Below are 72,089 nucleotides of genomic sequence, written 5' to 3'. Positions count from 1 at the left end.
ACATGAGAGGATGTTGTGTGGATGTCTAGACAGGTCTTCAACGTGTTGCCGGGGGCAAAGTCTTCCTAACACCGCAGCTTCACTGACCATGTGTGTGCTGGACAGACAGGAGGGTGTTTGTTGGACGTTTCTTTAATCTACAAAGAACATATTACAGAAAACACCATGTAGAGGCATACAGTAAGCTATGATCCTGGGTTTGAAGTTTGCCCTTCATCACGAGAGAGAGAGAGAGGGGTGGGGTGGGGTGTGCGTTAGATTCCGTTTTCAGCACGAGTTACATTTTGAAATACACGAATTGTGATCAAAACTGCATCTAACGCGGACAAGTGTAGTAATTAACTTATTACTTACTTAAACCTCACTCATTTTCGAAATTCAGAGCTGAAGATAGAGGTTGGTGGTGTAAAGTTGGCGTAACAATCGAAGCTGATGATTCAACCATGGACTGTTCTCTCAATAGAGTGGCCACCTTTCTCCGAGATAGGTGAAGGTGAGGTGAAATGTGGTTTAACGTCGCGTCTAAGATAATTGCACTTGTACGTGTGTGTATGTGTGTGGCTGCTTGTACTAGTCCGGACTGATGCCGATTTATAGTGCTAGCTGACTGAGATACCATGCCGCAGTTTAACATGAATACCCCACTCAGACACAGTATACTGACTCCGAGCCGAACAGTCCTTGTTTTAGCCCCTTAATGCCAGACAGGGTAACAAAAAGTACCATCTTTTAACGTCTTTTGGTATGACGCGGTCGGGGATCGAACCCGGGACCTGCCGCTCTACGGGCGGACGAACTACCATTAGACCACGGAGGCGCTTTCTCCGAGATAAATTATAAGAAAGGATAAAAATACGATTCTTAAATCATGTTCACAATAACATTTAAACACAGAAGCATCAGCAGGTCAGAAACATCCGCATACAACCGTAAACAAGCTTCAACCTCGGTTTGATCCATATAGGTAAGGATATCCAGAGAGGCGTTCTGAGGAGTCATATGTTATATCAGTTTTGTAATTTCATAAGAGTCAGCAGATGGCTTATCTCTTATGGAATTGGTTGTAATTACCTTTAGGCTTCACTCTCAGTTTGCATCGGTTGACACTGGAACAACATTTCTGACAACTGTCAACTTGGTCCAAGGGGCGTTCCTCTCTTTCACAACATAAAGTTCAAGGTCATAAGGTGACGCGGCGATGACATTCGTCACCACTTGCCCCTTTCCGTAACCTGCAAGAAGAGTCGTCCCTATCGATGAATAGTTTGTGAGAAAATACGACAAACGAATCCGAAGTACTTCGGTCAAAGAATCTCTCTGGAATAATTATTGATTTTACATATGTCTTACATCTAAAATTATTATCAAGATGCAGTTAAATATTTCAATCGTACTGTATAATACCGTAAGTCCCGATGTGTTTTTTAAATAGCATCTGACACACTCCGGCGCAGCGGTGACTCAGCATAACAGCACTGCCACTGGCTAATTTGCATTCACGTAACCGGACTTTTTTCTTGTTTGTAAACAAACGCACTTTTTCAGAAATCTGTATAGAACGGACTGATGCAAGTAGTTGGGGGCGCTCTACATATTGTTTTGCATAATTATATAGATATGCTACTACAACTGCGACAGTTAGTGGCATGACAATGTATATTTATACATCAAAGTGACCGTATCGCAAGCTCTCCGTTGGGCTTCGATGACAGCACGTGGAGCCGTACAACCAATGTAAACAAAGGATAACTACGCAAAAACAAGTATATGTTCACGTATTAGGATACTTTCTTAATGAACCGTAACCATTCTTTGACATTTGATTATGAAAATGTGTAGACTTGATACACATAAAACGGATGAAATGCATATGCATTATCTTGAATGGACTGTGAAAGATGTGACGAATCGTCACATGGCGCTGGCCTGTGGCAGAGGTACTATGCTGGCTGGCTGCCGGCCGCATGGAACTCTGGGTAGGAGAGTAAGCATCTGGAATACACATGACATATTGAGAAAATATACGTGAATCATTACGCATCAAGTTGACAATTCTTTTAACTATGCCCGTTTGCGCTCAGACGGAACCCAGTCGCAAAAAAGGCCACGAAAGGGGCGCGAATCGCTATTCGGCCTGTCCCGGAATAACAGGAGTTGGTCACGAATTGCGGCGATGACTGCTGTTCCTTCGTCCGCACGTGATGTTTTAAACACTTTAACAACGTATATTGTTATTTGAAGGATTATCTCTTCACGGATGAGTAGTATACTTTAATATCATACTCTCATCTCTATCGAGTAGAACATGATCTGAAGTCTTATACTCTGTTCAGTTAACATTTGATTTGCCTTTGCGTGTGTTTGTCACGGGTGCCATCGGTGTTTGCTCGTGGCACTAAATTTGGTCGATTTTAGGGATGCACAATATCGCGAAGTTCATTGTGTGGGCGACCCACGAAGATCCGGGTTAGAATAGGTCTTCAGTAACCCATGCTTGCCGTAAAAGGCGTCTGTGCTTGTCGTAAGAGGCGACTAACGCGATCAAGTTGTCAGGCTCGCTGATTTGCTTGATGTATATGTCATCGTATCCCAATTGCGTGGATCAATGCTCATAATGTCAATCACAGGATTGTCTGGTCTAGACTCGTTTATGTACAGACCGACGCGTTATAGCAGAAATAATGCTGAGTGCGGCGTTAAACAACAAACAAACAAAAACAAAACAAAACATAGTGTGGGCGATAATATATTGCGAGCACAATATTTTTTACATTTATTTTTACTTGTAATAATGCCCTTCTCCATTTCACCATTATTGTTTTTTTTTTGTTTTTTTTTATATTCGTAGGGGTGTAAGACGTCTACGTATCATTTTGTTTGAAGAACGATTGCAAACTGATCCACTATGTAAATGTCAAGAAATACTACATTGCATCCATATGTGATTAACCTTATTTGTATTTATAATATCTTAAAGACACAAACGTACCATTTAATCATGTGCAACAAGTGCCTTGTACCGTTAGTAATATATTGTTTTGTTAACTGAATGAATCGTTTCTGTTAGAGTGAGTGAGTTGGGTTTAACGCCGCTTTTAACAGTATTTCAGTTATATCACGGCGTGTCAGCTTAATGTGGGAGGAAAACCCGAAGTGATGCATGTCTCAGACCTTGAAAGCCAGAAGCACAGGTATGGTGCTGACAAACCTAGAAACATAACCAGGGCGAACCGAGATTCGAACCCACAATCAAATGTTTCTGGCTTGCCCAAGGGACGCAACTCTTCACAGCGAATCGCAACGCCTTAGACGACTGAGCCACCCGTGCCCCGCAGAGGCATGTAGATACCTACTAGTCTTCTGCCTATACTGTGGTGCAATTCGCTGTGTTGAGCGATCCTATATCGGTATCTTGACCTGTTGACCGTGAGTTCGAGTTGGTCACATAGCACAATAACTGTCCTCGTGAATTTCACGAACGTGGTGAATATCCCCCACATGAAGCGTATTTATTAAAGTGATGCATGGTGTAATTAAAATACACAACTTTTACTGTTAAAAACTATATTAGCATTTAAGTTCGATACTCTACACTACAATATCTTTATCAGAATATGAGACTGGAGAATGGAAACAAATCTCACACTACGTGAGTGAGTGAATTTAACTCTGCTATGAACAGTAGTTCAGTTGTATCAGGGCGCGTCAGCTTAATGTGTGTGTGTGTGGGGGGGGGGGGGGGGGGGTGTTTGGTGTGTGTGAGGGTGGGGGGTGCTTGGTTGTGTGAGTGAGAGGGGGGGGGGGGGGGGGGGGGGCTCGCGTGTGGTGATACAGGTCTATACCACTTTGGTGAAACCCACTAAGAAAGCTATGGAGCTGACAAACCTAGAATCGTCATCGCTGCGCTCCTAATAGACGGAATCCTGCACAAGTCGCTCCGTCCAGGTACTCTCCTCCAGAAGGGGTCGTTAAGATTATTACCCCAGTGAACTTTTCTATATTATCGTTATCGTCAAACGTATACAGGGTACCATTATCATCCAGGTATCTTTACACGATTGACCTATTTATTCAAGACAAGGACACTATCATTTTTAGTAATTGAATATCCAAACCACTGAAATAACCATCAAGAGTTGTGTGTTCGAATGCTATCATGTGCTGACAATATATCATTTCCCCATTACTTTGCCTGCATATTCCTACTGGGCCCACTTGCACAAAGCGATCTTAGCGCTAAGATGGTCGTAACTCCCAAACTTTAACATAGGCTTATGATAGTCTTACCACTAAGATCACTTTGTGCAAGTGGGCCCTGGACGGAGTGGAACTTATCATAATGCGAGCGCCCTACCGATCTAGTATTCCTAGAAATGAAACTAAAACACAAACACCTATCCACTATTTTAATGGAAGCATGCATGACGACAGTAGCCATCAGGATGAGGATACCACATTCACCTAGGGAAAATCAGTCCTTGCAGCCACTCAGATGTTGACTCACACGACGTCAATAATGAAATAACGGAGTCTTCATGGCAGTTAGCCTTAATATGAATTGGCATGTTTGAAGTTCTTAGGTGGGAAGCTGACGTTAATCTTTGAGATGAGATGAGATCTTCAGATGTTTCCGTTGTAACATTCTAAATAACTGTCTACAAGGCCCAATTAATCATCGGCTTTTTCCGTAACTGGTTCAAACAGGTGGGTAACATCACCTATGAATGCCTCATATATTTGCCCTACATCAACTGGTATGCATGCGGACAGTCATCTATCATCTGGTCTTTGTTGACGTGAGGTCGACTATGAGTTGATTTACTGAAGTCCAGTAATATGTTTTTCTATACAGATAAACGATGTGATGTTGATTTACAAGAAAACCAATTATAAGTTAAAGAAGAACCAGATTCCACTGGGCGTAAAAGGCAAAATAGTGGTATATTCATTGATCACTAAAAAACAGCGATGACACAGGGGCCTGAAGTTGGCAGCGGGTTCGTTATTCGTTATTCGTTTTTCGAATAACGAAAAACAAGCCAGCACCGGGTTCGTTATTCAAAAGCAGTATAATCAACAACTGCAGTAATGTGGTCAAATACACTGAAACTCATTTAATATATGACAGCAGGTTCGTCTTACATCATCATCCAAAAGCTGTTTAGTTATTCAGTACTTTTGAATAACGAAAAAACAAACCTGCTACACCATGGAGATTTTACATATTGTTATCTCTATGATCACCACTTTTTGAAACAAAAGCCCCATGGATCAAGAAACGATTCTGAACACATCAAATCAGTATGTTTGTTTATGTTTTTTGTATATCAAAAAGAAAGCGAAAAAGTATCACAAAGGTTTTACTGTTATTGCTGGGAGAGTGAGAATGGTGAGTGGGACATATTAGTATTTAAACACGGTTTTGCAAACCGTCCTCTTGAAACTCAAGATTTATACAATAATCTCACACATGTTTTCCTGTGCATCATTTGTCATTACATTTCGTTATTTCAAGTCTGTGCCCTTCTTTTCGTGACGTTTATCTATGATGAGCGAACGCTGTACCAGACAAAGCACATTTTGAACAAGTTCATTGGTAATGGTATTGTGATGCTTCGTGCATTAAACAAACCAAAGAGAAAAAAACCATTTTACTCTGATGAAGATAACCGTTGACAATCACGCCACTGTGGCAGTCGGGCATGATGCCTTAGGACTGTCTAGACAAGCATCGTGAATAGTTTCTTACAGGCATGTTTTCCCATAGGACTCGAGCTGGTCTGATATCACCTCTTCTACATTTCAGAAAGAGATCTAGAGATACACGTATGATAATGATATAACTTCTGCGGAAAGATTGTCTATTAGGATTCTTGCGATAAGTTATAATGAGGAATGGTATCGCGAAGTAATAGAATGGTATCGCGAAGTAATAGAATGGTAATGAAAAATAGAATTAATACAGTAACAATTGGGTGTGTGTGGGGGTATTTTGAAGCAATACAAGGGTAATGAGGAATTGCTTTACCTGGTACATGTATACAGTGATAATGAGGAATGGTACAATTAAGTACTTCAAGTCTAATGAGGAATGGTATTGCATTTGTGTCTGATATAATGAGGAATGGTATTGCATTTGTGTCTGATATGAGGAATGGTATTGCACTTGTGTCTGATATAATGAGGAATGGTATTGCATTTGTGTATGATATAATGAGGAATGGTATTGGATTTGTGTATGATATAATGAGGAATGGTGTAAGTAATACAGGTAATTCAACAAATACTTTACATTAGTTTCTTCCTATTTCAAAATACGTCAACCTGAAAGATAAATAATGTTTTGATAATACCAAGTTATAACTGTATGAATCATGTCACAATTGCTGTAGAGAATGAATAATACAAAATAATAAAACATAATCATATTTGTAACAATTTATCATGCTCCTCAATCATACTGTCTAACTTAAAACTCCAATTTACGGTTGGAGGACATGAAATCGATATGAAATATTCAAACGGGCGAATAACAAGGAGAAAAGATTGCGTTTGGATTTTAATCGTTTCTAAAACTGCACATTATTTGTTGAAATACAATTCATGTGTTTTTATTAAAATGGACAGAAGACGCACAACATGTTGCAACATTCCAAGGATACAGGTGGAGACATTGATTTCTTTATGTTAGAGTGCTTGTGCGTGTAACTTCCGTGGGCGTATGACGACATTAATAGCGCCAAAAATAAAGAAGTATAACCTACCGGACCATGTGTCGTAATTAATATAAGGTAGCTGTAAAATAGTGAGTGTGTGAGTTAAGATTTATAGTCAAATGGGCATTATTTCATCCATATCGAGCTGTAAATGGATACTGATCTTAACCACGTTAAGCCTTCTTCTAGGAGTTTATTTCCTCATAAAACGTTTAATGTGATCATTTGATTTCTGCCTCAAATGTGTAGAATTACGGAAATATAGACAGACTGGACCTTTCATTCCACTGCATATGTTTTTTTGATAGTTCGCGCCTAAAAGTCGGCTGACCAAATAATGAAAAGCAACGAGCTTGGTATAAAGTAGACACCGTGTGCGTGTTTTAACGTCAAAAACCATGTTGTACGGTGTACTGACGTCAAAGTTGGTCTTGGCGGCGTCAGCTGACAAATAATGATTGGCGGATCTGACGTGTTGACGTGAATACCTAATGTTAATCTGTAAATATAGATTTTCCTAACAATGGTCAGGGAGATTCCTAGCCCTGTAAATAATTCGTAAAGGAAATCATGTACGTACGGATGCATATGACAGGACGAATACTCGCCAGAACGGCGACATATTATCCCCCAAACTTCTTGACAAACACCGGCAACACGTCATTGAAAAAACAACAATAAATATAAACGTCTACACAAGATAAAGAAACAGTTTTCCCGTCGTTCATAGATTATTTTATGAAGATAAGCTCGCGAGTCTATATTATTATGTCTTTGCAAGAACGTTATTGACATATGTACACTAGATCATGTGCTATAAGTTTTGACTTCATTCCATCTAACGTGATTTAACATATTCTTTCATATTCCTTTTAATTTTTATGATTATGAACCAGATCATGTACACTACGTATATATACACAACCTTGAAAAGTGTTATTTGTTTGCTTGTTGTTTAATCTCGCACTCATAAATATTCCAACTATATTCGGCGGTCTGTAAATAATCGAGACCATACAATCCAGTGATTAAGCCTCCATCTGCGCGATTGGGATACTATGACATGCAAAACCTATTCAAACCCGGATTTTCACGGGTCTCACAAGAAAGTGAGCGAGTGAGTTGGGTTTAACGCCGCTTTTAACAGTATTCCAGTTATATCACGGCGTGTCAGCTTGATGTGGGAGGAAAGCCCGAAGTGATGCAGGTCTCAGACGTTTACCACTTCGGTGAAAGCCAGGAGCACGGGTATGGTGCTGACAAAACTAGAAACATAATCGGGGCGAACCGGGATTCGAACCCACAATCATGGGTTTCTGGCGTGGCCTAGGGACGCAACTCTGCACAGCGAATCGCGGCGCCTTAGACGACTGGGCCACCCGTGCCCCCTCATTACAAGAAAGACAGCTGGAGCATCTTATTCGCCTTAAATTGCAAGTGGCTTAGATATAATCCCTGAGCATTCCGGTTTAGAATAGGCACCCAGAAACCCATGATTGTCGTAAGAGGCAATATAATGGATCGGGTTGTCAGACACGGTGACTTGGTAGATTGGATGTCATCGTACATGTACGCCGGCGTCAGAATATCAATCACTGGTTTGTTTTCTCGAGACTCGATTCTTTACATAACTGTTTCATGGCGAGAATATTGCTGACGGTGGTGTTGAACAAAAAAACAATCATGACCATTCGAATAATATTCTCACTTGGAAAGTTTAGAAAGTGCCAATATACCAGACTTTCATGTCCTTTGATCAGAATCCAATGTACTGTGTAGCGTAAGAAGGTGCACTGAGTATCTAGCTCAACAAAATTAGCTTGTGTTGACTTCATTAACCCAGATATTAAACTTTAATCAATGCAATCCACATGCACGATGAATCTGCTGGATTATTACTGTCAATCCTAACATGTATGGTTATCGCTTACATGTGCAACTCCATGGAGTAATATTAATAATGAACATAAGTGTTGTTCCTCCAATATCTACCATGTCTACATCATTGCATCCATAATTGTACTTGAAAGAATGTAAGTATCGCTCAGTGTCAGGTTATTGTTGGGCGAACACCTACAGTCAGACATGTAGTGGATGTATGACCTAACATATTCAAAGCGCCTTATGAAGAAACATATTATTTTGGACAGAAATATGTTTTGGCCATCCCAGTTCGATATGAACTATTTTCGGAGTAAGTATTCAAAAACAAGAAGAACCTCATGCTACTAAAGCATCTTTGTTCCGGGGCATTACCCGGAGTGGCGGGTGCTGCCCGTAGAGCAGGACATGCTCACCCGTTACACGAACACCTGTTTTATCACTGATTGTCAGTGATCCATTCATATAAGTGTAAACCCTATTTTGCCTTATACGCCCAAAGGAATCTGTTTCTTGGGATAATCGAGACTGGTCATTCTCCATCCTCATTCTCCGGGGCGAGCATTTCGAGAAACCTACACAAACCCCTTGACCAATCACCGTGGTTCTCGCAATCTTCAATTACCTGCCCTTGATTTTCATTAACATTTTACGAACCAATCAAACGTCGAGATAAGGAAACAGATATGGAAAGGAAGGTAACTCGTATTGCCTAGAAACCAAAGCCACCGCCAGTTTTGATGGATACGATGACATCCTTTCCATCAATAGATTTTGAGGCCTTTCTTATTTTACCTGTCAGTCAGTTTTTCCAAGTTGAATTTCTCGCAAACACTGTCGTAATCAGTGGGACTGGCCGCTGTGTTGTTGATATCGTCAACCCACTAACATTGAGGCTGGTTAGTAGTAACACGCAATCTGATTGGTACTGATTGGAAAATCAAGGGCGGGTAATCTGAGATTATGAGAACCAGGGGGATTGGTCCAGGAGTTAGTGTAGGTTTACCGTAATGCTAGCCCTGGAGATATAAAGCATGGTTAATCTCTGACGTTGACGTTCTATATTTAATTATATCAATTTACTAATCGAATAATTACACCTGAACAGCCATTTTCGATTACAATTATTATTATATGTTCGGCTTTTACGCACTGCCCCGTTTAAGGTTATTTCCCTCATGTACCGACGTGCATGCACGTGTGTGTCTGTGTTTGTTTGTTTGTTTGTTTGTTTGTGACAGCGTGTACAGTCCAGACTTCTGCCGGCAGGGCAATTAAAGTCTACACAACAACTTTGCAGATTTTAATACTTTAGGGCATACTTAATCACAATATTAAATTTAAAATAGCGTAAATCAGACGATAAAACCGACAGGCGAAACCCGCCACTGAAAGGATTGCCCTTACTTGTGTTAAAACGGGTTCCCGGTATGGGACGCGCTGCGCAATTTTAACAATCTTGCTGATCGGGCGGACGCCCAGTTTGCCTGCTTGCGCCTTTGATATTTTCATAGATTACGTCTTTTTTATGTCTGCTCGTCCACTTGATTACTGTGTCCTCAACTTATGTCACCTTATGCCTTATTAGTAATAACACTGAAGATGCCTTCAGTTGTTGACTCAGGATTAATCCCTGACAGGCATTCATTGTTTGGAATAGGGGTGAGGGCAGATGCGGGTTTATTACCCAAACAGGATGTTAGTAATAAAACGCTAGTTATTACCAATAATTGTTATCTCACAGTTTATGTCGTTTCCCATGTATGCAATGTTGTTATTGTGGTAGGACTTACAGAAATGGTGGAATTAGTACATGTATAACGGCTAAGAATCACCATTTTCCCGCGGCAAGGGAGTTAACTGACTGTTAAAGTCCAGTTTTATACCCTTGCATAACTAGGCTGGAATTTCTGGGCTCGATCGTAGCGCCACCAGTGGCGATTACGAGTTATGTCCCTCCTATGTCCCTTACAATCAGATTCCTGAGTTTTTGAACCGGATGTCGATTTCGTTATGCGAATTTTATTTGACTATGCTAGACTCGTAAGTCCAGGCAAAACATAACTCCATAATTCCAGTCGGTTAACTCCTTTGTCTCGGGAAGTTGAAGAATCACAAGATAGTTTACAGTGGCAAACAGTATCAGCCAATGAAAACAATTGTCAACGCTGCGCCTGTAGCTTTAGGCCACGCCCCCAAGGCCCCCTAATAGGTTTGTTTTGGAAGCCGATTACGAAGCGTGTGATTTCACTTTCACTTTGACATTTTGATATTTTATACGAATATCATAATTTTTCTCTCTCGGAAAATGACAAAAAATGCATCTGGGAAAGGTTTTAAAACTAAATCGTAAACATTGTTTTAGCTACCTTGCCCCTTTACATGGATACTCCCTTTACATTAAACTGTGTCCGAGCCGAGCGTCAGGCAGGGTAACAATAAGTACACTCTTTAACGTCTGTTGGTAAGACACGACCAGGGATCCAACCATCCACAGTCCGCTCTCCTGGCACACGCTCTATCCACCAGACCAAGGGGGCGGTTATTATTTAAGAAGGTTGACTTGATATTGCAAAATAGCGATAAGGACAACACGACATAGACTTTACGTCGTAACCATGATGCCACCAATCTCTGGAGATAATCGTCACGGAATAAATGGAAACCACTAAAAGATATTTGGTAAAAAAGAACCCTGAATTTGTAATCCGTGTTCTTACCGATGCAGGAAAATAGTTAATTTGAAGGATATAATTGCAATTATGTTAACAGGGCTTTTATTTGAATACAGCTATTGGTTTAAACCTCTGGTTGGTGCCTTATAGCTGCCATCTGTATTTGTCGTGCTTCCCACAGACGCCAACAAGTGTGGCTATTCTTTGAACGTCATTATTCTATAGGACTTGAGAAGACCAAAGGGCATCATGACTTGTGAAAGTTGGGGACATCATAACACACTTTGACTTGATAAAGCATTTAAAACTCTATCTGCAAGTGACATGAAAGAAAATTTCCTGACATTAAATCATGAAACATGAGTTTACATTCCAGGATGTCAAAGAGTTCTCAGTTCCTGAATGAGTTTTACGACAATTTTCAAGCAATATCTCTGCAGATGACACCATAAATAGGCTTCACATAGGCTAACGCTTCAACCACTATGTTGCTCAGAAGATGATCTCTTACTCTGACAGTGCCTGTCTTACCATCGCAATAAAGGAAACATAATTGTTTGACGCCACACTCAGCAATATTCCAGCAAGGTGAAAATGTCGACTGCCTGTAATTAATTGAACATGACAAACGTGGAATATACATTTCACTGAACTGGACTTTATTACATTATTATGTCCAATCAGGTATTGATTATGCAAAATGTATGTATATGTAAACAGTATTACAATGTTATAAATATCATCTCCGATCAGTCGGATCAGGTACAGAACACAGCTAAAGTTGTGTACAAACATTTATGAAACTGTTTTCCAGGTTTCACCTTGATCATGATTATTGTACATAACTTAAATAGTTTTCTAAGTGTTCACAATCTTCGGCTATTTAAGAGTAAATTGATTTTACAAATGTTGGGTATCATATAACACGATTTATGAATGAGTTGTTTCTTCTCTTCTTCAAATGATGGACGCATACACAAATAGAGAAATTCATCACCTGTGTCATACAATTGGTAGAGTGGGCATTTTCTTCCAGATAATGGTATTTTCCTCCATCTTCCGGGTTCAACAGGTAAATTGTGATACGCGATGTTCCATGTCGTTGGAGTATGATGACACTCAATCAAGCAATCACCGAACCGACCCAGCTGAATTAGTCGCCTCTTAGTTGCTGGGGATCTATAACAACAAGCAATACCCAAGGGTCATTTGTTCAAGAAACAAATATTTAAACGGAAGGCAAAGATTTTATTTCTTCATACTGGTTCACACTTGGGCGAAGGGTTTTAAAAAATGCGTCCTTATCCTGAAAACAACTGTATGCAAATATATACTGAACTTCCTGGTAATACATTGAGCCGACAATAAAAACGAAAGAAATATATAGGTAGCTCTTATTAAAAACTGATGTTTGTCTTCACACAGCGACAGACTATATACCAACAACTTATGTAAAAGTGTGGTAAGGGAGTATTAATGCTGAATATTGTGTTTGCTGAAAATGTGGCTGTATAAAATGAATCTTGTGGATGGAAACGGATTAATAAAACTCACGAGAGGGCCTTGGTTGGTTCATCTATGTCCAGCTTCGATTTAATTGCTTCTTTTTTCTGGCAAATGTCTGGAGACTGACAACCACATCCTCCTCGCGATAACATATGATGAATAGTCCGGGGAGAAAAAAATCAGGAAATATTAATCAAACTACGATATGACACGTCCGTCCGTAGTGTACACATGATAGTTGTCTATTTAAATCATATGTGTGACAGAGAGGTGAGGTGAGGTGAAATGGGGTTTAACGTCGCGTCCAAGATTATTGCACTTATATAGCGACGTGCATTCACGTGTATGTGTGTGTGGCTGCTTGTACTAGTCCGGACTGATGCCGATTTATAGTGCTAGCTCACTGAGATACCATGCCGCAGTTTAACATGAATACCCCACTCAGACACAGTATACTGACTCCGAGCCGACCAGTCCTTGCTTTAGCCCCTTAATGCCGAGCGCCAGACAGGGTAACAACAAGTACAATCTTTTAACGTCTTTTTGTATGACGCGGCCCGGGATCGAACCCTGGACCTTCCGCTCTCCGGGCGGACGCTCTACCACTAGACCACTGAGGCGGTCTGTGACAGAGAGAAAGTCATGTCAGAGATCAATCAGAAATAGTCCAGCTATTATAGTAACCATACACAGCCAAAGCCGGACCAGACAAATCATTAGGGTAGTCTTCTCTTACGGCACGAACGGGATACAAGGGACATTAATAAACTATCACATAAGTGCAGCAACAACCGGTTTGTTTCTTTAAAGTTAGACACACGGCAATGCATTTTCTATAGTCAGGTACGTTGGCAACCCTTTTGAGCTTCATTCGACAAGATCTAACCTGATTATCTATTTCTGCGACCCCCATGGGGAAATTAAGCGATCAAAAATATAATAACCTGTCACAGAATAAACCTCATAACCAGTAACAGCTAATATGGAAAATTGAGGGAAGAATGCAATTTGTCAAATATGAGTTCCGTAACGTGAACCTAAGGTCAGTCGATGGCATGGAGCTGCTGGAGTTGAAATGTGTACCAGATTACCTAATGTCAGTGTGAATGCAGGCAGAGTTAGTGCTTTGTTTTGTACAGCTGAACACATTCAATGATTTTACCCGAACCATCAGCTTCATAACTGCGTGGACATACTGACACGGAGCTGACAGGGTTTTATCGCAATACCAATACGATATTTAACACCAGGAGGGTAGATGAACAAAAGTAATTAGAAAACAACCTTCAGCAAGAACTATGTTCACTGTAATACTATGTAAGCCGGTTATCCTGAATAGTAATCCCCTTTGGCCCAGGTCTAAAACACCAAAGGCATTACTGTACATAGTAATCAAAAAAGGCCAATAGAAGATTAACATGTTAAATGTCTTTCGGGGTGGCTTAGGTGAGTGCGCGATGTCGTCATTCGTAGATAGCACACACTGATAACGGAAACAGTTGGTATAAACCCATTCCTGTCAAAGCAAGCTGTTATACAGAGGATTGCTGCCTTACATAAAGACTTCGTAGTTGTTCCCACTGAATAGATTTCAAATAAACGTTATGTGTAAGCATGACGACTTTATTTTGTTTTTATCTAAGAACGTAAGTGACCTATCAAATAATGCCACGTGTTTACTGAGAAAGCCACGCATGAGTACTATCATCAACTTTTGGCCTGTCTCCAAAATCTGCAGACTTGTCCATTATCCTTTTGTGCTTGATAGCAAAGATCCATAAAAATCACTGAAAAGAGAAATTTATTGCTGTGTCCATCAAATGCACCAAGAAATCCCAGTCTGAAAGATTAACCATAATCCTACACGAAATCAATGAAAGACCTATCTTGTATTCACAGAAAGTATCATAGACAAGAGGAATTAATACTTTTCAAAACCTCAAAGGATTTTTACATTGTTTTGTATCCTCAGAAAGTATTAAGTTTAATTCTATCAACACAATTCATGTCTTGATCCATGGAATATTTTTCACTCTAAACGTGGTGACCATAGATATGATTAAATCTGTATCGTTAACAATATGTGAACTTTGTCATTGCTATCATCGATGTGAATAAAGATGTTATATTTAAGCAAGAAGTAACATTAATATATCCCCACGGAATTACTGAATTGTTTCTTTACGCACATGAATCGGAATTGGCAAGATCAAAACACGGAAATTTGGCCAAGAAGTTTAGCTCAATCTATTTTTAGTCATATCGTTGATCTGATACCGTTCAACATTAGACAACTATCAATTTCCCTACTATTGCTTTACCTGTATGAACCAGAAATGTAAGAAAGCGCCATATCTCTGAATCATATGTATTCTGAGTTAATGTACTTCCAGTTTTCTTTTCTGTGTCTCAAATGTTGTCATTGTGAACACATTTTCACTACTTGCATGGGTAGGATGGTTGGTTTGTGTTTTAACGCCGCACTCAGCAATATTCCATCTATTTGGCGGCGGTCTGTAAATAATGGAGTCTGGACCAGACAATCCAGTGATTGATATCATGAGCATCCATCCACGCCATTGGGATCGATGACATGCGTCAACCAAGTCAGCTATCCTGACCATCCGATCCCGTTAGTCTTTTACGACAAGCATAGTCACCTTTTACGGCAAGAATGGGTTGCTGAGGACCCATTCTAACCCCGATCTTCACGGGTCTACTTGCATGGGGCTGCGGTGGAGTAGCTATAGCTTCGAGGAGAATGCGTTAGTTTATCAGACTGAGGACAAGCCCATTTCATTTTGTAGCACCAAACAATATTCCCTTACGCTCGGATATATTAATCCCCCGTCACCCTTAATGTACTAATCATTGATGACCGATGCGTATATATAATAATGTGGCCCATTGCATCGTAAGAGGTGATTACTTGCGAACGACCAGATTTTGTCACACTGTAATTACAAACGGCTCTATTGCGGTCAATAAACTTTACAATAACTGAATGAATAATTGGTATGCGGGGGAAGGACAACCTTTCACGCCCACAATATAATGTGAGATACCAAACAGCTTCAATCTGTTTCCTTGCGGCAGACTTGGGGAACACTTAGCTTGGGAGATGATGGTTGTCCTCTATTTTCATTTCATGTATATATGCTTTTCTGACAAATAGTGTTGACCCAATTGTTGCGTACATCTTTCACACAACACGAACCAAGGTTCTACATATCATAGAACCAAGGTTCATACATTCAATATAATGAATAACTATTGGGTGCTGTGATCTTAGAAATACTGAGGACTGGCTGGTGAAAGTGAATAGGGATGTTGGTTTGTTGGAGAATGTTTTAAAAAGAGAGATGTTCAAAAATCTAACAATCCGATCATGCTTAAAGGGGTGTAAACGGTTTGAATATATGTGCAATGACAGATAAGTAAGAAATCTTAATGCGAAATGGATGTGGATGTTATTCTAATACAAAACGTCAAAGCCAAGGTAAAACAGTCAGTCTCCAATATCAGCCGAAACAGATTCAGATAGACAGACAATTTATTCAGTGACAGGCCTTCCGCCTATAATGCATTAATATAGCATGATAGATCACCCATGCTGGAGTCAAGTATATAAGTATATATATATTCACGAGTTTCTAAATTCGCTGGCTTTATCTTGAAATTTCAACTGCTCTTGGTAAATGGTAAACATGCTCTTCCGGAAACTACGGAAGCCTTTTAAGGCCGTTTTTTTTCTTGAAAAGTCAAGACACTATGTTGAAATTATAAGAAAGTAAGTTGAAATGTTTAGATACTAACTTGAAACTTCATTGGTATCTTGACATATCAAGAAAAAACAAATGGCCCTAAAAGGCTTCAGTAGTTTCCGAAAGAGCATGTTTACCATTTACCAAGAGCAGCTGAAATTTCAAGATTATATGTTGGAATTCAAGATACTAAGTTGAAAGTTCAATATACATACTAAATTGAATTTCAAGATAATGATCTTGAAATTTCAAGATAATAATTTAAAATTTCGGCTTAGTAACTTGAAATATCAACTTATTACCTTGATATTTAAAGATCATTATCTTGAAATATCAACTTACCATGTATCTTGTAATTTCAAGACAAAACTACAAAAACAAATGGCCCTAAAAGAAAGTAAGTGCAAGTGCGTAATGTGGTGTGAAATCGTTAAAATGTACAGTCACATAAATACACACTCATCTAACCCAGCCCCGAAACACCAGATTGGCGATCCCAAGTCTTGAGGATAAATTTCCTTTCCTGTCGTGAATTCAACCACATTCGACAAATAAACTTTTAACTGGTAAAGTGAAACTTAATGGAAAACCCGAAAACTTGGGACACATTGGGTTAGCTTCCTGCTTTTGATTCTCTCTTCAGAATTGTCACGGCGACCATGAAACTAAAACGCCCTCGCACTTAGGGAGAAGCTCTGACCATTGCATAGATGACAGAAATCCGTGTCAGTCCGTTTTTCGAGTAACACGGTTGACATGTGTTCTGCGTAACACCACAACGCACGTAAGTATTAACTTTGGAACAATCAAAAACTCAACATAACATTAATTATGTTAATATAATTGAATGATGGCTCTCCAAATTTCGTCAGTCCAAATAACAAACGAAGCAATCGGACAAAACACCCATGCAGAAATTAATGTCAACGCCACCAGCCAGCTGTCAGTTGCTTTCCCTGTCTACAGGAACAACACTCGCGTGAACGTCCTCGTCATTATATTCTTGTCATGTGGACTTTATGGAAATGGCCAGCAATGTCGGTCTCCTTTATGAAATTGTTTGCCAGCTGATCCATGGAATTGACATTATCTGGATTGACTGACCGCAATTGATAGCCTTCTCGCAACAGCTTTACTGACAGTGATAGAATGCAGCTCTGGATATCCGAATGGTTACCCAGGAACTCCAGCCTGACAGTCATCAACATTCTCCTTAAGCAGTCAATTGTGTAGGCGGACATTTGGTCATTTTTGCTTTGAGTAGTAACTTGACCTTTACTAAAATTACAGGTGACAGATATACCATTACATAGCTGGAAATCACACGTTTAACCGTCTGTCGAGGGAATGGTAGTTACATAAGGGATCTCCTCTACAAACACGTTTGACGTTTTGAATAATTTTTTTTGTCGCTTTAGAGTAAAAAAGAATTGGAAAAACAAATTCAATAAACTTTTGACACTAACCGAGGTTAAACTGTTATTTCAGATATGAGAAGGTAGTCGTCAAAAACAATAAAAAAACACATTAATTAAATGAATCCGGCAAAGCGTGGTAAAATCAGTAAAATCAGTGAGTGAGGCGACTAACGGGATCGGGTGGTCAGGCTCGCTGACTTGGTTGATGCCTGTCATCGATCCCAGTTGTGTGGATCGATGCTCATGATGTCAATCACTGGATTGTCTTGTCCAGACTCGATTATTTACAGACCGCCGTCATATAGCTGGAATATTGCTGAGTGCGGCGTTAAACAACAAACAAAACAAACCGAACTATTTGTGAATGGGTGAATAATTTTAAAGCCATTTTTCGATATTCCACCAACACCACGACGGCGGTAACCCAAAATGTTTGTTTTGTTGTTTGTTTGTTGTTGCCACACTAAGCAATATTCCAACTATATGAATATTGTCCTATTCACTATTTAAAAGTTCTTTCTTTGTTGACTCTTACATTAAGTGTCTTACAGTTAATACGTGTTGCCAAGTTTCGGTGTGGTTCCCATCAATAAAACACAGAAAGAAACCAAAGAGATGGGCATCTTTTTTTACAGAAATATAAAATACTAATGCCTGTTAATAGCAATGAAACACTTGGCAATGTTTGTATTTCATGCAATGTGGGGCGGTCGGTAGCCTTGTGGTTAAAGCATTCGCTCGTCACGCCGACCCGGGTTCGATTCCCGACATGGGTACAATGTGTGAAGCCCATTTCCGGTGTCCCCCGCCGTGATATTGCTGGAATATTGCTAAAAGCGGCGTAAAACCATACTCACTCACTCACTCATGCAATGCAATTAAGAAACAATAGTGTTGATGTGTAACAAAGACTTTAAGTTGGCTTCTACTAAAGCTGTATGGGCCGATGGCCTACATCCATGCTGAATGAAGATGAGTAAGTGAGTTGGGTTTAACGTCGCTTTTAACAGTATTCCAGTTATAACACGGTGTGACAGCTTAACGTGGGAGGAAAGCCCCAAGTGATCAAGGTCTCAGACGTTTTCCACTTCGGTGAAACCCAGTAGCACGGGTATGGTGCTGACAAACCTAGAAACATAAACGGGGCGAACCGGGATTCGAACCCACAATCATAGGTATCTGGCATGCAACTCTGCACAGGGAATTGTGGCGCCTTAGACGACTGGGCCACCCGTGCCTCGAATAAAGATGATGATGATGATGATGATGATGATGATGAAGTAGTTTTTTTCACCAAATGCCATTGATTCAATCGTGTTCGTACGTACAGGTAATCACGTTCTAAGTAAACGCTTCATACACTGCTGGGCCAAAGAAACCATACGCTTGATAGTTGGATTTTTCTAAAGAATTACAAATGTAAATTTTAAAACGTTACCAGGCAGAAAATAATTGCAGAAACACTGCAAACTAAAAGTCCAAATCACAACAATGATACCCGTATCAAATACATAACATCAAATAACTATCTTAGCTCTTTTCAGCCACCATGAAACATGGGTTTAATTTTATGTTGCCACTTCTATTTCATTTCTTCAGCCCTGTTGCGTCATTTCTTTACATCGGAGGTTCCTGCTATTCCTATACTGACACAATGAAGTTCACGTCGCCTCTGATGTTGTTTCTCAAACTTCAAAACCTGTAACATCCCTGAGGAAGGATGTTACAAACGCTAATAAAACCTGACCTCGATGAAATATATCTTAAAATCTGTTACAAAAACCTGATTCTTGTCTTGCTTGAAATCTTTTCAAGATGCCAATAGAGTAAACTGCTTAAACGTCTCTTAAAACATTTTCTGATCCCTGATTTAGACGTCTTCGCATTTCACGATTGATTTCAACCACCTACTGGTTCTGCAACCGAGTCCTTCTGTATTAGAGAAAAGATTTCCTTCATAATATGTGTTATTGATGTTTCCTAAACATCTAAATTCCATAAATGCAACCTTGACATCTTCCTCATTGATTTTACATCCCAACTTTTTCATTCACAGCATGTTCTAAAAAAGCCGTCTTACTCGAATCTTTTGTAGTGTTGAGTGCACATTGTTTCGGAATCAATCCTCTAAAGATGTATTAATCTTGACCTGGGACGAGTGTAAATAGACTCATACTGTGAACGCAGACAAAGAGGTCTTGGAGTCACATTTCGCTCTATCACTGTCAGAATTGGGCATCGTATTGACCACTAAGGGCAGCCAGTGAATGCCCACGGCCGCATCCTTCATGGACAGCATCTTAACCTGATGTACCTCAGGAAGTCCCGCAAAGCTGGTGTAATGGTTTGAGGCAAACGGTGGAGCCTCCCAAATCCCTGCGATGATTCTTTTTAGCTTCCTGAATTACTTGCTGGTTCTCCGGGTAATCTCGTTATTTAGTCTTCCTCGGCATTAATGATTAAACTACTTTACTACATGTCCTTGGCATTCAGATGGTTTTAGGAAATGAAGTTCTGACTGAGTCCGTTACCTTTGTCAGTGTAGAGCGCGTGCAGTGGGGTGCAGCATGCATAATTCAGTGAGATTGGGAGGAGGAATCATGGATAGTTTAGTGGCACATACCAAGTTTAGAAGACTACACTCTACTCGCATCCAAATTTACGGTAGCAGGGTTACCTCTTACAGAGACCGCCTCCGTGGTCTAGTGGTAGAGCGTCCGCCCGGAGAGCGGAAGGTCCGGGGTTCGATCCCCGGCCGAGTCATACCAAAAGACGTTAAAAGATGGTACTTGTTGTTACCTTGTCTGGCGCTCGCCATTAAGGACTGGTCGGCTCGGAGTCAGTATACTGTGTCTGAGTGGGATATTCATGTTAAACTGCAGCATGGTATCTCAGTGAGCTAGCACTATAAATCGGCAGTCCGGACTAGTACACGCAGCCACACAAACACATACACGTACATGCACGTCGCTATTAAAGTGCAATAATCTTGGACGCGATGTTAAACCCAATTTCACCTCACCTCACCTCTTACAGAAAAATATCGACAGTGTACATAAACGGATGCTGACTTTCATTAAAAAAGTACGATAGTTTTCATTGTATCACTTGTTTCTAGAACTTGTATCAACAGTCTTGCACTTGCCACACCACAGACTATGGTATCAATAAATACACAAACTCATCCGACGGCTGCATCCTGCATGGGAAACATCTTCGTAACTTTTTAGCCTGGTAGCCGTAAACACATGTCTTGCTTTGGATATATTTCTTTTAAGCTGATAAGGTTTTTGTTGGCAGTACTTGTAAGTTATCCGATTAAGGGAACTGGCTGTTTTGGAGGTATCTTGGACTTATCTTGGCAAGATTTAACCACTCACACAGCAGTAGGTGGGCGTAAGACCTCATGTTTGAAGTTTTCCATATGTCACTTACTTAACAATCAGAGACACGGCGAACAGTGATGAACTCCTTAAAAACACGATTCAGCCTTGGAAGTTTATCAACAAATCGGGATTTGTCCTCAGACGACAGAAATCCCATCGTAGATAACGGGACTCGTAACTATGATGGTACGTCAGGGCCAAACATAATCTGACCCGTGAAGATTCCGGGGTAGAATAGGTCTTCAGCAACCCATGATTGCCGTAAAAGGTGTCGTAAAAGGCGACAAACGGGATCGGGTGGTCAGGCTCGCTGACTTGGTTGATGCATGTCATCGATCCCAATTGCATGGATCGATGCTCATGATATTAATCACTGGATTGTCTTGTCCAGACTCGATTATTTACAGACCGCCCTCATATAGCTTGAATATTGCTGAGTGCGGCGTTAAACAACAAACCAACCAACCAACCACTTTGGCGAAACCCACGGGATTGTCATAATCAGGACGATTATTAGATTCGAAACCGGGGAAGGGATGGAGGTAGGACTGACGCTCTGCCTCCTCTCGACTGTTGTATGAGTACCGTTATCTATATCTCACAGAAGCAGAAACCTGTACGGGACTGCTGATTACGCTGGCAAGAAAATTCAGCTTCTGAATCCTTGTTCTCAGTATGATGGATCTGCCGTAGGCTGCAGTTTCTTGGAAGTCAAATACCTGTTCCCGAGGGATGTCTTAGATAACACGTTCTTTTTAGATTCATTCCAATGGACTAATTTTCTTCGACCTTTGACAGGAAGGTAGTTTGTTATTCGGATGACATACCAGACAGTTGCATATTTAAAAACGCTAGACAACACGTTTGAAGGCAAGATATAATCAAAACACGAAAGCCAAATCCGACATCCTGCAAACAAATGCAAAAGAATTAATATATTAATATACGAGGGCTGCTCAAAAAGTTCTGAGCTTAACAAAAAAAAAAACAATTGTGAAAGTGTTTTTAATTTTATTTTTCATCAAAATCTCCCTGCTTTTCAATACACTTCTCATATCGATAGTGAATCTCCAGTCACGAAGACGTTTTCTAAAGCCACCCTGATAAACCCATTCACGGCAGCTTTGAAGTCATTTTTGTCGTCATAGCGTTTTCCACGAAGGTGTTCATTCAGTGTAGGAAACAGGGGGAAATCCTTTGGTGCCAGGTCTGGCGAGTATAGAAGTTGAGGAATCTCTTTGAACCCACATTGTCGCACAGCAGCCTTTGCAAGTCGAGAGATGTGAGAAGAGGCATTGTCATGATGTAGTAGAACTCCAGCAGTCAGCATTCCTCACCGCCTTTCTTTGATAGAATCTCTCAGGCGATGAAGCATATCAGCACAGTAGGCACAGATAATAGTTTTTTTGACTTTCTAAGTGATCACCAAAGATCACACCCGTTACATCCCAGAATACAGTGAGTGCGCCTTCAAGGCATCGTAGTGAAGTTGAATAAATCGATGTACGTGGTGTCAATCACTGGTTTGTCTGGGCCCGTCATCAAATCATTAGAGAACAATTACCTACATGTACGTCGTGTTCTTTATATAACCAGTATCAGCGTGTTCTTGTCATTGAGCAATATAATAGCAATAGGACCGTGGCTCGCAAATAGTCAATATTTTTTATAGAGAACAGAACCAACGAACCAGATCACACACACTGTATTGTGTTCTGGAAAGCTGAAGGTTTCAATTTCTCTAAGCCCGGAATCCCCAAGTGGGGCTTGTTGATGTTTGTTTGTTTGTTTGTTGTTTAACACCTCCGTGGACATGCATCAACCCGATACCGTTAGTCGCCTCTTACAACAAGCATAGTCCCCGGATCATCACGGGTCGCTTGTTGATGTTATTTTGTATTGCATAATTATATAATAGTATACGGATTTTCGTGATTAAAAATACAGTTGCTCGTTATCATCTAAATGCAAATACTTTTTTAATGTCAACTAGATAATTGCGTGAATCTACTTGCCGCAACAGAAGCTTTTTTGGTTTTAGGAAACACATGTCCAGTGTAGTCCAACTTAGAAATGCCCGTAGCTAAGATGCGAGACACATGCGGGACCGTTTAGACTGGTGTAGAGCACACTGGAACTTGAGGTCATGAAGGAAGATCCATGATTGTCCTGACGAGAGTCGGTTTTTATTGCACCGCACTGATGTATGAGTCTAGTCTGGAGGCAAAGATGAACATCTTATTATCAACGCAACATCCAAGTAGCCGTGGCCCGTGGTGGAGGCACAGTGATGATATGGGGATGATGCTCCTTTGATTGTAAACTTGATTTGGTCAAACTCGGACAAAGGTACCAAGATACCATGCTGGACCTAATTTTGATAACCATGCACTTGCGACACGTCCTGTCTTCATGGACGACAATGCCTGACCCCATCGATCCCGAGCTGTGACTTATCATCTCCAGAACAACGCTATAACCCCAGACCTAAATCCAATGAAGCATATGTGGGATCAGTTGCGACGCAGGGTTGAATTGACCCAGGTATTGCATCATGAATGGCAACACATCCCTCAGTTGCGGATCCGGCGTCTGATTTTGAGCATGAGGAGACAGATGTGGATTCGTGATCAGTGTACGGGGCTGCTACTCAAGATTAAAATTAAACTGTTGATCATTTAACTGTGATATTGGTACAACGCCACTGAGACACGTAAGCGTTGATCTGTCCATCTTATATCTGACAGTTACCATACTTACACTGCCCCTATTTATCCCCAGTTACAGTCCCTGTAGTCGCTGTCGAATAAAGTTTGACGAGGTGTTTAGTTGTCTGCTCTTCTTCTTCAATGGTCTTTACCCTTTCATTTTCGCGAATCGCATGCTTGATGATGTCTCGTTGAAAACATATGTGCTAACTCTTTCTAACATATCATGGCCTTCAACGAAAGTCGCTCAAAATCTGACCATTTTAATGTCTAGCCCTGAGGGTGATATGTTTCAAATTTCACCCTACTACTTTAGAAACCCCCTCTTGACTTTGCCTAAACGTAGTACATTTTGGAGAGTATGACGCTTTGGCCTTTGGTATCTAGTACATTCTAGAACATTCTTACGGGCTATCGAACATTTGATCTCACATATGATGTTCCAAGGTGGAATTCTACAACTAAATGGAACATTGTTACGACGTAAATTGTAAAACCGCAGTTATTACAATTGGCCGCGGGGCAGTCGGGTAGCCTTGAGGTTGAGGCGTTCGCTTGTCACGCTGAAGACCTGGGTTCGATTCCCAACGTGGGTACAATGTGTGAAGCCCATTTCTGGTGTCTCCGGCGTTATATTGCTAAAAGCGGCGTAAAACTATACTTACTCAATACAGTTGACCGCCTCATTACAATTTGCTACTGAAAATAGGTCACAGTGACCTACTACTTATATCATGATGATTAACAGCTCTGGCGGAATCATCATAAAGAGTAACGTGTCGAAATGTGATAATTCAATACGATCTCTTGGCCTTAATGATTCGGACCTCCACCCTGCTGCATATGTCAAGGTAGGGGAATGAGTGATTCACTCCACAAGCTTTTTGCCTGTGGATTGTTACTAGCCTTATAGGGTTAATACATTCAAATTATTTAAGACCCGTGAAGATTGGTCTTCAGCAACACATACTTGCCGTAAAAGGCGACTATGCTTGTCGTAAAAGCCGACTAACGGGATCGGGTGATCAGGCTCGCTGACTTGGTTGATATATGTCATCGATCCCAATTGTGTGGATCGATGCTCAAGATGTCAATCACTGGATTGTCTGGCCCAGACTCGATTATTTTACAGACCGCCCTCATATAGCTGGAATATTGCTGAGTGCGGCGTTAAACAACAAACAAACGAACCAATTTTTTAAGGTACAGAACGATATTTCTTTTGGTAAAAGGGTAATTTCTACCACTTGAATTTTGTCAATGACTGATTGTATAGATAAATGTAGATTAGAGACACACACAGAGACAGTCTATTATGAATACCGCGATAGACTCTGTCTCTGTGTTTGTCATACACGCCTACGTTTGCATGGTCTTTATAATATGATATGATGCATCTACATCCCCTGGCACATTACTTTAAATAAGATCAAGAGCAAAATTATCGAACGAATTTAACCATTGCAACAGAGATTGCTATGATTATGATTGCCATATCATTTTGCACTGTGAATCTTTATGTATGACAGAAGTACTGTCTTTTCATGTCTGATTGAAATTTGATATTAATGTACATGTGAAAATAGATATACTCGACGACGATACAGTTCTTTCACTGTTTCTGGGTGCAGATTTAACTGACGAAATTGTCTGTTTGCTACTTATTATGGAATTTATAGAGACAGTTTGTGTATATCTACCAGACACATACGCCAGCTTTTTACCAAATGTACACAAACTGTACATCGTAAACTGTGTATTCATGGGCGCTGTATCAGGTGCTTGTTTGTTTATACACAAGTATTGTGAATAATGTATTTGCCTACGTATGACCTTCGGATTCAACTCTGGAGGAAATATAGAAATCCGTCCATTCATTCGTACATTTAGATCACTCATACCTTACTCTGATCACGCCCAAGCCATAAGATCATATGTCTTAAGGTTCATTAACCTACAATAAATTCGATAGACGGTAAACAAACCTTGAAGATGAACATTACCCTAACATGACTGATCAATGCGTCGGAAATGAGTTCCGGGTTATTAAGGAGACATCATACATGTCGTGATATGCCTAAGATGTCCAAGCACCATGTGATTTCAAACATAAACTGCGGCGACGGCGGTCAAGTTCACACAAAACAATGAACTTTTAAGCAACCCCGTTCACATGGGGTTGGTGAATTACATGAAAGAGAAAGTAATATAAAGGAATCGATAAATTACAGGATCATTGACAGTTCTTACATTAGAAACGAATCAAATTGTTCTCAGATGACCACAAAGAGACAGTCTACCGCGGGATCATGAATACCGCGATAGACTCTGTCTCTGTGTTTGTCATACACGCCTACGTTTGCATGTCATTATAATATGATATGATGCATCTACATCCACAGGCGACTTGCCTCCGAGTGTTGCCATGTTGGATGCCAGGCGACAGTACTGATGGCAGCCAATCACTTTCATCTCGTCAGTCAACGCTTTTTACGCCGCAGACAGCAATATTCCAGCATATAAAGGTGTGTATACCTATTAATGATTTAGTGATTTAAACCCGTGAAAGCTTGACGAACGAACCACGACCACGATTACGCACAAAGTGACCGAACCTGACCGTCTGATCTTCTTCAGTCGGCACGTACAACATGAATGTGACACTTGCACTTACTAATGAATCAAGTACATTCTTCATGATGGTTAATAAAAGAAATTATATCAAACCTGGTTTTACGAAACGTGTCGCTTTCGCTCACAACACCTAAAAATTATGACGCCCCTTTCGTAAAATCAGGAATATTCAACGGGGCGGTTTACAATCATATCTATTTACAGACGAACATGTGGCAATGCCAAGAAGTTGCCTTGCCGACATGATGCGGTGTAACCACAATGGAAAGGTATGTTGTGGTTGCAGGAGGTCGGTCTAAAATAGAAATATCATAAAATGTTTTATGTCTAATGTCGTGTGTTTCTGGTTTTGTTTGACTTCAGATCGAAGCACTTGGTTCATTGCACCCGGCGTTCGTTGGCGCGGCGTGGCAATCGTAGATTAAGATGTATGTAATTACTTGTATCTCCAGCACCTGGTAGGAGTCTCGCGCTCGGCATCCACGTCAATTGGTGAATCATGCGTCATACAACTTAAAGGTCCATCGAAGCAATTGAGGTGAAGGAATATATCAATAGATGTGAAATATACCAAAACAAAAGTAACTGTAGATATATTATCAATTACAGTCAAAAACAGTTGTGTCGTAAACACTTCGCGTTATCCGTGGTTCGACACAACCGAAAATGATGAATAAAGAAGGAATACGCAGGGACCAAGCTTTTCCTTCGAGACAACCGTACGTTCGACACTTCAGAGTTCGACACAACGGTTTTTGACTGTATCCCAATTATGGTTTCGTGAGAAATCTCCTCGTGGAAATATAGCTGCTATATATATATATATGCGGCGTTAAACACTATTCATTCACTCACTTCGAGAAGTACATTACGCTGCTTCACAGATAAAATCTGCGCCAATTTTGTATTTGTTTGCTGAAAGAAGACAATAGTTCTATGGTCTAATTCCTCTGATATACAGAGGCTGGTCCATGCCCACGTTGCAAATTACAACCAGCATATAAACACTTCTCTGGCGTCCATTGCCAAAGCGGTGTCATGACTAGGGTCACCAGTTACGAGGAAGGAGGGCCACTGTGTAAGCCTTTGAGATATGTCTCCAATTAGTTTTATAATAACTTAATTTTTTTTCAATCAAACACGAAAACGTGTTCAAATAAGCTAACGATTCTTTATTTCTTGCTCAGCAATTCTTTTTGTGAAAAAAACAAATCAGCTTATCCCTAAAGAGTAATCAACACGGTGATTCGTCGCATAAAGACAACATCGTCATAAAGTCAAATGTCCTTGAAGATTGGAATAACATTTCCCAGCAACGCGAATCAACTTTCAATGTAGCAACCCTTGGGTCATCTAATGTGTCAATTACATATTTAGAATAGCACAAACGCACATTAACCTAAAATTGATTAGATTACTCTGTGAGATTGAAGTAACAATTATACAGAATGTAAACATGATGGATTATTAATATCACATGACTTACTTCCTTTGTAGTCCTGTACAATTCCTTCCCCTGGGGAGTGTTTTGGGTGAAGATTGGTTATAGAAATATTTACATCATTACTAAAATCGTCAATCAAACATAAAGAATCTACACAATACGATTATTCCTTTTGGGCGTTAATATGTTTCCTTTTGTGGGTTTTTTTCAAAATCGTTAGTACATTCAGGTTGAATACACATCCAGGTGCTGAAATAATACTGCGGGTCAACATCATTCTGACTGTAAGCCGATAGCACCAATACGAACACTTGTTTACTTAAAGGCGAGCGTATTATTTCAAAGACTTTGACTGAAAATGGGCTACAATTCTTGGAAATAGTAAGCTCGCCTTTAAAGAAACAAGATGTTGACCCGCAGTATTATTTCATCACCTGTATGTGTATTCAACCTTAATGAACTTAAGATTTTGAACAACACAAAAGGAGACGGCTATACAGTCAAGACTGTGACTGAAAATGGGCTACAAAGTCTTGACTGTGTATTTAGTGCAATGCGTGAAACTGAGACATTGTATTTGGCTTGTAAGAGTAATCAATAACTGTAGTTGGTTGGTTGGTTTGTTGTTTAACGCCGCACTCAGCAATATTCCAGCTATATGATCAATAACTGTAAGTATGATACACACAGTAAAAGTTTAGATGATAGATAACCAAACTGTTTGAACGATTGATTGGAACTTGTTTGGACTGCCACTTTTAGTAGCCTAGTTCCCCTTTAACTTGTACTGGGATAATGGGGTAGCCTAGTGGTTAACGTGTTCGCTCGTAACGCTGAAGACAATTGTTCGATTACCCAAATGGGTACAATTAAACCAACACAAAGTACCAATTAAACCAACAGATGGTACCCGAAAACATAATTTTCATATAAACAAACAACTACATTTCATTTGAAAAGGAGCCCCATTAAGATGAGAGATCCAGAAACGTTTGGAAATTCAAGACTTGCTACATTCAAGGCAGTGGCATTACAGGACAGGGCGGAAAGGAAATAAAATGCTTCAGGGACTGTGAGACAGACTAGGGTAGTATGTGTAAAGCCCAAAAATATTGATGGAATACTGCTAGAAGCGGCGTAAAAACAAACCCACTCACTCTAACGCGCACTCCTTACGTAGTGTTGACGTATGATTCCAGGCTAGAAGATACATTCAACTGCTTACTCGATACAATCGCAGCAAGAAAGTGTTGATATCCTATTCTCCAACACGTATTGGCATTTGTTTCATCCCGATAATCCTGCTTATTCAAAAAAAGCAAAACCTAATGCCTATTTGAAGTATCTGTGTTTGGGTCTATCATCTATTAAAAAATCAACATGAAACACTTGTGGTGGACGTTTTGGGCGATGATATATCACCTGTAGATGTTTTCCTTTTTTCTATTTCAGTGTAATAAATGTCTTCATTTGAATAACATTTATTTTCAGAGAACCCTATGTTTAGATGTCGTTTACCAACTGTTTTCAATGCCTGCACATGATTTAAAATAATTACCTGCTGACAAATGTGATAATAATCTTAGACTACATGACAATGTTTCGTGGTAGACGTCTACTGCCAGAGTCACTTCAATTTGGGCATCCTCCCATGTTAGAGCTGCTCTTGGAAATGACTCAAATACATGCTCCTTCATCATTGTACCTTAAGCCACTTTACGCTTCTTCACTTCCTATAGCTGCCCTTGATTGACTCAAATACCTAAACCATCAGCGTTGTACCCTAAGGGACGTTCACACAGTGCCGATTATGGCTCCCGTTCGAGATCAGGCAGCGCAAAGACACGAGAAGTGAAAAGTCGGATTACTATCCTCAATGAACTGGAATGTCCTGTCATTGTCTGAACGCAGTCTTGTACGTTCGTAACAGAGTCCTACGGATCGGGAAAGGTCTAGAGAGGTCGACCAAGCACTCCCGACAGTATGGTGCGTCCCGCAACCATAACAAAACTCTTTTAACGTTTTGTCTAGTCGGATTACAATCGTGACTATGTCGAGACAGATTCTGCTGTATCGGATCAAAACCGTAACAATGTCCGGTGTGGTCTGGATTGTGTCCTGTGGATCGGGACGCTGTCGTGAAGAACGGGCATGAATTGTTTATTGCCGTTTCTTGTCGACTGAGACCAGATTTCGTCTAGATCTTGCCGAATGCGAACCGTTTTTTACCATGCGGAAGATACAAATCGGATCAGATTCGGATTGAGAACGGGAGAATAGGGACGAATTCGGGTGGAAACGGCTGAATATGGACCCTTCCTAAACAATATCTGATTGTTTGTGAATTTCAATGTCCGAGCCCTTAGGCATTTTAGGCTTCTTCTCATGTGAGAGCTGCCCCTTGATATGGCTAAAATACCTGCTCCCTCATCGCTGTGCCCAAGGTCACATTACGCTTCTTTTCATGTTAAGCTGCACCTTGATATGGATTAAATACCTGCACCTTCATCGTTGTACGCTAAGCTACTTTTGTCTTCTTCTCATGTTAGAGCTGCCCCTGCTCATGTTAGAGCTGCCCCTTGATTTGGCTCTAACACCTGAACTATCAGCGTTGTACCATCGTTTTCTGTACACTGGCGACTCTGCCCTGGGGCGGTATTCATAAACATTCTTAGAGTGCTTAAGTCTGAGAAAATTCTTAGAAATACCAAAAGTTACTCTTAAACCTAAGAATTTTCTTAGCGAGTTAAGAGTATTCTTAAGAAAATTGTAAGAATGTTTATGAATACCGCCCCTGACCTTCAGATCAGATTCCCATAGGGTCATGGACGCGGAAGGACATGAACTTGACGTGATGAATGAATGCAAATATAGTAACGACATCGAGTCACAATCAGGTTCCAGACAAACGTCTCGTGCAGAAGTTAATTATATTTGTTACTGGGTGTAATGTCGTTACCATTACTGTTGTGATCGGTGGACACTGGAACGTCGTGGACGTGGGCCTTACTTAAAATACATACATTCGAAAGCCATACAAAGAGACGGCTTTTGAAAATCCACTTTTTTCAAAATATCGGTACAATACCACAAGGTCTCTTAAATTGTCAATTTGCATGTGGGGATATAGGGGGCCAAGGAGACTAACATCTAGAAAAAAAACAGTTGCTAAATTATAGTTATAGAATATAATAAAAAGGAGCCCGGAGACTTTCTTCATTTTCAGATACTTCAGTAATCTAGACTTGCCAAACATTATAGACTTGCATGGGCTGTATTCGATATACAGTCAAGTCCCGTTAATCCATCATGGTTGGTTGCATATGATTATCCCGGATTAACGAGTATTTATTTCAGGGTCTGTATGGCAGACTATGGGCCCAGTTGAAGTCGCCGCAATCGCTATGCAGAGTTATGTTCCTTTGACATGACAAAATCATCGTAGGATCGAATCCCAAATGTATTTTTCAGCACTACGACTGTGCTCGTGGGTTTCACATAACTGATAAATGTCTGAGACCTGCATCACGAGGCTGCCCCCACCGCCCCCAAGATGACAGACGAATCCCCAAGACGCTATGCGTGCTTTTCATGATCACTGATCAAAGGTGCCTTGGTAAATATAAGCGACCCTTTTAGTATTCATAAAAAAGCGACAAAAGACATTTCAATAATTATAAGACATTTCTGCAAAAAGCAATATAAATTGAACTATATCGTAAACATGTGTCCATGACTCACTATCAAATAGTGATGATACCAGGTGTTAACACAAAGACAGCGTATGCTGCCAATCGGTGGCACCCGACACAAACACACGCAAAGGCATGTTAATTGCTTACCAAACAAAAACACGGGAACACATGGATATCCCCGAAAACCTCATACAGCATCGTGACTGACATAAAAACATGTTTCCCTTTGATGGACTTGATGCCAACATTGCGGTTTAGTCGTCCTAATGTGAGCATTAACTATAAAAAGTTTCGTCTGGACTTCTTAAACCCTTTGTATCCACGAGATCCTCCATCAGATTAGCCCTGGAGCAACAGACGGAAATTGATTGGTGGCAAAATGGTTGACCGACGGCGAAACCAAAAGTCTCACAAAACACTACCTTTACTCTTACCTATCATTATGAAATTCAGTTTCTCGTGAATGCGCTATATACCCAGAGGGCACCATCACCTAGTACTACAGATTGAAAGGTTTCAAACGTAATTTGAGGCAGACACAAAGACGGGTATTGGTATCACTATTTTTAATTCAGCTATCCATTGTGTTAAAATACTTCACTATCAGTTATATGGCATAATTAAAATTATGAACCCGCTGTAAATTCAATAAAGAAATGCGATATTTCAATTAGGTAGTAAATTCATATCGACTTCAGGGGAGAGACATACATTGGAATCACTTATCAGTATACACATGTAAGTAATAAATTCTGTATGATCCTGATGCCATGCACAATGGTTCAAAGCCCTTCTTTCAAAGTGTAAAGCTTCTTGTGACTCTTGTGAAATAATTCGTATTAAAATTTGAAATTTCCCCAATTTTAAACACACATGGAACGTTCAATACTGACACCCAATTAATCCCCTTAAAGTAACAGGCATCAATGTGAAGCATCAGCACAGTTTATTAATTATATGATGTCCCTGAGAAACAGACGCCTTATCAAGGAGATGTACAGGCCCAATATATCGCGGTGTTCTGGGAAAGAAAACAAGTATCTTGTTATCACAATAACAAGGGCGAAGATGTGAAATGATACTATCTTGGTTTATGCCAGTGGTCAAATGGTGATTGATGAAGACGTTATTCTGGCGTCGCATCGTAGTAACCTCGTCTTAATCGATTATGTCAAGGTTTCGCTGAATACAATATTGTTTAAAAAGTAGACATTCTATATTTGTTTAGGGCTAGGTATTATAACGACTCTTTTGTCCCGGGGGGAAATATAACACTAACGTATCAAGTTTCACTACAGACGTAAACCATTTCTCACGACATTGTAACGGATACGGCTGTTCGTTATTTATCCATTTAGGAAACTCTGAACGTCACCGTCACGTTATACCTCTCCCATCCTACTCAATCTGCTTTGAAACATGTGGTACATTAGACTTGCAACAGCAGGTCATGTTTCCACAGATATTTAAATAACAGCTGATTCAAGAGGCGACTTGAGGTGAGGTGAGGTGAGGTGAGGTGAGGTGAGGTGAGGTGAGGTGAGGTGAAATGTGTTTAACGTCGCGTTCAAGATTATTGTACTTACATAACGACGTGCATGCACGTGTTTGGGGTGTGTGTGTGACTGCTTGTACTAGTCCGGACTAATACCGATTTTATAGTACCAGCCTACTGAGATACCATGCCGCAGTTGATCATGAATACCCAAATCGGACACGGTATACTGACTCCAAGCCGACCTGTCCCCGTTTAAGCCCCTCAATACCGATCTCCAGGCATGGGTAACATCATGTGCCATCTTTTAACGTCTTATGACGCGGCCGGGGATCAAACCCCGGACCTTTCGCTCTCCGGGCGGACGCTCTACCACTTGTCCCCGGAGGTGGTCTGACTTAGAAGTACATCATAGTTGCGACTAACTACCAGTGGGGACTTTCAACTAAATTTAAGGTATGATAGAGTGCTGATAATAAGCAATATTTCAGCTATATTGCGTGAATATTCGAGTCTTGATATCTCCTCGTTCTCTAAAATAAAATGGCGGATCCCGATATGTCATGTAGTACAAGTAAATTTTCTTTATATATTTCACATTTTTCCATGCATGCACATGTAGTTGAACGCGTATGACCTCGTGGGACAGACCCGTAAACTATCACTGTATATATTCGTCTTCCCTGATGTGAAACTGGCGCTCTCCCCAAGGAACAGGACTTATTCAGATTTCTATTCTGAGCTTTCCATATTACAGTTCGCGAAACATAACTGGAGGTTATGAGAAAAGTGAACCCAATCTTGAGTGCAAGTATTCGACAAATAAGGTCCGCACTCGCGAATGGCTAAGAAAGGCTTGACCTGATCGTTGTGGTAATAGTGCCAAATTGATGGAGCGTCCCAGAAGGTTGCGTGCATTGTCTTGTTGTAGCCCCAAGAGGCTGAATTTAGTATGCTCGTAATTAATAGTGCCTTTTGTCTATTTTGTTATTCAGCCTCACAGATATATATTAGGAGGCAAATTGGGCATAGTCCCAACAGCAACAATCATTTCTGGCAGCTGTTGGGTGTTCTACAATTTAGTTAGGCGTAGCTGTTCTATTTGCAATACCAATTATTGGTAATCACCGACATACATGATTCTCGGGATTTATTATAGCACAGTAGGACGTCCGCAAGAACCATTATAAGTCGCCTACATGCCGACAAAGGAAGGCTGGCTAGAAATAGTTTCGGGTGTACAGGCTGAGATTTAATAGGATTTAACGATTTCCAGAGGACTGTACGGACATGTTCCTTTAGGTATGATCGCATATAAATATGTTTTGAAAAAATGTTTCTGCAAAAAAAGACATATTCTATAATCGTATTGCCAGACGGAAGATGTTAGATCACTAGCGAAGAAAATAACAGAATTAATTTTTTGTAGGGAATTTAACATGCATGTAACGGTTAACAGTTGATATTTTATTCCATCAACCCATGATAAATCACATGGTCATCGCCTTGTTCCTAATGGTTTTTTTATGTTACAATATCTTTATAAAACAAATGCAACGTCGGGAATACTGTGTCCATGTTTATATTTTATTTACAGTCCTATTGAAACGGTACGTATATGACAAGTGGGATTGGTATCATATTTTGCCGACCCCTCTCATTTTATGCAACATTACATACCACACCCCATCCCACACCCTATAATATATATATGACCAGTGCCTTAAGTAATGTTCTTTACATTTTACTTTAAAAATACCTCTCTCTCTCTAATCTCACGGGCCCCTCCCCTGAAGTAATAACAAGTCCCTAAATGGAGTTTGGTTTAACGAGGCGTTACTTTATAAGACATACATACATATTAAACATCATCAGTTTGACACCACGGAAACATCCTATTATGTGTCTAGGCCTGTCATCATGATTCCTAGTATTCTGAGTATATCTGGGAAGGGTTACTGACATGGATGGACGTTACTTTCTAAATTCACTGATCAGCCACAATACCTAAAAGATGACATCATACGTGTATTAGGGTATATTGGTGAAGAAGGCTCCAGCCAGAAGAATGACGAGCAACAACAGAATGGAGCTATGTCTGTGTCTAGACTCCCCATTGGTTTCTGAAAATAAAGATCAAATATATTTATAATGAAATCAGGAATCTCTGTAAAAAAAGTCAATTGTTGCCAGTATCGAAATTCTAAACAAAATTTAATTTATTATTATTTTCTTACATTTAATGTTGTTATCTACGCATTTTATACGAACAATATTTACGAATCATAACTTGAGAATTTTAAGAAATGGAATGCTAACTCAAAACAATGAATGGCCGACCCTTTTAAGTAATTAACTTATAAGTAAACGCAAGTCGCACAAGCAAACTGCTGATTGACAGCATTTATTGTTTAGAGATACACAATCAGGCGGATCAAACTGTTGAAACCCAGTCCCCAGCTTAATCGGCATTTGATCATTGGGCCCTTCATTGAATTATCCTGCATTCCAGCGAAATCAGTACGAGTGAATGGATGTGGAATTGGGTTTTAGGCCCTATTCACCAGTAGTGCAACTCGTTATGCTGGAATGCAACGTCTAATATGACCAGGAACAGGCAAACCAATGGTTGATAGAGTAAGCATCGCGGGTACCATTAGGTGACGCTTAACACAATAAGTTGGCAAGAATACGACTGATTAGTATATTTTCAGCCAATATTCAAAGTTTAGCCAATATCCATTTTAATCACCCTTAAAGCATGCATATGCCACTAAACACATATCTCACACGTTGTAATTTTAACATAAACGTAAGTTACTTACTGTAGAAACATGAGTCATCCATGCACTCAGGACAAGCTGAAATGAACGAGTTCTAAGACTAGAGAGTGATTTGAAATATCAAATTTTATGTATACTAACTAAAGACCTGTTGTTTTGATTAAACAGTTAAAGGACAATTATGCAACAAGACAGCTCCCAGAATATTTTTTACAAACAATAATGTAGCATTTTGTAGCTTGTAGGAAATACAACACCTGAAAGATGACAACATTCTAATGTAAAAATCCAAGGTTTAACAACAAACGTATGGTATTAAATGAATATAAACTCAAAGGTAAATCAGTATCATCTTACAGTAAACTACGGTTATAACGAACTCAAAGGGACTACTAATTTTAGTTCGTTATAAACGTAGTTCGTTATAAGCAAATATGCAGCATAACGCCAGCAGAGTCGGGACCAAAAAAGCAAGTTCGTTATATCCGTCAGTTCGTTATAAGCGTGTTCGTTATAACCGTAGTTTACTGTATATAGAAAAGGCCAAACCAATATCACCCGACGATATAGCGATGAAAATTATATGAATGGATCACTGAAAATAGGTGAGGACACCAGGTGTTTGCGAAAAGGGTAACCATGTTCTGCCCTCTCAGTGGCAACAGTTCTTACTGTGTACTGCCCTCCCACATTAAGCTGACACCCTTGGTAAACCTGAAATATTGTTCAAAGAGCGTTTAACCTACCATGTTCAACCACTCAGCACTACAGATGTTTTTCCTGTCGAAGTCTATAATCCCACTGTATTAGCAGCTGAGAGCAGATGATGACAAAGAAAAGCCTTGTTTTGATCCTGACAACTCGCTCCCAGCTCTATCGAGTTAGACACGTTTGAAAGGGAGCACATCGGAACCTACAGATGGTCATCAAATCCATTCTGTTGCATATCTGTTTGTTTCCATTAACCAGACAAAGGGCCCGAAAGTAAATGTTTAGTGCAAACCTGTCTCCTCATCCCTCAGCCGCTACTGTGTGCACCTGATGTAGCTAAAATCATTAAAACTAAGTTTTCTCTTTTCGTACGCCATGGTTTGAAGCGATGCCAGTGAAAGAGGCTAGAGTATATACAACCTCTATAATTAAGCACTAGGTCAGAGGTCCAAGAACGTCGAACATTTGGAAGTATACGGGTATTTTTGAAAGAACTCTACACATTTAGACGTAAGAATAGAAACTCCCTTCTAACATCGTTAAGAACACTGTCGGCATGCGTTTAAGAAGTAGCAGATCTTGAAGATCGACATGTTTTGTTCATCATCCGTCAGTGGATTTATTTTTGTCCCAAAGAAACAAAATCCTCCACCTTTTTTATTTCGGGGAAAAGGCAACGCATGTCTTGTGACGGTGATCGTGAAAGCAATGTGAAAATAATTGAATTACCGTAAATACTGCGGTTAGTATTTCAGCATGTTGTGGAACCCAATACACAAACTTGGCAGAAACTATTTTTGAAATAAATTGCCCAAAACACGGCTGTCATGTGGTGTAATATGATGTTTCAGATGCTGTTGTGCAGAAAGATGTGAGTGCGCGTTTTCAGAAGTTTTAACTCTCTCAAACCACATGGCAACATGGTACCTCTTGACCAGAAAAGTTTCATTCCATGATCATGGGGGTTAGGCTCTCCATTTCTTGAAGTAATAGAGGCAGGACTAAGGCAGAAATTGGTATTTCTTGACCAGATCAGAGGAATCTTGATTGTAAGTCTTGATTGTAAGGGAAGGTCATTCCATATCAGACTAATGGTAGTCTGGGCCCCTCATGGTTCATTATCCCTGCAGTGTCGTTTATTTTTTTAATAATGTTGGGTAGTGATGTGGATAGGGAAATGCTGGAGCGTTACCTTGGTGATGCTCCCGTGAAGATCCGGGTTAGGTCTTCAGCAACCTATGCTTGCCGACTATTCTTGTCGCCTAACGGGAGGTGACTATAGGGATCGGGTGGTCAGCCTCACTGACTTGGTTGACGCATGTCATCGTATCCCAATTGTGTGGATCAATTCTCATTATGTCAATGACTGGATTGTCTGGTTCAGACTCGATTATTTACAGACCTCCTTCATATAGCTGGAATATTGCTGAGAGCGGCGTTAAACAACAAACAAACAAACAAACAAACCATGGTGATGCGAGGTATCCAGAAAGGCGACAGGGTTCACACATAACGCCTGCAACACGGTGTTGACTCTGTACTGGAACCGTCTTGCTAGTGTGGTCCCCCGACTCCAAACAGTCGACCGGGCAGCCACACATTTACCGTCGCTTGTGACGTTAAGACACCCATACATCACGGCGTAGTTGATGTAGTCGGTGTCAATCACCCAGTATGGGAATTGATCTGGAAAAGACAGACGTGTCGGGCTGAGACAGGAATAGGGTGGGGTTACAAAGTCGTCAGTGATCTCTATGTTGCGCGGTGAGACTACATATGCTTACAAGCTCATCTATCGTGAACACTGCACAACATGCCATACAGGCATCTATAGATATAAGATAGCTACGCGATAAATCGCAAAGAACAATGAAAAGCGAAGCGTGGTATATTTCACGATGAAACATTGTTATATCATGACGTCATATCTGGAGTTTCGAGGTGAGATGAGGTGAAATGGGGTTTAACGTCGCGTCCAAGATTATTGCACTTATATAGCGACGTGCATGCACATGTGTGTGTTTGTGTGGCTGCTTGTATTAGTCCGGACTGATGCCGATGTATAGTGCCAGCTCACAGCGCCAGACAGGATAACAACAAGTACCACCTTAAAACGTCTTTTGGTATGACGCGGCCGGGGATCGAACCCCGGACCTTCCGCTCTCCGGGCGGACGCTCTACCACTAGACCACGGAGGCGGTCATCTGGAGATTCGAACATGCGCTCGCAACTTAATGACGGGAGGGAGGGGTCTAGTGAGTTGTTCCTCGTAGATGTAGCTTGGCAACGTAGATATACGCGATGGCCGAACGATCGCATCCAAAAGTAGGAGAGATATGACAATATGTATTGGGAGAAAAGGTACAGGTAAACGACGCGAGGATTGTGAGAACATGCCGGAAATACCCACCTGTGCATAAAATGGACTTATTTGACATTGCCTAGGGCGGATTCTATCGAGGGAGTCGTCATTATCTCAATACGGTTAAGTATTTTTAAGCCTGTAAATTTTATCATCTTCCTTAAAGAGGCTGCACAATATGTTGACATCTCATGTAAGAAATAAACGACTCGTGGTCGTTGAGTGGGAGTTGTTTATCGTACAATAAAACACTGCATGGAGATAAACCACTCTGATCAGCGCCCCCCATGGTTTATTCTCCATGCAGTGTTTTATTGCAACTCCCACTCGTCGTTTATTTCTTAAATATTGAAAATCAAATTTAAACTACATCAGGGATGAATAGTGTTTCAATGCGTATTTCATCTAGCTTTCATGTTAAAACTGAGTCGAGAAGTCCTCCAGAACTACATCTTTGTCCCGACATTTGCGGATTAATTTCCAATTTATGGGGATCGGAAAAGTGATTAGAACCTGACGTCGTTAGAAGTCCACAGAGCTGAGTTTGGGTTTGTATAAAACACTGTTATAGTGAGAACCATGATACACCATTCAACAAGGTGTCACTAGACTGCAATAGAAGGTACGTCTTTAAACTTTACCTGCGCTTCCGTCCAACACTTTCAATGTAAGTTTCCCTGCAGTAGCTGAAGGTACTATGATCGCCTTTCTATAAAAGCATCCGTCTTTGCTCCTGAAATAAAACGTTATTGATCAGCATTCTCTTCAATGTTTCTTGTCTTAAGGGGCTTAAACAAGGACTGGTCATCTCGGAGTCAGTATATTGTGTCTGAGTGTGTATCTATATTAAACTGTGAATGTATATCAGTAGACTAGCACTATAAATGCAAGAATCTAGACTATTACAAGCAACAGTTCAGTTGTATCACGGCGGTATTGGCGAATCTGGGATTCGAACCCAAGATCATATGATCCCCGATCCGCCTAATAGACCCAATTCTGCTCAGCGGATAACGGGGCCTGTGAAGGGTCTACCCGTTCACCCAGTAAAGACTCAGCACAACGAATTGCGGCCCCCAAATCCACTCAGCCAGTTCCCTAAAAGTGAGTGAGTGAGTGAGTGAGTATGGTTTTGCGCCGCTTTTAGCAATATTCCAGCAATATCACGGCGGGGGACACCAGAAATGGGCTTCACACATTGTACCCATGTCGGGAATCGAACCCGGGTCTTCTGCGTGACGAGCGAACGCTTTAACCACAAGGCTACCCGACCCCCTCCCTAAAAGTGAAGCTAAACGGAGTGAGTGAGTTAGATTCAACACCGCGTTAACAGTAGTACGGCTATAACGTTGTTCCAGCTTGGTGTGGGAGGAACGCCCGACGTAATGCAGGCCTAGAGCAGGGGTATGGTGCTGTAAGACCGAGAAATATAATCAGAGGGAATCTTGGATTCGAACCTACTATCATAAGTCTCATGCACCCTTAAGAGACAAGCGAATTGTGGTGTGCGTAGTGCTGAGTACTCCCCAATTCACACAAACACACAAATATCACAACCTTTCGACGCGTAGAATACTCAAGATGCCTCATCAAAGCATAATGTTATTTGTCGAACACTTTAGAAACAATATTCCCCGCGTCAATGAATAATAGATACTTTAAGTTGATTTTCACGAAATTGAGAGAAATTGCTTTCCCTTTGAGAGTACCTAGGATATAGGCGAGAGTCTGACCTTCCCGTGATGACAGCCGAGAGTGTCCCATCCCCCCGGGGATTGAAGACGTGCCGGTAGTCCTGGAACAGCTCTGAGGCAGGGATGTAGGACTGGGCCAGCCACCTCATCTCATACCATGAACCAGCATACTAACATCAGAATCAAGTTTATTATACCATGTTTATATGGGGGTGAGTGTGTTGTGGTTAAGGCTGCTTTGAACAACAGTTATATCAAAACTTGTCAGCACGTGGGTTGGTTTGGTTGGTTTGGTTTGTTTGTTGTTTAACGCCGCACTCAGCAATATTCAAGCTATATGACGGCGGTATGTAAATAATCAAGTCTGGACCAGACAATCCAGTGGTTAATATCATGAGCATCGATTCGCGCAATTGGGATCAATGACATGCATCAACCAAGTCAGCGAGCCTGACCACCCGATCCCGTTAGTCGCCTTTTACGACAAGCATAGTCACCTTTTACGGCAAGCATGGCTTGCTGAAGACCTATTCTATCCCGGAATCTTCACGGGTCGTCAGCTCGTGGGAGTAAACAGAACGCAGATCATATTGGCGTTTTCCACTTTGCTGAGAAACCAAGGATCATAGACGGAGGTATATTGACTCCAACCCAGGTCATTTTGTTATACCTAATGCGCGTATGGGTTATGGTATTATGAACTAAAGGTGTTCGCGAACACCTGGTGTCATCACTGACTCTCACTGGTCAATTCACGTAATTTCCACAACTAGTTTGCCTTTTACGCCCAAAGGAATCTGTTTCGACAGTTAACCGAGACTGATTAATCTCTGTTGTCGACGTTTTACATTTACCGATATTTTTATAGCATACATGTGTTTATGTCTCTGTTTTGAAAATAGGTAATATCCATTCTGATGCAATTAACTGATATTATTGAAAACGCTTACGAATAACCGTTGGTAGTCGGTTGTATTTACGGAAATCGAGAATTGACTAAAATAACACTATACATAAGTGGTTGCTTTAGCTTAGTTTTGAAATTAACTTTTAAAGTTTGTGTTTTAACTCTTTTATGGGGCATAATACCATATATTATAGGAACAAATCTTGAAATAAGCACCCTAACGGTCATAACATCATTTGTCCTCGACAATGGACGGTTAATGCCTTCGTATGTGTTGTACATATCATATGTATAGATCCGTTGTGATGCGTTAAGTTTTGTGGAATAAGTAAGGAAACCGAATTTTCTCTACGGTCTCCAGTGGTCCAGTGGTAGAGCGTCCGCCTGCGTCATACCAAAAGACGTTAACAGATGGTACGTATTGTTACACTGTTATATACATAATTTCATTCGACACTGATCCTACGCGTCTTTATTACTGACATAAGTCCTCAATAATTTACTGCGATGACTGAGGAGAAGGTGCCTGCGATTATATGTATGTTATAAGTATCCCTTGCAAAACATTGGGCGAATATTCATAGACTTCATCACTAACGGCAATTTATTCAGTGATTACACTTGCGTTGTAAGTGATACTCACTCTAGCACACTGAGGAGTGGACATTTTTTGATAGTCAACAGCTATAGATAAACATATTACGTGAAATAGTAATCTGATATCGTTCAATAACCATCAAATAACCAAGTCCCTTCCATTCATTTACCCGCTGAACTAGAAATAAAGGAGACCAGATGGACCGCCTCATCTGTTTAATATTTAGATCTATGTATAAAGAGTGACAAAACACTCCACAAGATGGATGAATGCAACTTTCCAATAGTCAACTTTCCCTTTCCCTTTATGTCTGGCACTATTCCTGGGGCTCCAGACTTTAGTGTCTACATATCACAACTTTTGAGGTTCAATCGAGCATGCTCTTTCTGCCACAATTTCTACTATCGTCATACGACTCTTGCTCAAAACTTGTTTGTTCAAGGTGACACCATTCAAGGCATCAGTAAAGCTTTCAAACCGGTTTATGGTAGACATGTGGTAGACGTATCAGTGACAGAAATGATGTCCGATGCAATTCCCTATTTTGACATTTGTTCTGTTTACAGGTAAACAATTGACATGCCTTTGCATGTGTTTGTGACAGGTGCAACCGGTGGGGCTGGTTACGCTCCCCTTTTCGGTTACACCTGGTGCCATCACTATTTGATAGAGGTTCATAAACACATGCTCATGATATAGTCGGAATCATACAATCGACCCTGTTTTCATCATGAGTATTTGAAAAGGTTTTGTCGCTTCTATTTAGAAACAAGAGAAACGTCAGGCTACGTGATATGCAAATAAGCTTGTGGCATTGGCGTAATGCTAAGTCATCACAGCACCGGAGAGTGAGTTTTACCCACCTTTTGTATGTCGAAGTCTTCTTGTACAGGGATGTCGGACACGTGGCAGTTCTGGCCAGTGTTAACGCTGTACTGCGCCGGGACGTTGCACTCTGAATAATATCAAGTCAGATATATCACGGCGTGCCAGCTTCACGCAAGTGATGCGGGTCTTAGATGTTTACCACTTTGGCGGAACCACTTTCATTGGCATGGTTCTGACTAACTGAAACAAAGTCAAGGAGAACCGGGACTCGAACCCACGATCATTGGGTTCTGCCCTGCTAAAGAGACCCAACTCTGCACGGCGAATTTAAGCGACTTGGGCGACAGGGATATCTGTGCCTCCGTGTGTAACAAAATTGTTATGTACAACATAAATCAATGCTATATAAGTGAGTGAATGCGTTGAGCTTAACGCCGCTCTGAACAGAGTGTAAGTAATTCATTGCGTGTCGGATTAATGTGATAGGAAAGAGATAAAGGTTTAACACTTTGTCGAAACAAACATGAGATCATAATCAGGGAGAATCGAATCGACGACATAGGATTCTGGCTCGCCTAAGGGACGCAACTCCGCGTAGCGAATTTCTCCGCCCGAGACGATTGGCACACGTACATGTACATGTATGTTGAGTACCGCAAATAGGCAAATTAGGTTAAATAGTTACTTATGTTAAAGCCATAACCGTACAATGGACTCTGCTTTTAGCAGAAATTTCGTATGATTTTTAGAAGGTTTTGTCGCTTTTAATTATTTTGATAACAGAACGAGGCTGATCATGTCCGCAGTAATAACTGACTGGTTCATTCTATGTATACACAACGTACGAAATGGAAATGTGCCACTGATCAGCCGGTAATGAACGGGTCCCCTGTAGGATGAGATGGTGTCTGTTAACCTTCTGGCGCCTCACAGGCAGCTTGGGTTGTATACTCCCCAGGGAGCTCAGAATGAAAATCGAGTGCACACTGATCCATAGACCGGGGTAATAATAGTGTAGCGCTATGAGCAGCCACTTGGTGAATGGAATTTGGCGCATTATAATGGGCATAGTAGTAGTAGTAGTAGTAGTAGTAGTAGTAGTAGTAGTAGTAGTAGTAGTAGTAGTAGTAGTAGTAGTTACAGATTAAAGTAAAAAATGCAGCAAAGAGGGTTTGTGTGATCCTGGCACAGTCAGGCTGGTTAGGCTGATCATCAGCTCATGGCCCTTGCACGCGTGACATTTCGAAAACGAGGTCTGCATATTTGCCATGATTTTCCTGGATCTTGTCAATCACATTAGTGTCAAAAGGGACAGAAAATACAATAACATAATTGATTTCATTGGATTTATCAAAAAGGACAAGATCAGGTTTGTTGGCCTGTATACATCTGAGGCTGTATACGGGCCTATTCCAAAGGATTTTGTATTTATCATTTTCCATGACGCCCTCTTAATATTCCGGGCCGTACCATGGATGGACCTCTGTGTCAAAACCACATGGCGAAGACGGTAATAAAATGATCGAGTCACTCCATCATGTTGCTTAAGATCTGTGTCTGTGCCAAAGCTGGGCATCCACTGACAATGTGTTGGACAGTCTCATTAAATTCATGGCATCGTCTACAATTACATATTCACATTCTGATGCAAAATCATTATTATTAATCCCTTAATGTATACATGCATGTTGTATGGCTTCTATATGTATTGTAAACACTCTCTGAAGCGGTCTACTAGTACCATACTGAAATATACACGACACACTGCCCTTTGTCTTCTGAGCCAAGAGGATACATTAAGAAAAGAGTCCACAATGATTTGGCAAATCTAGATCTTGAAACAAGGCATTGTTCTGGGCTTCACTTTGATTTGATTTTTTGATTTTGTATATATTTATTTTTACATAAGATAACTTTATTTCTTGATATTAGTCTACAATCTACACTTTCCAATTAAACCCAGGAAGTAATGTTCGCGTTCCCTATGTTTCAAACACAACGTCGTCGAAACAAAACCGCGTGTGTTTTTTAGTAACCAGGACGTCAATGAACGCTGCACATCTTGTGATAAAATTCAACAAAAGCAAAAGCAATTTCCATCTGATAGATATTCTTCAACTTGGTGCTAATGTAAAAGACTATTTCAACATTGAAAATCCTTTTTGGAAAGATGTGTTGACAGCTTGGGTTAAAAGCTATAAATGTTTGGTAATTAGTGATGAATATTATGCTTCATTTTCACAACCGCTGTGGCATAACCATAAATTTAACAATGAAAATTGATTATTAAGAGTTTGTATAAAAAAGGTATCCATAGAATTAAAGATATATGTAATGAATTTGGAATTATGTCGTTAGAGTGTTTAAAAATGTATATGATATTAAGGGTACCTTTTTAGATTATAAAGAAAATATATTTAATATCCCTCATTTTCTGAGAAGGCTAATTTCTGATATACCAACTAAATATCTTTATAATCAAGACCTAAGTAACCCATTAAAATCATTACTGAAACCATCCAATGGGTGAAAGAATTTTTTATGTTTTTAAATTTATGTAACACATATCCTTTATAATCTATAGAAAATAGGAAGATATATTAGAACAGACTATTCAATGGAACAAAGCTTTTTGTATATTTAGACATTGTACCGAACATGTAAAACTGTTAGATTTTCAATATAGATGTTTGCATGGAGCAATTTATACTAAGAATGAATTACTAAAAATATAATTAGTTAAAGTAAAGACGATTTACAACATGTATTTTTCAACTGTGTACACGTTAGAAAATGTTGGCAAAGTGTATATGGAACTAATTTATGATCATCCAATAATCCCAGATGAAATATCAGTTTTTATTGGTTCAATATCAGGTGACACACTTTTAAACCATGACCAAATTTTAGCCAAAAGGACATATTTATTTATCCAGTATGAAAAACAAACAACTTAAGTTACAGTGTTTTATGGCCACACTAAAAGAGGTATTTGCTGTATAAAATAATTACCAGAAGAAGCAACAAATTAAATATGTTTGAAAAGAAATGGAGATATTTCTTACGAATGTATTGATTTTTAAATCCTTAGATCTTTGCTATATTGATCAATACTATTCGAACAAATTTCTGGTACATCCTTCGCACTATATATATACCGAAGGTCAATAATACCTCTGTGTATTTAGAATTATACCGGGGGCACGGGTGGCCCAGTCGTCTAAGGCGCCGCGATTCGCTGTGCAAAGTTGCGTCCCCTGGACACGCCAGAAACCTATGATTGTTGGTTCGAATCCCGGTTCACCCCGATTATGTTTCTAGGTTTGTCAGCACCATACCCGTGCTCGTGGCTTTCACCGAATGGGTAAACGTCTAAGACCTGCATCACTTCGGGCTTTCCTCCCACATTAAGCTGACACGCCGCGATATAACTGGACTACTGTTAAAAGCGGCGTTAAACCCAACTCACTCACTCACTCACTCACTAGAATTATACCAAGAATGTATATCTTTTGCCAACACCTGACGCCTGAACCACAAATGGTTTTTTTGTCTACCAAAGATGTTTATCTAGCCATGTGACCACCCTCGAAGGGAATAAAAAACTTTGAAAAAAAATTCAGCAATAGTTTTGTTTTAAATAAACAGTAACACCTCGTATTGCAGACCTCGTTAAGCTGGCAGACATGTTAGGCGGAAGACCCTGACAATGTATATACAAAGAGCAATGATTCGTTCTTCTGGAAATGAGTTAATTCGAACGATTTCTTTTGGAGCGATGTTGCCCGCGGTTTCACTATATACTCTAAACTGTCGGGCAAAAGAAAGTATACGCCCATGTTTGATGGTGGCTAAAAATGAAACAAACAAGAATTGATAATCCGACGGTGCTGTATGTGATGCGGGCATCATTGTGGTGTTTTGGACCTCAAGTTTGCAGTGTTTCGGAGACTGTTTGTCCCGTGTAACGTTTTGATAAGTGTATACTTTCTTTTGCCAGGCAGTGTATTTACCTATCTTCGGTCCGATACCGGTTGAGGCATGTTTACCGAAACCTAATTATTTTCGCAAGCCTTAAGTCAACCGCCTTAAAATGTTAAACTGTGGTTTGAGTTAATATACTGTCTCCCGACGCCAAGAGAGTTATAAGCCTATACGACTGCCTTCATGTGTTTTGGAACAACGCATGTGATCCGGCCTAGCGAAAATAAACGATTTAGAGTGGTATTAACGGTTTCCAATCCTACTAAGGATGCTCAAACGACTACTCGATCACCGTCGATGCGGGAGGTAAAGCCTCCAGTCAAATAAAAACAAACCAAGGCAAAAAGTTTGTTAAGGTAGCGCTTGGACTTCAAAGTTTTTTGGAGATGGCCAATGAAAAAGATGTTTTTCTTGGAAGCAAGCGAGCATTGCATGGCCACTGGTTTATCTGGCAGCATCCATTTTATTGTTATCGTTGTAATAAAACAAGACTCAGATTTCTATCGTCCCGATAGACGTTTGATGATGCACAACAGAAACAATCCTGTCATCATCAATCTGCTTGGTTAACCAATATGAACCACATGTCACGGGCATAAATATCATGCACAGACTTTATCATGGACCAAAGACTTAATTCATTCCTCTGATACCACAGGATACCATTCGTACATCACTCAACGTCGTAAAGGTTTGTTGATTAACGCCGCATTCAGCAAAATTCCAGCTATATGACGGCGGTCTGTAAATAATCGAGTCTGGACCAGATAACCCGGATCTTCACGGGTCAATGAGCAACTGTCCGAGCCAGATAAACGAGTTTTCGGATATATGACTAGAGTTACCTCTTCTACCAAAATTCTACTGAGACAAAACACGCTGTTTATGCAATTCATAAGATCTTTCGAGTATTATGCGCTGTCAGAGACCATATACCGATGGTCTCTGGCGCTGTCAAAAACTACATCGTATCTACTCAGCGAATTCAGGTACATGAACACGCAATAACAAACTTGGTCAATAAAACTGTGAAATTTGCGATGAAACGTCACTAGACTAATGGTTAACCATTTAAATTGAATTTCCTGTTTCACGTAAATATCGTCCGGTAGGCGAGGTTTCCGGATATCTGGGGTCCGGATAAGCGGGTTTCCACTGTATACGGGGATTCTCAACGCCCTTGACCATGTGTGCATATGCAAGTTTATGTGTTCAAAACATCACACGATAGTGCCCCAAGCTGAGGTTTAGATGTTTATAAGGAGAAGAAAGAACGCCCCTTCCTACCTGCTGTTTGAAGGGTTTCCAGGAAGGTCGAGGACGACAGACAAGTCCGGTTGTAGAACCAAGGTGATCTGTCACTTATCACTCGAGGAATGGTCGGAGTACGGCTCCATATCCATCCACGAGCTGCAATGCACGTGCCGCTCACCGAGATGTTGTAGCAGCCGTAGACGAAGGCGTACCGGTTGTAGTCAGTCTCCAATACCCAATAGGGGTACTGCTCTGAAGATACCAGGATCACGCCAATTACGTTGTGATTCTTTCATGGTCCATAAAGTGTACAGTTGGGAAGACGTCAGAATTAATTTAAGCCCTCAGGTAGATGCAAATGAATATTTAAACTCACACATCAAATAACACATCACACTAAAAAGTGTTCACCTTCTTGTAATGGTGAACTGAGGACGAAGAAGTGCGAGAGGAATAGTGAACAAAGCGTCACTAAAAGGTAATTAAATGCCAGCCTCTAAACACCTGCAGAATGACCACTTTTTCAAGAGTGAATGTGTGTCTGTGAATTAAATCATGAGGTGACATTAAAACAAAAATCGAAAGTAATTGATTATTTTGGTGATATTAAACACAATATATCTGTTCTTGAATTATTGTATTATTGTTTGTTTGTTGTTAAACACCGCAATATTCCAGCTACGTGGCGACTGTCTGTAAATAGTCCAGTGATTGACATCATGAGCATGTATCCACGCAACTGGGATACGATGACATGCATCAATCACGTCAGCGAGTCTGACCACCCAATCCCGTTAGTCGCCTCTTACGACAAGCATAGTCGCCTTTTACAGCAAGCATGGATTGCTGAAGACCCATTCATTGCCCTGCCAACTTTTGGAAACCACCTATTGTGAAACATATGTGGCTGAGCTGCATATAGCCATAGAAGCAAGATGTAATCAAGTGGTTTTTCTCCCTGCAGTGTTTTATCGTACGATAAACAACTCCCACTCAACCGTTGTTGTTGTCAGGGTAGAATGGAGATAAACCTACTGGGTTTTGAAAACGGCGCTCTCTTTTTAAGTGAAGAATGATAATTTAGTCTATGAGGGTTTGATACGTACCTCCATTTTTCTTCCTCCAGAAGAACTTTCCAGGCGTGTCTGTTGGCACCAGGTACATGTGATAGAAGAAACATTTCCCGTCTACTCGTGTAGGATCGCTGGATAAGGACAATTAGGTGTTAATATAATTATAATAACGTAATATATTTGGTATTCACTGTTACACAAACAGAACTCACAAAGCGACTTCAGGGCCCACTTGCACAAAGCGATCTTAGCGCTAAGAGTCAGTGGGTATGGTTTTACGCCGCTTTTAGCAATATTCCAGCAATATCACGGCGGGGGACACAAGAAATGAGCTTCATACATTGTACCCATGTCGGGAATCGAAACCGGGTCTTCGGCGTGACGAGCGAACGCTTTAACCACGAGGCTACCCGACCGCCCCTAGCGCTAAGATGATCGTTACTCCTATACATTAACATGGGCTTAGCACTAAGATAGTTTTGTCAAGTTGGCCCAGGATTTCAGTTGCAATTGTTCTTTGTAGCCAAAACTTTATATGTATCTAATATAGGAAAATAAGCACCAAAATCTTTATTCTTCTGCACGGTGGGAACAACGCTCTACGTGTTTACACGGACGCCTGTAACCTCAAATCCCAAATAAATTGAGGTCATGTTTTTTTAAACAAATATTTAATTCTTAAAAGCATATATTTCAAAACTTCTCTATGACTCTTTGAAGATTTAAAGTGTACCGGTGTTTATTTTTTTAAAGATATGCTCCTTGTCTTTCGGAAGACGTTATGGTCCAGGGCCCACTTGCACTAACCGATCTTAGCGCTAAGACTATTGTAATCCTATGTGAAATTATGGGAGTTAAGATCATCTTAGCACTAAGATCGCCTTGTGCAAGTGGGCCCAGATTCGATTATTTGCATGCCCCCGTCATATAGCTTGAATATTGCAAGTATGTTTTGTGGTGGTACTATTGTTCTTGGCCAGATTTTAAATGGTTATAATTTACATGTACACACGCATGTTTTATTACTCGTGAAGAGATCACCTGTTTAATTAACATACAGCTGTATTGCACATTGTGTAATGCCGTTGCGCGTGCTTATGTACTGCGAGAACAAAAAGAGAATCTCACCCGAGTGTCTTTTGATATCAAATATATCAACACGAATTGATATAAGTGGAAAAAACTTTATCCGCTTTTATCAACGAGTGTTGATATATTTGATATCAAAAGATATGAGGGTGAGATTTTATTTATCATCCATCATCATTTGTCCAACTTTTTCAGTTTGTAGACAGTAATAGCAGTGTCTTAAGTGTACAAAGTACTGCTAACAGCTTCAGTAGCAGAGCCATTAGTGATGTCATTTGATTGTGACGTCATGGTAACAATGACGTCACAATGATGACCAAAGCATTGTGATGCAATTTCATTGCAGCTATATCTACAATGTAGATATCGCTTGATCTCACCCATATCTCCGATGGTAGCCAGTTTTGGATGATAAGTTTCACTAACGAATATTAAAAAAACCTCCAAACATCCCTGGGCTCATTAAACCATATCGCGTGTAGATATGATAAATCACTCAGAGGAGCTTATGCATACTTGATGACCCCAGAAGCCCTGTTGCTGGGCTGACGTCCCATGGCATTGTTTCGCCGGTGTATCGAGCATTCCACAAATTACGTCATAAGGTATTGTGACGTGATTGTAACCTTTATCAAACTCGGGAATAGTTCTAGTATATGGCTCTTTTTTTGCTCGTCAGATACCAGAACAATTACTCGTTTTGTGAAATTGGTATTACACGGGAGCGAGTTTAGTATGTTATATGTATGACTTCAATATGCATCGTAAACACACTCCTATTGCCACATTGAAATATACCCTCTACAGCTCTGTGGAACATACAGAGCTACGAGGTACAAGCTTGAAAGTTTCAAGCACTAGACCTCATCGTCGGGACCTGGGTGGCCCAGCAGTCTGAGACGCCACAATTTAATTTGCATCATTGAGCCCCTTTGTCGTACCACGATCCGATGACCATGGATCAGCTAACCATACTTTTGATCCTTGCTCGTGAGTTTCACCAAAGCGGTTATTGTCTACTAATTCGACCTCCTTTGGTTTTCATTCCACATTTAGCCGACATACCGCTACAAACTGAATAACTGTGAAAAGGGGGAGGGCAGGGCTTTAAATAACTCACTCCTCACTTTCCATGGAGAAAAGTGAGTCTCTCAATGTTCTCAACAGTCTCGGTGTCTTTCGAGGTAGATAGCTCCAGCAGATGTTCTACTGTGTGGAGGTGTATACAGTCTTTGTATACGAACCAGAGTCTGGCTGTCGAGAGGGTCAGATTGTATCTACATATGCACCACATGTACCGGCCACATGCACCACGTTCCTCGCGTAATATAAACAAACAAGCGTATGGTCCACATCATCAAAGATGGAAGTCAAATTGGCCTGTTGAATTCAGGTACTGCTGGAAGGTACAGAACCAAGTGTCAACCAAGCGACGTGCCAGATCAAATCGGCCCAGACTGTTTTTCAAGGTGATTGACAAGATTCAGGAAAAACATGGCAAATATGCGGACCTCGCTTTCGCAATGTCACGCGTTCATCCCAAGTACCATCTTGTCCGACTCCCCATTGTTCTCGGTGCCTTAGGATTGGTACCTCCCAATCTGTTGACTGACATTGGGAGAGTACCCGGGTTTTCTGCCAGCAATACAGCCGTTCTGACAATCTGGGTAATGCAGAAGGCTGCAGTGTTGGGGAGTCTTCACATTCTCCGAAATGTTCTGAGTGGGTTTGACTAGGCAGCGCTTCCTCGGAGAAGACCTATTCGCTGTCTGAGCTGCGTGTAAGGGGGTCAAAGGCCCTGAGCTCACGGTGAGCCTTACCAGCCTGACTGTGCCAGGATCACCCATACCCTCTTTGCTGCATTTTTTATATTAATCTGTACATAATAGTCCTTTTCTAATGATGTCCTTTGGACTCGACAATGCAACATCCTCCATCTGAAACGTGGCATGGTATTGGTTATGATGAAGTGCCTGTTGTCACACCGAAGATCGGGTCCTAAATCCCTCGTAAGTGTGATATTACTGGAATATCACCCAAAGCGTCGTTTAATCGTTCTCATTTACTTTTCAAGCTTTTATCAATAGATTTTAAACTGAAATAAACTGTAGGTGTGTTTATATTTGACTCTGGCCGTCTTACCGTCCACTGACGTAATTGGTGATGTTTCCATCTGCCGTCTGGACGTAGTAGTGGAAGTAGTCCTTGAACCTCTCCTCGGGGGGAAAGAACTCTCGCGTATGCCAGCGGTACTCGTACCATTTACCTAGATACTGAATGCACATCAAACAACAAGGATAAATGGATAGGCAAATGATAAATACTTATATAGAAAAAACACTGTCCACAACAAAACATATTTACTTCTCCATACCATTAAGTAAAACATCTCTACAACAGCACTAACAATGCTTAACCCGAGATCATGCGTTTCTTCATCATATTCCATCTTTATCACGGCGACAGGTACACCATTGAATCAGTCAAATCAGAGTCTCTACCAGAGCAACATCCTACACCTTCGTGTTTTGGTGACATGCAATCAACCTATTCGTGACATGCAATCAACCAATTCGTGATATGAAATCAACCTATTCGTGATATGAAATCAACCAATTCGTGACATGCAATCAACCAATTCGTGATATGCAATAAACCAATTCGTGATATGCAATAAACCAATTCGTGATATGCAATAAACCAATTCGTGTCATGCAATCAACCAATTCGTGTCATGCAATAAACCAATTCGTGATATGCAATCAACCAATTCGTGATATGCAATAAACCAGTTCGTGTTATGCAATAAACCAATTCGTGTCATGCAATAAACCAATTCGTGATATGCAATAAACCAATTCGTGATATGCAATAAACCAATTCGTGTCATGCAATAAACCAATTCGTGATATGCAATAAACCAATTCGTGTTATGCAATAAACTAGTTCGTCACTGAGCCTGAACACCATTCATTTGTTTGCCTCAGTTCTCTTTATTCAGGTGCATGTAGGCCATCGACCCATATTACATTGTGACAGCAATTACAGCCGTTAGTCTGCAAGAGCGAAGATGACTAGCATGAAAGATAAACATTGCAATGTTTCTTATTATAACAGGATCGATGAAAGACAATAATGTGTTGAATTTATACAGGGATGCATATATATGTAAAGCATTTATCAGGAAAATACATTTGTCATAAGCAGTACATATCAATAGGAAACGCTATTCGTTTTCTATGTATCCACAGGAACACATTTCACAAAGTCTGAGTGAGTGAGTTTGGTTTAACGCCGCTTTTAACAGTATTCCAGTTATATCACGGCGTGTCAGCTCAATGTGGGAGGAAAGCCCGAAGTGATGCAGGTCTCAGACGTTTACCACTTCGGTGAAACCCACGAGCACGGGTATGGTGCTGACAAACCTAGAAACATAATCGGGTCGAACTGGGATTCGAACCCACAATCATGGGTTTCTGGCGCGGGACGCAACTTTGCACAGCGAATCGCGGCGCCTTAGACGATTGGGCCACCCGTGCCCCCTCACAAAGTCTGAGGCTTCTAGGCTTATTCGTATATCTACCCGTTTCTATATTCAGTTGGTGTGAGTTACACCTACATTTAGCCAACGCAATACGGAATTTCTTAATATTAACACAACCAATATATGGTACTACATCAAAATACGTTATTAAATGCAGAATAGGAATAAGCTTTTGACCCTAATGATAGTGAAGCATGCCATTCCTGTAGGTACATATTTTGTGCGCTAGACATAAACTCGGAAATGAAAGAATCTATGCTACCAATAAACCGTCGTTCCCATATATACCCAAACCCCATGTTATATAATAACATCTCCATTTTTGATACGCAATTAAGTTAACCATAACTTGCATCTAATAATAATAGATTATAACATTTTTGGGGAAACTAATAGTTGGTATATTTAAGAGTTTAAAGCAATGTCTGTTGCAGTGTTTGAAAGCAAAATATAGATTGACAGACTGCCTCTTACGGCAAGCAAAGACAGCTCGGGCCTAGCGGATCACGTTAGGTACATAAATATCAATTTACATTACATTCTCGTATGAGACGTAGCAAAGCAACTTCCTTCGTCTTATCTGTCTCATTACCAGGCGGGTAAGCGCCCTGATTTCATGCTCGTGTCATCACATAAACGTCCACGTATATATTATATCTCATCGCAGACACTGTTTACGGTGCATTAATGGTCGTGCTGCCTTTCTGGAGCTCAGGATGATGTAGCTGCCGTATACATGTCTTTGTAACTGCTTCCAGCTGTCAATATTACTGACAAAAACCATTATTTTAACCCTTAATGACAAGTGTCTACTGATTAAGGCAAATAGTTCTTTTGGGTATATATAATTCAATGAAATGCAGGTCCACAATACGTTCTTAACACGGTATGGTATCATTCGACAGTGTCAGTCTATCTCCAAAGCACGTCAGACAAGTCATGTTCAGGAGCGTCGCACTTTGCCAACAGAACATAAATCAGATTATGACACGATTAACCATAGAACCAAGTTATAAATGAATGATTTATAAGTCAAGTTAACACAGTGAGGCGTAGTATATTCCTATTGTTCCTTAATCTTTAAAATCGCAGACAAATATCTCGGCCTAACGACAATGTGTAGCTTCTTGGTCGCCTAGCTCCTTCAGCCTACGGGCACCGTGGTTTGAGTTAACATGACTTGATGTACACGATTCGGGGTCAAACATGACACACTGGAACAATTAAAACGCAAATCTAAAACAGTCACATTTGCAAGAGAGGTGGATGTTAAGTTTATGTACATATCCACATTAGAATAAAATTGAACAATTCTGACTCAGAGAGTACATACATGTACGAATCATTTACGACAGGGAAGCGAACGTGTAAATAGTACCACCTGCGTGGCAAGGTGGAATGTTGTAACTTACCCTGCTGACATCAAAATCTCTCTGCACTGTAACAGCGTCGACAAGACAATCATCACCAAAAGCAGAACAAATGAAAACGTAGTTCAGGTAAATCAGCACAGAGGCAGAACATTTTGATATCATCTTGCCAGACCACGTCGTTTACTGACAGGTGGAAGCTATTTGACCTGCATACCAACTCGACAAGAGATCGGCGTTCCTCATTCCTCATTCAGGGGATAATAAACGTGTGTTCTGGCTTCTGTAGCGCATTATCTAGACATTACACTTCGGATACACTTCCCAAGGTTTATCACGTTTGTTTAACATCAGGACCGCCTCCGTGGTCTAGTGGTAGAGCGTGCGCCCGGAGAGCGGAAGGTCCGGGGTTCGAGCCCCGGCCGCGTCATACCAAAAGACGTTAAAAGAAGGTACTTGTTGTTACCCTGTCTGGCGCTCGGCATTAAGGGGCTAAAACAAGGACTGGTCGGCTCGGAGTTTGTATACTGTGTCTGAGTGGGGTATTCATGTTAAACTGCGGCATGGTATCTCAGGGAGCTAGCACTATAAATCGACATAAGTCCGGACTAGTACCAGCAGCCGCACAAACACACACCCGTACATGAGTGAATGAGAGAGTGAGGGATAATGTTAATTGGAACAGTATTGCAGTTAAATCACGTCGCTTACTAAGGGAATAGCGAAGTGAATTAGGTCTCAGACGTTTACTACTTTAGTGAAACAAAGAAACATAATCGGGGCGATTCGAACTCACAATCATAGGCTCCTGGCGTGTCCAAGGGACGCAACTCTGCATAGCGAATTGCTACGCCTTTGACAGTTGAGCCACCCGTGCCCCCTGGCTCATGTAAAAGTCAGTTTGGTGCCTTTCCACTCATGATGCCATATCTTAGTCTCATACCTGGCTGTCCTAGTGTAAGGCTGTACGCAATACACGGCAAATCAGTCAGGCTTTCCCAGCTGCAGAATATATACACTCCGCTTTCAAAATTGTATGTTACATGCATAGATGTCTTCTATTTATTTACCTACAGTTGTAAACGTGATTTTCTGGTGTATTATTTGGGACAGAGACTTGAAATTTGAAACTGTTTATAAAGTTTGTTAGAATATATGTTTGCACATAATCCAACATAAATGTTCCATTTTTCTAACATAAACTATAGGTTGATTACATAAGAATCCACATTTCTAAAAATCAGTCACAGTATGTGTTCTGTCCAGTGTCCGATCAATGCAAACGTAAGCAATTTTATATCATAACATATCGCAACGTCCCAGGGTGAATATTAAAGAAATCAAACATCGACCAATATGTTCATCAAACACGTTATGCTTCTGTTAGATCGGATGTAGTCATTTCGTCCAATACCTTGTCTGGTATCGATTGTGGAAGATTGTGAAAGTGTGTTTTGATTGTGGAAGAGGTAATCAGATTCTTTGTTCAGTTACTCGAAGGTCTTCCATAGCAACGAAACTCATATGGGTGATCAGATGCGTGCTGAGGAGGGCGGGCGAGCGTACAGCGTGGCAATATGACTCCTTCCTGAACGGCAGGCGCGTACTCGCTCTCACGGCACAGCATCCAAAACGGCCCCATCCACAGGTGAAGTGAAATGGGGTTTAACGTCGCGTCCCAATATTATTTCAATCATATAGAGGCATGCATGCATGCACGCGCGCGCGTGCGTGTGTGCGTGCGTGCGTGCGTGCGTGCGTGCGTGCGTGCTTGTGTACTATTTGGAACTCGTGCGGATTTTAGTGCTAGCCCACTGAGATACCATGCCGCGGTTTAACATGAATACCCCACTCAGACACAGTATACTGCCTCCGAGCCGACCAGTTCTTGTTTTAGCCCCTTAATGCCGAGCGTCAGACAGGGTAACGACAAGTACCGTTTTTAAAGTCTTTTGGTATGAACCCCGGACCTTCCGCTCTACCAAGTATTTTACATTGAGGTTAACACATATCATACTTTGATGTTCATGATAACAAAGTGTTTATTTTTAATATTGAAAATATTTGTTTGTTTGTCTTCGCATCTGGGATACGATGACATGCATCAAACATGTCAACGAGCTTGACCACCCGATCCCGTTAGTCGCCCATTACGACAAACATAATTGACTCTTACGGCAAACATGGGTTGCTGAAGACCTATTCTAACCCGGACCTTCACGGGTCAATATATTGAAAAGGCAATGAAGCTTTTGAATGGTAGATCTAGTCTTAAATATCATTTAGACATCGGTTCGATTCCGGTCTAAGGCAATCATTTGTACGTTGTGCGACGCCATCTCTAAACCTCACGGGTTTGACCGCGAGTAAACGCGTGCGATCGCGCGGCAGATCGCGCTCAACAGCGCGCGAACGCATAACATCGCTATCGCTCAGGTTGTTGTTCTATGTGTTCTTTTGAATCCGATCTTCAACTATAACCATCAGTTATTTACTAACATAAACGGACCGCCTCCGTGGTCTAGTGGTAGAGCGTCCGCCCGGAGAGCGGAAGGTCCGGGGTTCGATCCCGGGCCGCGTCATACAAAAAGACGTTAAAAGATTGTACTTGTTGTTACCCTGTCTGGCGCTCGGCATTAAGGGGCTAAAACAAGGACTGGTCGGCTCGGAGTCAGTATACTGTGTCTGAGTGGGGTATTCGTGTTAAACTGCGGCATGGTATCTCAGTGAGCTAGCACTATAAATCGGCATCAGTCCGGACTAGTACAAGCAGCCACACACACACATACACGTGCATGCACGTCGCTATATAAGTGCAATAATCTTGGACGCGACGTTAAACCCAATTTCACCTCACCTCACCTCACTAACATAAACGAACTTGCTATTCCATTTTAAACTGATGACGCATGTGTCACACATAATGTAAGATTTTTTTCACGTCGAAAACATCAAAGAAAAGAGGTGTGATTCATTTCTTGTTAATAACAACATGAAACATACGTTCAGCTCAAAAGAGTGATTCGCAAATAGAATTATATTCTCTGCATCATCCATAATGCATCACTACTCTTATCACAACATTTACATGACACGCCTTAAATGATTCTATTACACCATGTATTGATTAATTACACAGACTCACCTCAAGCTTACAGAATATTCATAACCGCTCGTTAAAAGTCGAAACTCTTAATGTTGACACTCTCATTGGACGATCAAAATGAAAGATGCATGTGGTCACCCGCGTTCGTCATCGCCAGCCAATGTGTGATTATACCACCGTCTAGACATATAATACGTGACGAGATGGAACCAAGTCCCCGTGGAATACCACAAGTGTGTTCTAGTCAGCTCTTATTGTAACGTATGTGTTTATCCACAGCCGAGGTGGTGCATCACATTTGTCATGGTCACTCCTCAGCTTAGAGCGGACGTAACTGACTGACGCAGATGCCCTTTAATGTAGGGAGAGTGTCTGAGTCCCTGTTACATGTCGATGGTAGTGTACATGAGTTGATGTATCGTTATTGATAGAGACACGACTCTGTTGGTGTCATTAATTTTCATCCTGCTTTTGATGGTAATTGGATATAGAGATTTGCATTATTTTTTCATGAATACGTTATACGTGTTTTGTATGTTCTACAATATGTCTGAAATAAAATCTCAACCCATCCTCCTGGAAATAATATTATTCGGTCTTTGTGATCAAGGATTTGCTGAAAGAAGTATGGATTGGCACCTTTAAGCCAAGGATATAGTGTTGCTCTGGAAATGAAACAAAAAATCCAAGGGTTCTTACCCTCAAGATATATGTGGCTAGTCAAGTTCAGTATCTTGGCAAATATTAGGCATAATTGGCTTATCAAACCTCAAACCTTGGCTCGATTTCTCAATGAGTTGAATGTGTCAGATTTATTATTGGTGTTTGACTACATGTACGTGACATGACTGGGATTCTGCTTAAAGCCCCATGAAAATGATTCGTTATCATTTTCAAGCACAGGTGCAAAATAAAAATAAAGCTCCATATTTAACTAAGCACCAAGCAAATGCCTACTAAGTGTGTCGTTAAGACATAATAAACTTATATTAATAATTAGTCAGTATTCCGTAAAGGATACATCGTTTGCATGCCGGGGACACATGGCAGGAGTGCGGTGTCAGGAAACAAACACATACTGTTTTGTGTAGGTTGTGTGTGTGGCGGGTGCTACCTGTAGGGCAGGACATGCTCAGTATGCCGTGGTGTCATCAATGATTTTCAGTGATCATATATATAACGTAGTAAAGTTCTAAGTCTCAGGCACAATATAGTAATAATTAAATAAGTGGAGTAAGATTCAAACTGTTCAATCTTACTCCACTTATTTAATTATTACTATATAGATAGATAGATAGATAGAGATGGATAGATAGATATAGATATATATGTATATAGATAGATACATGCTTTATATATAGATTTATCATCCAAAACTGGCTTCCACAGGAGATATCGCTTGGATGAGATCAAGCGATATCTACACTGAAGATATTGCTGCAATGAAATTACATCACAATGCTTTGCAGACCATTGTGACGTCACTGGTTACCATGACGTTACAATCAAATGACATCACTTATGTCTCTACTACTAAAGCTGTTAGCAGTAGTTTTTACATTGAAGGAACTGCTAATTACTGTCTACAATTTAAAAAGGTTGGACAAATGATGTTGGATGATAAATAAAATCACACACTCGTTTCTTTTGATATCAAATATATCAACATTCGTTGATAAAAGTGGCAAAAATCCTCGGCAAACCTCGGAATTTTTCCACTTTTATCAACGAGTGTTGAAATATTTGATATCAAAAGACACGAGGGTGAGATTCTCTCTCTCTTTATATACAAAATATAAATGTATCTATAATATTATTAATCATAAACAATAGTCCAACATCTTCTTTATATCATCATTTTATCATTTTATTATATATTACATGTACACCGAGTGTATATATATGGTACACATACACACTGTCATCACCAATTAAGTCCTATTGATGTAACTAGTTACTCCGTTAAGCAGCCAAAGTTCTCATGTGTAATTGATCCGCCTGATGCAGAGTAATAAACGTGTCCTAGCGTAGACTCAGTAATGGTCACTATTGTCCATCGGTACCAACCCCCTTAGGCGACAACAACAACCGGAATCAATGTCCAGCCTTGCCCATTGTTTACTTGTACGTCTAACTTACTCCCCCTTTTCCGCTTCCCAAGAGAAAACACAAGCACTACAAACAAAACATCGGCTTTCAACATTTTAGTTTTGCATGATATATTTCTTGATAGTGTTACGTTCCACAATATTCACTGGGTCTTTATATAAATATTTGTGAGTTCACGAATCAGATTTTTTCTAAAATAAGCATTTATGTTTCAGTTTACTGCAACACAAAATCAAAAATGTACCTTGACTTTCCATATGTAGCTACACAAACATCATGTCAAGCTATCCACTATCCATGTGTTTCTGAAGACTATTCATGATGGACATATGGAGGACATTTCTAAATTAGATGCTTCAGTGTTCGAGGCCATTCACTATTTTGACTTGTACTATACATTCCCGTGTTATTTAGGTGAACACTTTACTTGCCTTTGCATGTACATGTGACGGGTGCCACCGGTGGGGCAGAATACGCTCACCTTTTCGCGAACACCTGGTGTCATCACTATTCGATTGTGAATCATAAGCACATGCTCATGATATCGTCAGAATCGTACAATCGACTATGTTTGTGGCAAATAGTTCTTATGAATACAGAAAGGGTTTTGTCGCTTTTATTCACAATTTTATTTTATGTATTTAAACAATATTTCACTACGAATCAGACATATTGAATTCATAATTGTAGATCTCTAACTTTTATTTCAGATTAACCCTTTCAATCATCATAGAGGATGTCAAACACAACAGACGGACAGCAAAAGGGTGAATTGCCAGCAAAGGATGCACCAAACAATAATTTCGATGACTGGGGATTCGGATACTGAAGTTGTTTGTGGAAAATGATAAACATACAGGGATATACTAGCTCCGATGCATTTATTGTGTAACATTGTGATTTCATAAACAAAAATAGCGTTGAAGCATGTGAAGACGATGTGGCGCCTAAAATGGAGATTTGTTAAGTTGATACATGCCATACAGGTGCGATTGATTGGCTTTCGGGAGCTCCTCAATTGAAACCTAATTTAGAGGTGTCAAACAGGCAGAATAGATTGCGCCAGCCAAGTTCTACAGACGGTGGATGCGACGTACAATGAAAAACCTGAGTATGTCGAACTTTGGAACCAAATGATTAATGCATGTATGATTACATTTTCTTTCTTGGAGCTTCATTCCTTAAACGCTGTCACTACCCAAATTTGGCTTCTTGCCGTTCTAACCTTTTAACGATCTTGACCCAATAGCCATGATCGTAATTTCCTTGATCGTAATAATTCATTAAAATACAATTCAACAAAACTGTGGAAAGTAATTATGTGCTCATTGGTTTAAACAATTATCGCTGCCTCATAACAATTTGGATCAACATCATGAGTCTGGTCATCAAACAGTGAGACCGCCTCATCTGTTTTGTAGTTAGGTCTGTGCATAAGGATTCAGAGTGGCAAAACAGTCTCCTACAAGACTGTATGACAAGAGGGATGACTTCAACTTTCCAATAATCAACTTTTCCTTCATGTTGAGCAATATTACTGCAGCATGTTTGCATTTCACACATTTTGAGGCGCTACCGAGCATGTTGTTTCTGCGAATTTTTCAGAGAGCCTCATACGACTCTTGGTCGGAAGATTTTTTGATTCAGGTTACAACATTCAAGGCCTCAGTGGAACTTTCAAAACGTTTTATGGTAGACATGTGGGTGACATTTCCAAATTTGACACATCAGTGACAAAAATGATGTCCGATGCAATTCCTTATTTTAACTTGTACCATATGTGTTGTTTTCAGGTGAACATTGACTTGCCTTTGCTTTTGTTAGTGACGGGGGCCAACTACTGGACAGCATACGCTCATCTTACATCACTATTTGATAGTGATTTATTCACACATGCTTCATGATAAAATCTGAATCTTAGCCCTGAATCTGATATTTCTTATGAATATCAAAAGGGTTTTGTTGCTTTTATGTAAGGATTATAAGGGCCATGGTTTTCTTTTAAGTTGGAAGTGCTACTTTAGTTTATTCCTTTTCAAAATCAGCTACATCTTCACACCGACAGGAAAGGTTTATTTGGGAAATGGTTTGAATTTTATGATTGAATATTATTCATCCTTACTCGAAGCTTCCAGTCTATTGACAATAACATAAGTGTCCCATCTCACAAGAGTGATGATATATGTTAATTGTGAAATTCGTTAAGTCCGTGTTATTAGACGTTGTACAGTGCCCCCCTGTTAGTCCTGTAATACTGTAATGCGGCTTATTGTTTTGATCGTACATATTCAATTTGTGGGGCATAACCGCGGACCGAAGATATTTTATTCCGGAAATTTGCAATGGTTAAACGTCACGGTAAAGTGTGATTAAACCCCACAGGCAAGGTGTAACGTAACGCCAAAGGGAAGTTTTACTTTATCTTCAACCTTCCATTCTTATCGTTCAAGAGTTATATGTGGAGTGAATATTGTAATACAACGCAGTGTTACCATAGTCTTTGAATAATCGGGTCTTATTTGTTTTGTTTGTTTGTTGTTTAAAGCCGCACTCAACAATATTCCAGTTATATTCCGGCGGTCTGTAAATGATCGAGTCTGGACTAGACAAGCCAGTGATTAATGTCATGAGCATCGATCTAAGCAATTGGGATTACTCCACGCATCAACCAAGTCAGTGAGCCTGACCACACGATCCCGTTATTCGCCTCTTACGACAAGCATAGTCGCCTTTTACGTCAAGCATGGATTGCTAAAGGCCTATTCTAAACCAGATCTTCACGAGTTGAACAATGGACTTGCCTTTGCATGTCTTTGTGACGGATGCCACCGGTGGGTCACGATACGCTCACCTTTTCGCGAACACCTGGTATCATTACTATTTGATGGTGATTTATAAAGACATGCTCATGATATAGTCGAAATTGTACAATCGACTCTGCTTTATGCAGAGATTATTATTGCATATGGAAAGGATTTTGTCGCTTTATTTAAGTTCATGTGAGGAACGATAGACCTCCTTCGTGTATGATGACACGCAATCAGCTAGATCACGCATCCAATCATCCATGTTCACATAGCATTGATGGAATCCACTTGTTAAAAGCAATGTGATATGCCCAACAAAGGATCAGTTATCTGGTGCTTCTGTACTTTCAATGTAAAGTTTCTCTTGCAAAGTTTCGTCTTCATGCAATAAAGATTATCATGATGACACAGTCTCTCTCCGCGTGGTCTGGGGTAACAATTATCCCACAGCTATTCTTGTTCTACCTGCAACTGAAACATCTTAGAGGAAAATCAATAGAAAGTGGTAACTTTTTGTCTCGCCTCGTAACAAGAAGAGTTGATACGTGTCCAAGTGCTCTCCGGGAATCGCAGACTGTCATTGGTAATGTATTCTGTTGAGATATAACGAGTTCCTAAAAAGGAGAAGGGATATTAAGGAGATGATTTCAGCTGAGAGTGTCCATACTAGATAGATCTAGAATAGACGATGTCTTCTAATGGTGAGAAAATGTTTTAAGACACTGAAAAAAGAATGATGCCAGACGTTTCGAGGGGGGCTCTATAGATATACGTTGTAGACACCTCTTATGTAGGAGTCGCATTAATTGTCTGTCCAGAGATGCTGGAACTGTGAAACTTAAGTTTGTCCAAGTTTTCCATCTAGCTGAGGTGTAACTGTTCAATGACCTTATGTTGGTTTTAAATATTGACTTGAAGGATGTTGTTAAATCATATGAATAAGAAGTCATTTTCAGTCACTTTATGATACCGTCAACACTCTAAATGAAGATGATTTTGTGAAATTTAGTGTCAAACGATCCATACTCTTATTATTAATATTATTATTTAATATTCGCAAATCACAATGAAACTGTTGATGTGTTGATATTATTATATAACCGAAGCATTTGTTGACGAGGCATCATTTTGGCTTTAATAGGAATAAAAAGTAAACGAATCAAAGCTTGCCGTAAAAGGTGACTATGCTTGTCGTAAAGGCGACTAACGGGATCAGGTGGTCAGGCTCGCTGACTTGGTTGATGCATGTCATCGTTTCCCAATTGCGTGAATCGATGCTCATGATATCAGTCACTGGATTCCAGACTCGATTATTTACAGACCGCGTTAAACAACAAACAAATCGTGTGAAAAAGGCATGCAAATTCGGTGAAACACACCAGAGCGTAAAATATTTTGAGCATACTATTTCAAATTGACAATTTCTATAATATTACTGCATGTGAAAATGTAGGCTTCTTTGTTTTTATGATTGTGTCTTGCAGCCAAAACGTGTAAGTAATAGTGTATTTCCATTTCGAAGACATTGTAACTGTAACTATTATCCACGCCTCTTCTTCATCAGGGTACAAAATATTAAAAAAATAAAAATACATGATTGAGACCAACACACAAATCCCCACATTGAATTACAGCTGAAGCTTTCAGAGTTCCAATCATACTAAAATATATACTACTGCAATAGAGTAACTTCGTCCTAGTGTGTGTCTCAACATAGGTTTGTCAGTTGAGTATCATCATGCGTCATCAGAATGTTAAAGAAGATGTTATTTTGTTTATAAACAAACGTCTTTAACTTTACATGGACTTATAACGCATAATTGAAACCTTTACTTTTTGAAAATAAAAATAAACAACACATCACACTGAAGGTTTAAGTTGACCTCTTTTTAAAATCAGAATTGCCCTGACAACTTCAAATTTGTGAAATAATGATACGCATTTGGCAGGTGTAAATTGTGGAACAAAATTCGTAATTATTTTCAAGAAACTGCTGAAGAAAGGTTTTCTTCCCACTGGACCGTATTCAGTGAATACATTTATTGACATGGAATTCATATGTACAATGTCATGTTAAGTGTTACCGTACATCTGGCTCTTTTCAATGTATAAAACCTTTGTTTGAAGTGGCAAACGAACAGCAATTCCCAAATGCACGAAAATAAGCCACATTGAGTAATCTGCACTAAGAGCACATTCGGAAGCATCGACGTCAGTGCTTACGCTGCGTGTAATTTTGTGATTGTACCCCCGCAGAAATGCCAGTCACTGTCAAGAGGCAAAGGGCTTCTCATTGATCTGGTATCTACAGGCAGAAACGTCTCCCAGACCACACTAATGACCTTTGGTTAAAGGCATAACAATATATTACACAAGATAATATACCTCTTACTTAGTCCCGTGGCGAAACCGGCGTCTTTTCACAAAGAGAAAAATCCAAATGTGACAATCTGTTTTCTAAAACTTGATAGCGATGATAACCAAGCTAACGAAAGCCTATTAACGCCAAATCTACAAAAGAGAAAAATGTATGAAAGGGAATCGTTCAAATGGACTGTAAAGTTAGGGTTAAGATTAGAATAGACGTTAACGATGTGACAATTCCACCTTTCCTTCACAGAAACGACGACGATGGTTACATAGGCTTGCAAACATGGTACATCACACGATATGCCCCGAGGGACCGGTTAACAACGAATTTATCATACATTTATTCAAACAGGTCCGGAATATATGTCTTCAGTTTCACTGAGTTAGCAAAACTCGTAGCAGACGATGCAAACGAACCGTTATTTCCCTTTACCCAATTTATTCGGATAAACATCGGTTCAATTCACCTCAACGATACTTATTCGAGACATGCAAGTTACCCACGATATGTTCCGATTGATTTCTCAGCGAGGTACAAAAGGGGGCAACAAGAGAAGTCTACATGGAAAATAAGTACCCGCTCCTTAACAAATCAGAAGCTAGTAATTTTATATTGGGAGAGATTTACGTTCCCTGTAACGACACAAAAGTCACTTTACACATTTTGTGATGCTCTCGGCAAACGCGTTATATCCCTACATTGTGTTTCAAACTGTTGACGATAATTTTACTAAACGTATTTTATCATTGTCTTCGAAGTTAGTTAGTAAACACAAGTCTTACAAAGGCATGTAATATGACCAAAAAAAACCCATCATAAACCATGGGAAAGCTGGTTCAGGGCTAATAGTAGATTCAAGTTAAGAATATGGTTATAATAATACTAATGTATTGTTACTCTTCCAGATCTCTCTTAATGACAATTCATATTTGACATGCTTGCAGTCCGTTTAAAGTTATAGGGGTATTCATAGCCATGAAAGTAAGAAATGTGTGGCTATTCATTATAATAATGCATTTCTTTGTAACATCGCATCGATGAAGTGTTCAATGGACGAAACAGCCTAGAAAGGGCTTAGCAGAGGTACCACAATACACGACCAACCAACAAAACACAAGAGTTTATTGGACAGCCACAGAATGATTTGTGACTGTCCGTCGTCCGTATTTATACCTATTGCAGCTACTACAGATAATAATAGTCTTTAGCAACCCATACTTGCCGTAAAAGGCGACTATGCTTTTCGTAAAAGGCGACTAACGGGATCGGGTGGTCAGGCTCGCTGACTTGGTTGATACATGTCATCGATCCCAATTGCGTGGATCGATGCTCATGATGTCAATCACTGGATTGTCTGGTCCAGACTCGATTATTTTACAGACCACCGTCATATAGCTGGAATATTGTGGAGTGCGGCGTTAAACAACAAACAAAGAAACCACCAAACAAACAAAACTACAGATAACCACATCTACTGATTAAACTGACGATAAGTTGTTATTGTAAACTTAAGTGGCGCTATCTCGACAGAATTACAAATTTAGTTTGACCGAAGCATGGATGACAAAGGTGTATATGAGTGAAGTTAAGAATAATAGTTTACCAGTTGCTAGTATGTCAAGAATACATACGTTGAACGTGTGATTTGATTAAGATTGGTGATAAACAGATTGTAGATACAGATAAGGTATCAACGCTTTGAAAGTGTTTACCTAACTCATTCCTATACTTACTGTTGTCCAGAATTCAGTCATACAATATTTAACCCACAGTTCCAAGTTGTTAAAAGGCTGTAAGAAACGAAATTCATGTGGCTGCTCGAATGACTAGAAAACCTAACCTGACACCAAGATCTCCACTTCGTACCATATCCTACACATAATATCCACAGAATGAAATTCACACAGAGATGACAACCATTTCCAACAAGAAGACGATTCACGTGAAGTAATATTGTGATACTGCAGAACCCAAACGAATGAATTAGGTGATTGTCTGCATTCAGCAAAGTAGTATTCCGGAGCCTTTATATCGTGATGTCAAAATAAGTACTTCAAGAGTAAAGCTAAATGCAGTGGATTATGGACCGAGGCATTATCTCCAATCAGAGTGACATTTGTGTCAATCAATAAGTAATCGATAGCAATTCTTGCTTATTGCAAACGTGGGTTCTTCTCAGGGCCGTTAACTCGAACCCACTTATTTATAAGTGAACATCCCCGACCATGACCAAGGTTTCAATACTGCTATCAGAATAGAGTTCCATAAGAGAAACCAATAGCTTTATGCATTTCAGTTATCAAATTAGATACCGTAAATCTGAAAATAAATGCGTCTCCAAATTAATACGACTGCTGACCTCTCGCTCAAAATGCGACTCCATATTAATGCGAGTCTCTACTGACTATCCCCAGTGGAATGATACATCCCCTTACCTCAATCCAACGTTACCTTAATCCAATCGAACAACAAATAGCCACGCTTCAGTATATTGAAATGGTAATGAAACTTTTGAATGGTAGATCTAGTCGTAAATATTATTCTTACGACAATGGTGCGATTCCGGTAAAAGGCAATCATTTGTTCGATGTGCAACGTCATCTCTCTACCTCTGGGTCTTAACTATAACCATCAGTTATTTACTAACATAAATGAATTTGCTGTTCAATATTAAACTTAGGACGCATATGTTGACAAAGAATCTTTATAACACACATAATGTAAGATTCTTTTTTCACGCCGAAAACATCACGCCGAAAACATCACAGAAAAGAGGTGTGATTCATTTCTTGTTAATAACAACATGAAACATACGTTCAGCTCAAAAGAGTGATTCGCAAATAGAATTATATTCACTGCATCATCCATAATGCATCACTGCTCTTATCACGACATGTACATGACACGCCTTAAATGATTCTATTACACCATGTATCGATTAATTACACAGACTAACCTCAAGCTACAGAATATTCATAACCGCTCGTTAAAAGTCGAAACTCTTAATGTTGACTTTCTCATTGGACGATAAAAATGAAAGATGCATGTGGTCACCCGCGTTCGTCATTGCCAGCCAATGTGTGATTATACCACCGTCTAGACATATAATACGTGACGAGATGGAACCAAGTCCCCGTGGAATACCACAAGTGTTTTATAGTCAGCTCTTATTGTAACGTATGTGTTTATCCACAGCCGAGGTGGTGCATCACATTTGTCATGGTCACTCCTCAGCTTAGAGCGGACGTTACTGACTGACGCAGATGCCCTTTAATGTAGGGAGAGTGTCTGAGTCCCTGTTACATGTCGATGGTGGTGTACATGAGTTGATGTATCGTTATTGATAGAGACACGACTCTGTTGGTGTCATTAATTTTCATCCTGCTTTTGATGGTAATTGGATATAGAGATTTGCATTATTTTTTCATGAATACGTTATACGTGTTTTGTATGTTCTACAATATGTCTGAAATAAAATCTCAACCCATCCTCCTGGAAATAATATTATTCGGTCTTTGTGATCAAGGATTTGCTGAAAGAAGTATGGATTGGCACCTTTAAGCCAAGGATATAGTGTTGCTCTGGAAATGAAACAAAAAATCCAAGGGTTCTTACCCTCAAGATATATGTGGCTAGTCAAGTTCAGTATTTTGGCAAATATTAGGCATAATTGGCTTATCAAACCTCAAACCTTGGCTCGATTTCTCAATGAGTTGAATGTGTCAGATTTATTATTGGTGTTTGACTACATGTACGTGACATGACTGGGATTCTGCTTAAAGCCCCATGAAAATGATTCGTTATCATTTTCAAGCACAGGTGCAAAATAAAAATAAAGCTCCATATTTAACTAAGCACCAAGCAAATGCCTACTAAGTGTGTCGTTAAAGGGCAAGTTCACACGGAAATGAACCATTTTTTCTTGTACTTTTTCCACATTAAAAGTGTTAACATAGAAGTGTCATAGACAAAAATATAAAAACATCATATTTAATTAACATATTTTTGGCACTAAAACGATTCATATTTTTCACATTTACCAAGTGTTCTATTTCCATAACAAAAACACCATGGCTTATGCCCCTTGCAATATGACGTCATTGGTGCCAATTGATAAACATTATGACGTCATCATGCTTTGTTAGAGCCGCTTCACGTGGGGTAGGTACAGTTTTGTGATTCTAGCATCTCAGATGCCAGCCAGAATTGTGTTATGCTGAGACACCACTGCGCCGGAGTGTGTCGTAGACCATGTTGTTTTACCGCAAACTGGTCCTTGATATCTTTTGCGTTGAGAATAGACAGGGACCCAGTTGAATTGGCACCAATTACGTCATAATCTAAGGGGGATAACTCAGGCCTATTTCGCTCGTAAAACGAAGGCCTCATAACGGCATATCACTTTCACACTATTGTGAGCTTCCTACTTTCACTGTGAAAAAAAATGAGTGTATATTTTCAAACACAGATACTAACTAATTCTAAAATTGCGTTTTGTTTAGAAAAAGAAAGAAAGTGATTTTTGCGTGTACACTTCCCCTTTAAGACATAATAAACTTATATTAATAATTAGTCAGTATTCCGTAAAGGATACATCGTTTGCATGCCGAGGACACATGGCAGGAGTGCGGTGTCAGGAAACAAACACATACTGTTTTGTGTAGGTTGTGTGTGTGGCGGGTGCTACCTGTAGGGCAGGACATGCTCAGTATGCCGTGGTGTCATCAATGATTTTCAGTGATCAATTTATATATTTTGTATTTAACGCCTAAAGGAATATGTTTCGTAGGATAATACTTGACGTTTTATCTTTGAGTCAAAATCCAAAATAATGTTGATACCAGGTGTCTGCGAAAAAATAAGAGTATCCTGACACATACAAAAGCAAGTCAGTAAAGAAGGATTGGACATTTATTATAGGAGACGTTTTCAATGTATAAAACTCTATTTGTCCTTGAAAGACAATAGCTAGAAACGATGAAACGTCCTTACGTCAATGCATCACATCAGTACTTCATCACATATTGCACCTTCATTCCTTTATAATACACGGGATACCTTCGAGGGCGTCAGTCAGTGTCGAAAGGCAAAGGGCTTTTTCATTGATCTTGTGTCGACAGGAAGTCAGCTCTCACTGACCTTACTGAAAACCTTTGATTCACCACCTGCAGGTGTTATAATACATCACTTGGGGAGAATATGTCGCTTACTAATTGCTATGGCAAACACGGCGTCTTAGTAGATGGGGGAAAAAGAACTATGACAATCTATTCCAATGGAATTAAAAGATATATCAGCTGTTCAAAGAAACCATATGATAAGGTTAATATGCTCAAATAAGAAGGCCGTGACATGGTGCTCTTTTCAAGAAACTGTATGTGACTACATAATTGTACTTTTATATGAAACTGAATAAGAAGCATATCTCGACTGGTTATCGATATGATTGCAGTGAGTTGAAAGTTATATGCAGTGATTTGTCTCCGTCATAGGAACTCTTTGATGTGGGAGGACAACATCTGAGCATTAAAGTGATGTTCAAAGGGAACGTGGAACGTATCACCACTTCTGTATATATATATATATATATATATATATATATATATATATATATATATATATATATTTAACGCAGTAAAGTTCTAAGTCTCAGGCACAATATAGTAATAATTAAATAAGTGGAGTAAGATTAAAACTGTTCAATCTTAGTCCACTTATTTAATTATTACTATATAGATAGATAGATAGATAGATAGATAGATAGATAGAGATGGATAGATAGATATAGATATATATGTAAATAGATAGATACATGCTTTATATATAGATTTATCATCCAAAACTGGCTTCCACAGGAGATATTGCTTGGATGAGATCAAGCGATATCTACACTGAAGATATTGCTGCAATGAAATTACATCACAATGCTTTGCAGACCATTGTGACGTCACTGGTTACCATGACGTCACAATCAAATGACATCACTTATGGCTCTACTACTAAAGCTGTTAGCAGTAGTTTTTACATTGAAGACACTGCTAATTACTGTCTACAATTTGAAAAGGTTGGAAGAATGATGTTGGATGATAAATAAAATCTCACCCTCGTGTCTTTTGATATCAAATATATTAACATTCGTTGATAAAAGTGGCAAAAATCCTCGGCAAGCCTCGGAAT

The 72,089-nt window shown here is 40.1% G+C and overlaps 1 protein-coding gene across 1 annotated transcript; it reads right to left on the bottom strand.

Annotated features, from left to right (window-relative positions):
- Positions 1-35,353: 35,353 nt before the first annotated feature.
- LOC139443803 (uncharacterized) lies at positions 35,354-55,684 on the bottom strand. Its single transcript, XM_071224717.1, has 10 exons — positions 55,562-55,684; positions 52,748-52,878; positions 49,550-49,647; positions 48,477-48,695; positions 43,241-43,332; positions 40,912-41,042; positions 39,820-39,911; positions 38,284-38,502; positions 36,148-36,183; positions 35,354-35,445 (listed from the first exon to the last, which is right to left on the bottom strand). Exons 1-10 carry the CDS (start codon positions 55,682-55,684, stop codon positions 35,354-35,356), a joined length of 1,233 nt encoding a protein of 410 aa, XP_071080818.1.
- Between the last annotated feature and the right edge of the window lie 16,405 nt (positions 55,685-72,089).

The sequence above is a fragment of the Haliotis cracherodii genome, unplaced genomic scaffold (genome assembly GCF_022045235.1).
Source record: "Haliotis cracherodii isolate W230 unplaced genomic scaffold, xgHalCrac1.p SCAF_5, whole genome shotgun sequence".
Classification (NCBI taxonomy): Eukaryota; Metazoa; Mollusca; class Gastropoda; order Lepetellida; family Haliotidae; genus Haliotis; species Haliotis cracherodii.
This window is presented reverse-complemented; position numbering and strand designations above follow the sequence as displayed.

Bases quoted from the DNA above. Each gene is read 5' to 3' on its own strand.
- LOC139443803 (XM_071224717.1), bottom strand. From the start codon at position 55,684: ATGATATCAAAATGTTCTGCCTCTGTGCTGATTTACCTGAACTACGTT. The intron at 43,333-48,476 runs GTAGGAAGGGGC...GATATTATTCAG, and splicing joins GGAAACCCTTCAAACAGCAG to AGTGCAACGTCCCGGCGCAG. The intron at 41,043-43,240 runs GTGGGTAAAACT...TTCTGATGTTAG, and splicing joins AAGACTTCGACATACAAAAG to TATGCTGGTTCATGGTATGA.